This window comes from Sceloporus undulatus, chromosome 5, assembly GCF_019175285.1.
Source record: "Sceloporus undulatus isolate JIND9_A2432 ecotype Alabama chromosome 5, SceUnd_v1.1, whole genome shotgun sequence".
Classification (NCBI taxonomy): Eukaryota; Metazoa; Chordata; class Lepidosauria; order Squamata; family Phrynosomatidae; genus Sceloporus; species Sceloporus undulatus.
The window spans coordinates 44366431-44427935 of NC_056526.1; the positions used below are offsets into that span (position 1 = coordinate 44366431).

At 39.7% G+C, this 61505-nt stretch overlaps 2 protein-coding genes across 7 annotated transcripts in view; one reads left to right on the forward strand and one right to left on the reverse strand.

The window, feature by feature from the left end:
• CDK17 (cyclin dependent kinase 17) overlaps positions 1-3874 on the forward strand; it is a 101178-nt gene extending 97304 nt beyond the window's left edge. The window contains exons 15-17 of the mRNA XM_042467014.1: positions 970-1060; positions 1689-1766; positions 2137-3874. Of these exons, the coding sequence (XP_042322948.1) occupies positions 970-1060; positions 1689-1766; positions 2137-2174 (207 nt within the window). The 3' untranslated portion in view covers positions 2175-3874. The remainder of the gene's footprint in view (positions 1-969; positions 1061-1688; positions 1767-2136) is intronic.
• Positions 3875-7865: 3991 nt separating this feature from the next.
• ELK3 (ETS transcription factor ELK3) lies at positions 7866-60509 on the reverse strand. 6 transcript variants are annotated; one of them, XM_042467019.1, is made up of 7 exons: positions 60042-60060; positions 58116-58384; positions 56712-56796; positions 30586-30794; positions 26882-27679; positions 17482-17604; positions 7866-9925 (listed from the first exon to the last, which is right to left on the reverse strand). In XM_042467019.1, the coding sequence occupies exons 3-7, from the start codon at positions 56758-56760 to the stop codon at positions 9827-9829; spliced, it is 1278 nt and encodes a 425-aa protein (XP_042322953.1). In that variant the 5' UTR covers positions 56761-56796; positions 58116-58384; positions 60042-60060; the 3' UTR covers positions 7866-9826. The 6 variants fall into 6 exon arrangements, with proteins under 6 accessions (XP_042322953.1, XP_042322951.1, XP_042322950.1 ...); XM_042467017.1 differs by lacking the exons at positions 58116-58384; positions 60042-60060 and adding an exon at positions 60466-60509; XM_042467016.1 differs by lacking the exon at positions 58116-58384 and having other exon boundaries at positions 60042-60088.
• Between the last annotated feature and the right edge of the window lie 996 nt (positions 60510-61505).

Below are 61505 nucleotides of genomic sequence, written 5' to 3' on the forward strand. Positions count from 1 at the left end.
TTGACCTTCCTGAGGAGAGTTGGTTTTTGTGAAAGTAGAGTGTGTGTTCGGCACAATGCAACAGTGTTTTGCACAAATCATTCAGATTAGCACGTTTTTGTTTTTTTCTGGAAAGAACATCTTTGATGCTTTCAGATGTTTTTGTTCCTTGCTGACATAAGGTGATAGATGTAGCTAGTAGGCAGACAGAGAGCTTGTGGATGTTTTTTGTTTGTTTGTTTGTTTGTTGTTATTTTTCCAGTTTGTCTTTATCTTTGGCAGGACAGGCAGCTTCCATGGCCTGAAATGCTTTATACAAGTTGTGATGCTTTCCTAAACAGAAATGGTCTAGCCAGGATTTTAATCTCTCATTTAGATCACAGTAGTGGGCCTGCTGTGATGACTATTTGGGAACTTCATTTAGTACAAAAAACATCAAGATGACTGGGAATAGTCAAAGGAAACACCCTTCACCATTCTAGAAACAACTGCATTAGTCCTCTGGCATTTATTTATTTATTTATTTGTGGTATTTATACCCCACCCTTCAGTCCTAATGGCTATCAAAGTCACATTCGAGAGAGTCAGGATAGGCCAGGAATAGGGAAGATGCAGCTTTTGGCTTGCATGATGGCCCCCAAGACCTTTTTTGAGGCCTCTAGTACACCTCCAAAATTTCAAAGAGTAGGAGAAGAGTGGTGTGTGGCCCCCAGCCTGCAACAGTTGCCTACTGATGATATAGACAATGCACATAGAATATGTTTTATGTTTTTCTCTGTGTGTTTTGATGTTTCATTGAAAGGTTCTATTTGGTGAGTTTTCTGGCTTATTGTCTGCTTTGAGAAGCTCAGGCAGGGACTCAGTCAGGACACTTTTGGAACTTTTCTGACTGAATGCATTTATTACTAGAGTTGATTAGGAGTGAGCAGAGTATGTCCTCTACCACTGAACTATGACTTAAAATATTTTGTATCTTTTTCGGTTTCACAGTATGAATCAAAGAAGAGAATTTCAGCCGAAGAAGCTATGAAACATGCATATTTTAGAAGTCTTGGAACAAGGGTGCATAGTCTGCCAGAAAGTAAGCAAAAAATCTTGTCTTTTATTGTGGTTGAACATCTTGTATGTGCCAAAAGATGTTGGACTGTACTTAAGGGTAGACAGCCTACAGTTCCCAAAAGCCCACGCCAGCATGGGCGTTGTTGTCTAAAATGTCTGGCAGGCACCAGATTGCACCAGACTGGTTGGAATGCTCCAGCCGAAACCAATAACAAACTTTCTGCAAACTGCACTGAATTTAGAAATATATATATATGTCTACTTGAGCTGTTTGGGATATGAATTACCTGATAAGGCTTAGTAACCACCATGAACCCTCAGGGGAGTCTTGAAGGGAACTCTCCCATATATGAGTTTCTCTGTTAGTCAGTCTTGGACTGTTAGGAATTCCTGCTCTTCTCCAGCTGGGCTTGGAAGTCACCATGAAGAACAAAGTCAACATTTCATTCGCTTCTTTCTTGTTTAATTGCCAATGTGGTGTTCTGCCCTGTAGTTCCAGTACCTCCCTGTGCTGCTTGTCAAAAGAGCTTGTTTGTCCCATTGTTTGCCTCCATTTTAAACTTTCTGCCAATTTGGTTTGTTGCAGATTTTAAACACAAGGTACACCTAGTACAAGGAAGGTGAAAAAAATCACTTTGTATATTTTTCAGGTGTATCGATATTCACTTTGAAAGAGATTCAATTGCAGAAAGACCCTGGCTTTCGAAATTCTGCTTATCCAGAGACAGGTGTGTAAGCTTCTTCTACATTTCTCCCTAAGTTTACAATAGCTAGTGAACTGCAAAGTTGACACCTTGTAAGTGAATAGCTGGAATTGCTTAGATTCTTCAAATATGTATAAAAACATTTTGCAACTATGGAGTTTTTGCTCAGAACTTAACAAGGAAGTACACTGAGGAAGACAGGTATCACTGCATCACTTGAAGCTATGCATCTTGCCTTGTATTACCTAGTTTGTTTCCTTAAAAAATGCAAAAAGGTCATTATGGGGACAAATCATTTAGGAACCTGCTTTCTTTATTCATCTTCATCTGTTGAAGTGTATGAGTAAGCGGGATTGTGTGCTTCCTTAACACAATTCATGTTTTATGTTTTTAGGACATGGGAAGAACAGAAGGCAAAGCATGCTTTTCTGAAACCTGGCCATACAGGTTGAAGTCCAAGGCTGGTTTTCATCCATCAAGAACTGTAGTCGGAAGGCAATTCCTCCCTTGGTGGACTTGAAATCTGTTTGTCTACACTGTCCTCCTCACAGTGCAGTCTTTTTATTTCAGACCTGCTGGTTACGTTTTTATATTTGTTGTCACAGTGTGACAAATTTTTGTACAGTCAATTTTAAGGTCTCCTCTGCCATTAGAGCCAGTAGGTTACAACGGTTAATGTAACAGTAGCTGCAATTTTTGTGCAGGACTGAGAAACACAGTGCATTATTTATTGCGGAATCATTGCTGCTAAATAACTACTGTCTGTATAGTTAACAAAACAAGTGAATGCCTGCAGAAGTTGCAGTGGCTTTATATAATATGTGAATGCCTCTGTTTCTCTTCATGAATTATTGCTGCAGTTTTATATCTTCTTAATTTTTTTTTAACTGCAATGTTTCTTGGAATGTAAAAAAAAATAGCTTTCTTTGACTGTTAAATAGGTAAATTCGTCTTTAACACTCTTTAAGTTCTTGGCCCGTAAACTTCTTATTTAACAATAGATGCAAAGTAATTAAAATATTACTGAATACATTTTTAAAGCACTTAGTCCAGAGGTGTTGATTTAAAGGGGTGAAAAATGGTTCCTCCATCACATGCAATCAGGATCCCATGTTATTGAGGATTGGCTTATACATTTTGTCAAGCTTTGCTCCCATGGAGGAAATGTATGCATGTGACTCCGAATGCAGCTACCTTCCCTGTGTACCCTTTTCCTAACCTATATACTTCCAAGAACATTTTGTATACATTCTCTCCTGAGTTGTTTTGGAGATGAGGTATATTTTCCTAATGTTACAGTGACTAAAGATAAACAGTATGGGAGTGGTGCATCCCAGCTTCCCAACCCAATGCTTTCATCGCTTATTTTGTGATTACATATTCACTGGAAATCCACTGGAAGACTGCAAGTCCATAGTAAAGAAGACATCATTCCATAATGCAGACTTTGTGAAGCATGAGAACTTAGAGGGCTTTAAAGATCTTAGATGTTATCTGTTTATTGGAGCTAGTCAACATGTTACTAAGCTTATGCATCTCAGTGAGTATCATAAGTACCTCCTGGTGATAGTAACAGTATTTTTAAGCAATTGTGTTTACCTTTCTTGAAACTATTTGTTTAGTGCATCTTCAAGAGGCTGTAAATCTTTATTGGTATATTTTGAAATGGTTATGTAAATCTTTGGCTGATATATCATGAAAAATAGTCATAGATAACTTAATTTTTTTCCTGATGTTCACTGTTAAAACATTCAGGGGTCCTACCATTTCTGTTCAGGAAATCTTGTAGTTTATTATTGTTATTTAACAGTATTAAGTGGGAAAATGTATGTTTCCTTTAACTTTATTTGTGAATAGTGATTGTGGCATGTTTGGGGATGTTTTATTAATATTTCATACTACTAGTAAATTGAATTTGGGAACATTTTTTTTTAATTTTCTGAAAGAGATGACAAATTAGTGTGTAATGGTGACATTTGGACCACTGCTGCTTTTCAGCATTTGTGAGCTGGTTTTACCATAAAAGAAGCCCCACAGAACTTAAAAAAAAAACAAAAACTGCTGTTATTTCTAACTGATGGACCTGTATTAATATTGTACTTTTCAAAGTATAAATATTATGGAAATCTTCACTTGTGTTTGGACATTTTATAGCTGCCATAATTCTAATAGCTATGTGTAATCTAGCAAAGTCTTAGTGCAGCAACTAGTTTGCTTATGGTGATCAGCTCTAGTAAGGATTATGCAATCTTGGTCGTTCTTTGAAGGACTCATAGGCCTGGTTCAGACTGTGATTAGATGGGGCATGAACCATAGGTTTGTAGGAATCATTCCAATCTAAGCTTCCTGATTCAGATGTCTCATTCGAGTAAAGTATAGCTTGACAAATTTGTAATAAGCCTCATCCACAAGAAAAACTCTGGCCAAGATTCTATTTCCCCTACTTTGTTGTGTTTGTGTAACTAGATAGCATCTCCTGACCCGACCCCAACTTACCTTGAGATCCATCAGCCGCACTGAGCAATGGAGATCTGCTCTGCAGCTGATCAGGCACAGCAGGGTGATGTTTCCAGCCCACTGCCACCAGTGGGAGAGGCTGCAACACTCAGAAGCAGCAGCCCTGTCACAGTTCCTAGTCACAGTCACACTTGCTGGTGGGAGTGGGCTGGAAACATTATCCTATTGCACATCAATAGGCAACAGAACAAACCTCATTTGCATAGTGCAGCTGCCAGCTATTAAGGTAGGTTTGGGGGGCTGCTGGCTATTAAGGAAGATTGTGACAATAGTGCCTCAATTGTAAATACATAATGTTAGTGAATATGGAGCAGTTATGAATCCATAACTCTAGGTCTGCATTTTTTCCTGGAAGAATTCCTTAAAGAACAACATAGGCATCCTGCAGCATTGTCACCTGAACTGATACAAAACTTTTCTTTAAATTTCAGCTACTTGCCAGGTATAGATAGGTTTTTATAAACAAAAAGCAGCCAGGATTTAAAAATGCTCCAACAAATCTATTGCTGTTTGTCACAAGGGTACTTTATTGTCCCTGCCAGTTTAATGAATTGGGAGAGCCCCCCCCCCCCCCCAAAAAAAAAGATACTCTCTTTTTCACCAAACCATGATGTGACATGCTTTAGTTGTAAGTAGATTCACTCTGTTCAGGGGAACCCTGAGATTCCCACTGGAATCAGGAAGCATAAGAAATATAAATTATATCCTCGCTTCAACCCTGAACATATTCACAACCCAAACCATGTCAAGAGTCTCACTAGTCACAAAATAGCATACAACTCATTCACAGCAACTTTTTGTTCTTTTTAAATGTTAAGTGCTAAATGAAATAGAGAAGGAAAAGAAAAAGAGACCGAGACCAGGGATAACATAATACCTCACTGATTGAACAAACCAGTATTTACTGACAGGTAGCTGAGCCAACAAACCATTGTTTATTGGAACAAGAATGTTGTATGATCTAGGCTATATTCTGCTGAATTTGTCACTAAAGAAAGCAGAGAATGGGACAGTTCTCATGTAATTCCACTTTTAGCCCAAATACACTGTTCAGAGGAGTCTTTAGCCTTCCAGGGCAGCTTTTTTCAAGGACAGATAAAAGGTATAAGTAAAAAAAATCACCTTCCTGTTGATAAGTTCCTGGGAGATAGTTTCGCTCACCAGGAATTTAGCTGAAGCTGTCTTTATGTGTAGTCCTCTTTAGTATAAAGTTCCAGAATGCAGTTCTGAGTGGAACTGACAAAAATCCTCACAGCCAGCAGAGGGGGATATGAGATCATTGTTACTCTCATTTTTACCAAGAAGTACAACTATTCCAATGCCTTGTTAAAAACTTCTGGTGTATAAGTAACAATTAGCTGAATTCTGTCTTTAATAATACCACTTGCCACATGTGTAATCTTTTTAATTTTTTCTAAAGCATTGTACAAATATCACTGATCCTCACAACAGCCCTGTGAGGTAGGTTAAGTAAATAACTTGAAGATAATTCCAATGTTTACAAATGCAAAGAATGAATTAAAATAACCAGAGAACTTCTCAGATTTAGAAGACACACATGCTGGAGAAGCAGTATTGCTGAATGGATATTTTTGGCTTCTTAATACTTTGCTTAGTCCATCATACCAACTACAAGCATATGGCTTTAAAGATCTAAGAATTGCAACTTGAAACTGTAAGCAAACTTTCCTATTTTTCTCATGTGTTTGACCTTTTCTGGTCCACAGTATATGTTAAATTGTGCCCTGATGGATATTTGAATTCTTTTAACATTTAAAGATTTTGTGATAAAATTCTTGTGAACAAAAACAAATGCTTGTTTTGCAACATCTCCCAGCGGGAAAAGAACTGCACTGTGGGACAGTGTAGAGCATGATCCATTTGCATAGAATCCACTTTCAATACTTTATTGTTTTCATTCTTCAGCATGAAGTTAAGGACTTCCAGAGAGAGAGGGGGAACTCCAGCTTTTTATTTTAAAACAATATTGAACAATGAATGTTATCTTACATCCATATTATTCTACAGGAGTGTTTCCTTGCACCTCTTCCTTGTGTTTCCTTTCACACCTTTCTCTGTGGTTGGAAAACTTACATTTTTAGACAACTGCTTCCAGCAAACCCAGGATGGGGAATCTGAGAGCTGTAGTCTAGAAAATAATTTCCAAGCTCTGTTTCTTTCCATGGCAAGGAAATGAGAGTTTTACACTATTAGGCAACAAATACCGCTGCTTTGGTGTCCTTTGGCATTTCATACAGCAAATGCACATTAGGAACAGTGCATCTTTAAACATTTAAAGAGGCAGGTGTTCTCAGTCACATGCTACATGAGGAAATACAATACCAGTGTAGATGCAAAAAACATGTTTGCTGTGTAAATCTGAGTTCCTACTCATCTTTCCACTCTGGCATCTTTTTGCAAAACATGCAGATCCTTCGGTCTTCTTAATCATCAGCTGGCAGGCTTCCCATAGGTATCCTTTTGGGCACTGCATGAACAGAATTCTCAACTAGGTAGAGCTTTTGTCTGAACCTCCATGCCTGTTCTTATGTCATCTTTGAACATTTTATAATAAGACCATGTAAAGAAAAAAGTGATGCTAGCAACTGAGTTGATAAATGTCCCATTATCCAATGACACTTAAGATGAAAGGAAGATTGTAGTTCTCCAAGCTCTTGAGTTCAGTATAATAATGGACTTTAGAAGATAAGATTTTGAGGTATGGCATTTATGAACAACCAAACATTTATGCAGGTTAGTAAGCTGAGCAGTATGACGTCACCTGTTTTAGTATTAAGGGAAATAAAATGAGGGTTATGGTGGTTTTGAATATATACCTTACTGTTTTTTCCTGCCATTTACAAAGTTTACATGCTAATGCTGATGATAGTATTAATGTACAGATCTATATTTAGAAATAAATATATCTTAGTGCACCTTGGTTGTTTGTGAAAAAAGAATGAGGTTCTAGTTAATACATAAACCAATAGACCAGAGGATATTGGTTCATTTGAATGGGAGGGAACTTCACTGAAGTCCACACACCGTATTTGTTATACAAATTTTTAAACCAAAGAATCTGTGACATTTCTTCCCAAACCATCCTTCAGGCTACTGAACTTTGCACAAGAGTTGTTTAATACAGTGTTTTATTATGTTTAGCTTTCTTTTACTTGATTTTTAATGTCCAGAAATAGGTAGCTCATGTGATGCATTAGTTTATTTACAAACTATTCAGTATAAAATTACCAGTGCTATGGAATAATTGGTCTACAGTTTTTCTGTTTTTTAAAAATTAAGTACAATTCATAGTATGTTAAAAGGCACTGAAGCAAGGGACTATTTTACTGTTCCCATTGCACTGAAGTTGCTAAGAGTTATGGTAGTTCTTGATTATATAACCAGAGGCAGAAACGGGTAGGTTTTATGTTTGGTCCTTATTCTTATAATGATCCTTTTGTTTGGTTCTTACTCTTATACTTTTATGACACTCAATTTGTCTCATGAGTTTAAGTATATTCTAGTAACTAGATGGCTGTTTTAATAACTAAGTTTTCCAAGTATATAATATCAATTTGGGTTCCATTATAGGTATTTCAATGGACTGGATGATGATAATGATAATAATAATAATTTTATTATTTTTATTATTTATTTTATTATTTAAAAAAGGGTGGCCCTTGTGGATTCTTCTGATTATATGATTTTGTAGGTTGAAGAATATGACTGCACTGTATGAAAATAAATGTAGGACTACAATTTCCACACATCAGGAAGGGAAATGGCAGTCTAAGAGACTATCTGGATCAGCCTAGAAAAATATATACTGTCCAAATATTCCGCAGAACTATAAGTAGAATTCTGTGTGTGAGGGAGGAAGAATATATTCAAGTAGTAAGTGTATTTTTAGGTACAGAAATTAATAAATTTGAAATAATGCATTCTACAAAAGGGGAAGAGAATAGTGAACATATGCTGACAGGAAGTTTTATAAGCATATACAATCCTGTGAAAACTAGGTTCCTTCTTCATATGACAAAAACTGTTTGAGAAAAAAGAGTAAAGCTCACAGTTCGGCATGTAAAGTACAATGATCAGCCCATGTCCCATAATTTCATTCAAAACACGGGGGGGGGTCAATTTCACAGCCCAGAAGACCAAATATTTATCACTTCCAGTCAATCTACAGTAACAAGAGTGTCTAGATGCTTGCAGATCAATGGAATCAGCCCTTTTTGAGCAAAATTTCATAGTTACGTTAAGTTGTGCATACAGTAGCACTGCCATTCACATGAATTCTCCAGTTAACTTTTTAATTAATTTTTAATTAATTAATTTAATCTTACTGATGGACATGATGCCACCCACACTTATTTAATCCTAGTTTTGTGTTACGTTTCATCTTTCAGAAATCAAGTCATTCTAGGAAATAGCAAGATACTCCCTCTGCCTTCAAGGTTCTGGTTTTTTGGAGAGACCACAAGCTATGGCAGTGACAAATCATAGTATTCAAGGATATGTTAGTAGAGAAAATAATAATGTTTGAAAACATCTTGTGAGCATGTTGGTATTTGCTTCCTAGGCATTGATATGTTGTTATGTTAGAAGATTCCCCCCCCCCCAATCATAAAAGCTGGAAATACTTTTTAAAATTCTGAATGCAGCCCATATTTAAAAAAAACACCACACACAATGTTTTGACCCTGCAAAACTAGATACACTCACAACCCTGATTAACAAAGCTCATAAAAACTGTAATGTGCAATACCTGTACAGTAAAGAAAACGATCAGTGTGAAGCCTCCCAACAACTTGAACAAGAAATGAAAATGAATGGTACTGAGCAAGGTTATATCCTCTAGTGACCTTAAAATATGTTATAATATTTTAAGAGCATTTTCCTCTAACCTCAAAGAAGAATTCAAGCACCTAGTTCTAAATAGTGTCCTAGTCTCAAAACACATTTACTGGCCAAAACATTTATGGCCTCTCAATTCAGCAAAGAAATAGGAATCTTTATATAATTGGAAAGCACTTAATTCAAAATTACATTAATACACTGCACAATATGGCCTATGGCAAGGGGAATACTGAAATACTAGTATAAGGGGTTGTTCATTAATTGGTTCCTTTTCAACTTTTTTCTTAATACTGGAAAAATATAAATCATTTTATAACATTATGCAAAAGAAGGCACAGCCGGTTATAGTTTACACAAGCATAACTCATAATATGCAGACATACATGATTTAAAAGTTTCACATCCTTTAGATATTGTTTTGATATCTATTAAGAAAGGTACTTCAGGAACAGTGTTCAACACTTGGAGAATAAGAATATAAAAAAAATTACAACATTTTAATGCAAAACAATTCTTATACAAAAAAACACTGTTTAAAAATGCTAAATAAACATCATACAAGTAGATCATCCATGTAATGAAAAGTGCAAACCATAGTAAAAAAGGGGGGTTTCTTCATGTCCTCCTGGCATCACCAGAAAAATGAAACCCATCAGAATGGCTGTGGAATATCCAGTTTGTTAGTGAGTCCTTCATTTGCTGAGATATCAGGATTTATGGGTATTTGGAGAAAGGAGAACTGGAGAAGAGGACCCATCCAAGCCGGGAATTTGCATTGGGATGTGACCATTGAGCAAAGTTGGGAACTGCAAGTGGGAAAAGGACAGAAATAAAGAGGAAAAATCAGTCTTAAAATCTGCTACTAGATTTCTTTCTTCTCTCCTTCCCCCTTCTTTTTTTTTTATGCTGCAACAGACAAGCGTGGCTGTTTCTTTGAAAAGAGGATCATGGCCCAGTGCAAACATTCAATGAAACCATGATTTGAGATTCCAAATGCACAACAGAGAAGCCACAATTGAGCAAATTTCATTTCTGTTTTCTTTCCTTCACATTCAAGCTCATAATTCATTACTGTTTTATTAGTACAGGAGTGTTTAGAGCTGCGGCTGGAACTTTGGCTGTGTTACTGGTTGCCAGTTCGTACATTATGTCAAACCATACTTACTGCAATGGTTTGTTATTGTGTGCCTTCAAGTAATTTCTGACTTATGCCGCCCCTAAGGTGAACCTATCATTGGGTTTCCTTGGCAAGTTTGTTCAGAGGGGTTTGCCATCCTCTGAGGCTGAGAGAGTGACTTGCCCAGGGTCACCCAGTGGGTTTACATAGCCAAACTGGGATTTAAACCCTGATCTCCAGAGTCATAATCAAACCACCATACTGGCTCACTTACTGTAATGGTACCTTAAACCAATTTCTGATTTTGGATGGTCAATCAGATTATGGTTTACCAATTCGAACATTCTATCAGATCACAGTCACATGTTGTTTGCTAGGGTTGTTGGTTTGATGTCTAAATTGAAACTATGGTCATTTTGATGTTTGCATCGAGGTTTGCCAAATGTTTGTGTATTTCCTTATCTATAAAAGGATGAGAGTTATGGCTTCTATTTTTACATTTGACTCAAGTACACTTTTAAAAATATGCTAAGGAGAGCTCAGTTAAATACAGCTTGATACTGTATCTTTCTTGGCTTCTTAGCTACCTTTGCAATTTGCACAAAAATCTCTCTGTGTAAACTCTGTGCCTATTGCCTTTCTGAAGCAAAGCTCAGCCACACAGCAAGCACAAAAGTACTGTCTGGTTGATCAAAAAGACACCAAGAACACCCACAAAGCTTCTGGTTTTAAAATGCTCTTGTAACAAGGCAGCAGCTATCATAATTTTGCAACACACTTTGCAGAAAAATCATTTCCACTAATGCACAAACTCCAAACCAACCGAAAATGTCTTGCAGACAAGGACATTTCTTTGCACTGTTTCTTGTTCTCACATCCCCAGTTCTTGGAGGGGAAGGGAAACTGAATGAGCTGTGGTTTGCTCATCATCTCAAGTATTATCTGAATCAGGCCCATGAATTGGGTAAGCATAGGCTGGCATTCTGTTAGTCTGTTGTGTGCTTTCAAGTTTGTTAGTATAAGTTCAAATTATACTAACACAACCCACTATTTTGGTCACTGCAAAAGCCAGAGTTCTTTCCCGGCTGTGCAGTGACCAAAGTCCCACTTCCACCAGACAGCCCTACCTTTTAAGAAACAGCCCAATTTCTGTGTCATTGAAGAGCATAAGAATCAGCAGAGATACATCCAGCTGTTTTGCTGTAGCTGGAGGTGCTGCAAGGACATCATCTGCAGGGACCTCTTGAGGAGCCCCTGGAGCTTCCTGCAGATGCAGCATGTCACAATTGCTGGTTGCATCCTGGCTCTTCCACAACATGGCAATGAATGCGTTGAGGGGGCTATGTGACTTAAAAGTGGGTTGGGTGTAAGCAGCACCAGAAGCTACATCCAAGACGTAAATCTTCCAATGTAGGATGTCAACTTGATTTAGAATTTCTATAAGCAACAATGTCATACCTCCATAAATATTTCATTTAACTAGAAATTATAAAATTCAAAATATTCATAGTATCATAGAACAGGAACCACTGAGTCCAACCCCCTGCCATTGAGGAAGACACAATCAAAGCACCCATGACAGATGGACATCCAGGCTTTGTTTAAAGACCTCCAAAGAAGTACACTCCACCTCACTCTGAGGTAACATATTCCACTGTCAAACAGCTCTGACCGTCAGGAGGTTCCTCTTGAGATTTAGATGGAATCTCTTTTCTTGTAGTTTGACTCCTAGTACAGTATTAGTATCTGGGGCTATAGAAAATAAGACTGTTCCCTCTTTGACTACCATGCCCCCTCTTAACCTTCTTTTCATCAGGCTAAACATTCTAGCTTCCTAAGCCATGCCTCACAGGGCATGGCTTCCAGACCTTTCACCATTTTGGTCGCCATCCTCTGGACACATTCCACCTTGTCATCATCATTCAAGATGACTAATGTACATTTATCCCTGTAACATTCAAAAGCAGAAATATCAATTTATTTCTAATCTTCAGTGCACTGATTAATATGCACTGCTGCATTTTTGCAGAGATCCTTTGTGAAGTTAGTCAGATCGAACATAAGACAAGTACTAGAACTCAGTAATTGTATATGAATGCTGGCTCTAAACAGACATCACTCATCAAACTGTTTAAGATGTCTGAACTCCAGTTGTGTTTTCTTGCTATTGTTTAGACTTTGTTGCAGGATAACTACAGCTCTGAACAATTCTCTCATTGCCCTAATTATACTTCAAGCTTTCAAATCCAGAGCAACTTAATTGCATTTCCCAAGAGGCTCTGCCAATTAGCCTAAGCCACTGTGAAATAAGCGGGCTGTTGCAGGATTGTCTCCTGTCCTTATGCTGGGAAACAGTAGTTGTTTTACCTGTATACCAACTTTAGAGGGACTGTTTCACCAGTTCCACTCCCTCCCCTTGTGTGCTAAAATAATGTCTCACATTTTTCTGTAATAGCCCCTCCACCCTTTCAGAAAACAAAGACTTTCTGGGAGAAGTCAAGCAAGCAGGAGACTGCAGAATACCGAGCCTAATTTGTCACTTTCCAGCCTTGCTAACCATTGCTGATATAAGTCCAATGACTTTCACTTTTGGAAGACTGGGTCATACAGTTCTCTTAAATCCTTTTTCCTCCTTCATACCATGCAAGTGAATTAGCATTTCACTGCATTTTCCTTATTGCTATTTGAAATGAGCCTACCTTAGAGGATTACACTAGACCTCAAGCAAAGAACTATGTCCAGTCTTTAAGTTGCTTAGGTGTGATTTCTTTTTAAATCAACAGTGCTATATTCATACTGCATAGTTCATAGTGGATTCTGAACTAGACAGATATGCCCATCTCTCCCCATTCTGTCACTTTCCCTGGTCAGAGATAATAGACCTCTAAGCACCATTTTCTGCCTTATTATGCAGTTTCACAGTTCTCCTGAAGCCATGTGCTTGGACCCAGGGGACACTTGGGCTTCTCTTAGAATATGTACCTCTAAGAGTATCTGTTAGCCATTAATTTCAGAATAAATCCCCACAACTAGACCATAGATCCTATCCAAGCAGCCATCTTCAAGCAGAAGGGCACAAAGACATCATCTACATGTGTATGCAGCCCCAGGATCAGGTCTAATGGTTTTAAGTTACAGGAAAGTAGGTTCTGATTGAAAAGTAGACACAATGTATTGATAGCAAGAGCAGTTCAGCAATGGAATCAATTGCCTAGAGAAGTGGTAGGGTCCCCTTCTTTGTACATCTTCAAAAAGAGGCCAGACAGCTACCTGCTGGGATGCTTTAGCTGGAGAACCGGAACTGAACAGGGCATTGGAGTCAATGGCCCATGCGGCCCCTTCCAACTCTATGATTCTATGTAGTCTTCAGCCATGTTTCTAGAATATGTAATATTCTGCTTTGCCCTCAAAACACCCTTGTTTGTTGGAAGGCTTTACCTGTGAGCATGGAGTAGAAATGACAGTCCTTAGTATTTCTTTGCAGTGAAATACTTTATGAGTTGGGTCAGTTTAAGTTCTTGCTGCTTCACCACTTCTTGTCTGCTTCTCACAACAGGCCCTTTTTCCTATGCTAATAGATTTGTCATCTTGGCCTTTCTCTGAACCACATATTAGTCCAATAAGGCCTCCTGATGTGATGGATCTGGATCCCCCTTTCACTTCCAGTTACCACTAATGGGTGCTGGATGCACTTGACTCTCACTACAGGGCAAGTCATGGATGTTTATTTCTGATCCTAGCTGGATGTCTCTGATCAAGTAGAAATTGTGAAATGCTAAAAATAAAGAGTTTATGTGAGGCAAATCAGAGCCGTAGGATTGCTAGACAGAAGGTCATGTTGTAAGTAAGAACAGCTTCTTTAGCTCAGTGATGATATGCAACAACCTGGATGTCTTAAAGTCTTCAAGAACTCAGGTTCTGAAGTTAGCATACCCAAACTGGAATCCAAGTTGGTTTGGATGGACAATGTTTGACTCCTTCCATGTTTTCAGACTATTCAATATACACTGCATACTTATTCTCTTCCTGGCTTTCTCTCTTGTGGGTTTGGGTGTGAATGTGTGTACATTCACACTTCTGCTAGTGTATTAGGATTATTGTAGCATCACATCTATGTATGTACTACTTGAACTGCTATCAAAGAACATCATAATGCTTTGTGTCGTGTGCATTAATCCTATTTAACCTTGATACAATGAATATTGTCAAGTCGGGAAATGGTGTCCCCTTTCAAGGTTTTTCCTTAACCCTTCCTTTTTGCTTAAACAGTATTCAAACTCATTTAATTTTTCTGGCCTGTTTCCCAGCTGTAGTAAGTAATTCTGCACATACTCAGTGTGAACAGTCAAGCCAATAGGGGTTTGGGACTGTGATGTTCCAGTGCCTTGCAATAAATAAATTATGAGTGCAAGCATATACCTTTTGGAGGAAAAGAGGAAATGTATGCATATATACATGCAGCAGGGGAAAATAAGAAGTAAGCATGGTAGCTACCAGTTCTCTCAGAAGTTAGCAAACTGCCAGATAACCCTTGTTAATGCAAGTAATTTTCTCAGGGGTATTGCTATCATGGGGAGGGGGGCAAGAATTCTCCCTCTCATGAATTTCTTACGTCCCCAATTTCCAGCTCTGTAGTAATTTAAAACTTCAGTTGACAAGTCAGAAATACAGTACAGGTATCTGAGAAAACAGTAAGGCAATATTATCAAGAGGGGAGAGTTCTAGATTTTTAAAATGATTTTTTAAACAATTTTCAATGTTTCACTCTCTGCAATGCCATTGAATTGGGCACTGAAGAAAAGTAATGTTGAGAGGGGGCAGAATTTTTGTATGGAGGGCAGTGCCTTCATCCCACACCACCATTTTTGTTGCCATTTTTGTCAAATGAGAAAGCAGGTGAGATTAACAAGCTAACACACGTGAATATTTGCAGACAGAATACCACAAGAGTAATGTTACAAATCCTTAAATATAAGAGCAGCATATGTTACAATCTAAATATATGTGGTTGCATTGACATAACCACAGCCAAGAATTCTGGTGCTTTCCTTCCTCTACCACTTCCGACTCTACTGTCTCATAGCATTGCAACTCTGCAGTCCCATCTTCTCCACTTATTCCAGGTGTTTCCCTAACACAAATCTGCCTATGTTTCCTGTTATTGGTGAGCGCACATTTTTCCTGTGTCATCCGATCTCAGAGGCCAGATTCTGAGTGATGGTGCTAACATTTTTATATCCAATTTTTTTTATTATTTTTTTTACTTTTTTACAGAGGGGAAAAGGCAAATCAGGAACTTGGAACCACATGGCTGAGAGATCCCTTTGATTACTAATATACTGAAAGTGTGGGCCACAATTCCAGATCAGCTACTTAGTTACGTAACTATCTTAGTTGTGAAGCAGCATCTCCCAACCAAACCCCCCTCAAGCCAGACTTATCAGGGAACTGCCAATGCAAGTAACAGAGTTCTCCTGTCAACTGGGATGCAGCTGTGTCCCAACTGACAGTAGAACTGAACCCTGTCACTTGCAGTGGCAGCTGCCTTGTAAGTCTTCCTTGAGGGGGGGTTGGTTTGGAGATGCTGCTTTGCAATGTAACTAACATAGGTGGTTTACAGACCGCCCGTTTGGGGCGGCCTGTTCCCGCCCCTTTCCCTGCCAGATTGGGGCCTCAGCTGCCAGAACGGCAGCCTCCGAGGCCACAATCCGCCACTTTCCAGGCTGCGGGGAAGCGGCAAAAGGCTGCTTCCCAGCAACCTGGAAAGGGGTGTCCTTGGGGCTTCATGCCCCAAGCACACCCGACGGTGGTGGGGAGGAGGAGAAAGGGGCCACTCGGCCCCTTTCTCATTTGCGTCGCTGGCGCAGCCATCTAAAGGCTGCGCCAGCGACGCAAACCGCGGAAGGAGCTCCGTTTCAGAGCTCCTTCTGGCATCGCGGAAAGGGCGCCCTATGCGCCCTGGCGCGGCACCAGTACGTCACAACCGCGCCGCCTCATTTGGAGGCGGCGCAGTGGTGACGTAGCAATGGCAGCCCCCGTGTGGAATGGGCGCTGCCATTTTGTACGGACTGGGTCCGTATTAGGGTAAGGGGCGTCCGGAAGGGATGCCCCTTTCTAACCCTAATACGGACCCAGTCCGTACTTTATGCCTGTTTGTAACGGGCCATAGTTTCCATCCCCTCCAAGGAGCAATCTCTGGTATGACAGTCAGAAGCAGGATTATTGTCATAATTCCTCCTCGCACCAGAGATTGTTCATTGGAAGAGGTGGAAATGTCAAGCTGCTGTAACCCAACTGGCAAGAAAGCAGATCTCATTGCCTGCTGCAACTGCTGCCCAGTAAGTTAGAACTGGAGACTGGAGCACTTTTATGATTTCTATGGCGGGTTACAGACCACTGAAAAGCAGCGGCCTGCACCCGCCCCTTTCCCCACCGGATCGGGCCTCAGCGGCCAGAGCGGCAGCCTCCAAGGCCCCGATCTGCCGCTTTCCAGGCCGCAGGGAAGTGGCAAAAGGCCCCTTCCCCGAGGCCTGGAAACGGGTGTCCTTGGGGCTTCAAAAGTCTGTATTTCTCCAGCCCTCTTTCTCCATCCTCCTAATGATTATGCCTTTAAAAACTTTCCTGATAGATGAGAGGAGGAGGGACTGGACACATCTAAAATGTTTTTGTAAAAAGAAGCCTCACCGTTAAAAGATTTTGTTAACTATGCTACGTCTGGACCTTTAAATGGTTGAGCAATGATACTACTGTTGGTAAACGGGTGATAGGGATTCTTTCATTCCAAAGAAGCAGGAAGTGTCCATTAGCACATTGTACCAACATCCACCATACAATCCAACCTTGTCTGATTTCAGAAGCTAAGCAGGGTCAGCCCTGGTCAGTACTTGGATGGGAGATCACTAGGTAATATCAGGTTTCTCCAGATGCAGCTAGGAAATAATCCTGGCTAAAATCTAATAGAGTCCTCACCAGTCGGATCTGACAATCTTGGGTTAGCTGAGAATCAATGGCCTAAGTATATGGCAAATTCCTATGTTCCTATGCACAAGTCCTGTCTTTTGGAAACCTGCTTGCCTTATGTGCTTGTTCACCAAAAAAAAGGGAAGGTATTTATTTCATTAATTTTGTGCATCTGTTTTCTTGTTCATAATGGATAACCCCACCCTGAAACATGTCAATAGCTCATGTGGTTACCTGTCCATAGACATCTGTCTGGAAGCTAAAGCAACCATGAGACCAACCTACCTGAAATAAGGTGTTTGGTCCTTGCAGCCTGGCAGGACTCAAAGGAGCAACAGGACTGAGGCTGCTCCAGAAGTGAATACTAGAAAGCAGTGGGCTTGGGGTCAACAGCAATCCATTTGGGGTCTGCAAGACAAAAGACACCAAATATATGTTCCATCATTCATCTCTTCATCAGCTTAGTCATGTCCTGGTGCATACTGTGGTGTGGAATAGTAGAAAGCTTACACTTTTGCTTCTCAATTTACTTAGCTTTCTCATTGGTTCAAGTGACTACACTGATTTCTTTCCATGACTATTAGCAAATGTTGATGTGAGGTCATCAGACCCTTGAAGCAGAATGTGCTCCACCTACAAATTGCAGTTACCGCTACTTCCTAGTTGCCATGGCTGCTACGCATAATACAACTGAGAGAGACCCAACTTCTCCTGCTCTTTGTTTGCAGTGGTGACAGTGAGCAGTATGTACAGGGACTCAGCCCCTGAAGTAATCCCAAATCTCATGCCAGCTACAAGAAGAGGATCAAATTCAGTAGAACTTCAGCATTGGCGCCATGGCTCTCTTGCTTTCCATGTCCTTTCTTCACGCAGAGGTCTTGCATTGGGCCTCATGAGTTTGGAAAAGTTAAGGCTAGCTTGGGAAGCCATATTTCACTCATGAGCCCAACTGAACTCCTGTTGAATTCAATTAAGCAGGCAACCCGATAAATGAGGACTACAATCTATCTTAATAGTCTTGTGTGGATTTTTCTGTGCTCGTATTAGCTATTTTCAATAGCATGACTCATGAATAAAGCCAAGATTTCTCTCGCAAGGAGCACACAGCTCAGAAATCAACTTTTAAAAGAACCCTGCAAATTCTCAGACTTTTGTACTCAAAATAGCTATGTTCCCCTTTTTAGTACCATAGAGAAAGTTGATCACTGCTCGTTGTTAACTATTCTACCTCATCTCTTTGGGCAAAAGCAGAACTTACCTCTAGCCACTCTAATCAGCAAGATGTCTAAATTTCCTTGTTTTATAAGGAATTTGAGGACAGATAATTTTTTAAGCCAAGAATGTATAGGACTATTACCCCAGATCGATTATCATGCATTTTAACCCATACAGGGTAGTATGTCATAGGATTGGGGGTGTTTGTGTTCATACTCTCCTAGGAGAGTGAATTTGTTTAAATTTACAGAGTGTTTAATACAGTGTTAATTCTCCCCAATGGAAGAACATAACTCTTTCCCCAATGAAGGACTTTATTTAACTAATCATTTATTTAGGTATAATTGTGGTTTTTATAGGATGAGTTGCTTTAGAATCTGGCATGCCTGAAAAAAAATAGGCTTTTCAATCTTCCTCATCTTTATTGGTGTGCTGCAATTCTGTACCCTTCCTCCTTATGTCTAAGATGTGCCATACATATGCATTGTTTTCCTTTCAGGATCTGTATTCACTTCCCAGATTATTTTTGGTATGGATCATGGATAGTTGATCTCTCTAACTACATTAAGGATATGTTTAACTAATGTATTTACCACATGAAATTGACACAGAGAACTCAGTATATTGTTATGTAAGATGTGTATTTCGCATGTATGTTAATTTGTGCAACCGACAATGTTAAAACCATAATATTGCCATTTCACTCAGAGTCAGCATCAGCTGTCAGCTGCATCTCAGAACCTACACTTTCATGAATGGTCATTCATTCATCATTTGATGCTACCTATAGGGGACTATTCTGGGTGCGAAGTTGATCAAAAAATATCTAAAAAGCAGCAGGTCAACTATTCAGTTGAAAGTATGGTGTGAACCACCAGTACTGGGAAAGGACAAGGGATCAAACAAAATGAGAGCCATGCAGTGCTTAATCCTGGTCCATCATGTCCACCTACTTCTCTGAACATAAATTTCATTCTTCTGTATCTTTGTGATGTTAACCCCTCGAGTCCCCCCACAACTATACCTGGCATTCTGTCAGTCAATTACAATGTATAAGTTGGTATGAAGGATCCCTTCTCCAGGCTGGCCCACAGTTCCAACTCCTTGATTCCTATCACTCACTTTGTCCTCCCCCCCACAAGATCCCTTCCCAGATCAGTCTGTACTTGAGCTTCAAGGTGATCCCTACATGGACCAGTATATGTGTTGTTCAGTGGGTTCACTGTACTAAGCATGACCATACTCTCTATCAAAGGTTAACAGGAACAGGCAGACAATAGTTTAACACAGAATAAACAAGTAGAGGTTTATTAATACACAAGTAGATCACACACAAACTGTTTAATCATTCACAGCTCCTCAAACTCTGTTCAGTTCTTCCTGACTAACTAATCTATCTCTGTGCCATCATTCCCCTATTTCTGTCTTTCTATCTCTATTCCATATTTCCCTTCTTTCAGAGACAAGCCTCAGTTTTGATCCTTTCTCCCCTGAACCACACACACATTTCACAGTGTTCCCTGACCTGTGATTTCCTGGCACCAACCAGCCTTGCCTAGCTCTTCCCTTCACAGTTGAACTTAGGACATAGTTAACTGCTTTTTATTCTCATTTGTGATCCTGGCACCATTGGCAGAACCACAAATGACGCTGAAATCCACCTTAAAAACCAGTCAGCCATCCCAAGTGACAGAGATATGTACAAGATGATGTGACCAGCCCCCTCCCATCATCAGCAAGCAATGTTGTGACAGGACCCTGCAAGGGGTCCTGCTTCTGTTTCTCCCAGAGTCTTTCCCTGATAGGAGAGGTTGGTCACATCATCTTTCAATGCTCCACTCACAAGCAGCACTTTCACTTGAGATGGTTGACCAGCTTTTAAGTTGGATTTCAAGGATCAGATGGGGAGATAAAGTGTAGCCACAATGTCATGCCTACATGTTTAATGCAGACCCACATTTCTATCTTTACCAAATCATCACTATCCATGGTCTTGACTGCATGATTAAAATACTCATTCTGATTGAATTCACTGACATCTGGCCCCATGTGATTTTGAGGAATTCGGGCTTTTTGCAGCCCCTCTCCCCAAAAATTCCATAAACTGTGCTGGAAAAGGATTCATGATTTTAGCAGAGAATCCTCAAGTATGTGCATCCATCCGCTTCACATGGATGTGCATTTCTGGCAGAGGGAGAGTGAACAGATGTGCATTTGCACATGAAAGTGAAGATAAACAAGCATCGTTGTGAATGTGTAAAGGACCGCAGCAATTTGCACAAAACACTTACATGTAGACTAGCCCATAGATACACTGACATGTACTCTTATTGGTAAATGCATATTTTAAAAGTGCTGAAGGAGCTGAAAGGAATTTCTCACCTATTTAATGGGGTGTTAGGACCACTAAATAATGCTGGGAAAAGACAAAGCTTTATCTGATACTTCTCAAAACCTGTCAAATAATGTGTTTCTGTGGAATGCACTGCAGTGAAAACAACAGATTCTTGCATTCTTATTTATTTATTTATTTATTTGGTGATTTAGATGAGAGGATTTCACCACCACCGCTACTTTTCTTTGTATGTCTCCTCCAATTTATGCTACTAGGTAACAAGAGCAACATTTGATGTCTCATAAGATTTTGTTTTTCTAACTACCTGGATAGTTTTAAGGCCTCTTTCAATAAGTACCAGTCATTTTAGCACATAGTTACTTAACACTTTGATTCTATTAGTTTATATTAATGGAATTATTCATACTTATTCATTTATTTCCTACTAGTCAAGATGATTGTTTTAAAACAGCAGGAGATTAAATAGCCTCTGTGTGGCTATTGGAAGGTGTAGATTGACCAATATTGACACTTGGTGTACTCTGGAAACTTCCTGGTCTTTGTTTTTGTTTTTTTTCCCTGGTTTTATTAAGTTACATACTTCAAATTTTCAGAATGGGTTGGGTAAAAAATGTGAATAAAGAAAGTAAGTAAGATATCACTGGAGACTGTCTTTTTTTTAATCTTCAATGAGAACTGTGGCTAGAAATTTTTTAAAAAAAGTAATCCTTTTAAAAAAGATTATCACTTCCCTATACCTTGAATCAAACACCGATCAGAACAGACATTGCAGTCAAGAAATAAAAAGAAGACTAGGAATGGGAATGGCAGCCATGAAGGATATAGACAAGATCCTAAAGTGTAAAGATATACAGTTGAGTCCAAAAGTTAGAATTGTCCAAGCCATTATATTCCTTATCACTATGTACAGATGTGAGAGCTAGACAGAAAAGAAAGCCAATAAGCTAGACAGAAAGAAAATAAGCTCATTTGAGATGTGGTGCTGGAGAAGAGTTCTGAGGATACTGTGGATGGCCAAAAAGACAAAGAAATGGGTCACTGAACAGATTAAACCTGAACTCTCCCTGGAAGCCAAGATGACAAGACTCAAGGGCTGTTAACAGGATCGACAATTGACAATATATCTACACTACACCACTATGGTGATTTGATATCACTTTTAAATGGGATGTTTCTATCCTAAAGAATCCTGGTAGTTGCAGTTTGGTGAAGAGCTTAGTATTTTTTGCTAGAAGACGCAAGTGCTGTAAGTCAGGGAAGTGCACTAGAGTTCCTTCGGAAAGAACTCTAAGTAGCTCACCAAGCTACAATCTAAAGATTCCTAAAGAAAGAGCCAAGACAGTTAAAGTTGAACCAGTACGGTATAAGTGATAGTGCAGACACACTTTGCATAGAAAATTATGCAGTCCCATGCACCAGCTGTAAATTAAATCATATGAAATTCAGCTAAGAGCTACACTGAATAAATATTCATAGGAACAGCCTGTAAATATTTTAACATTCATGCCTAAACAAACAGGGATGCATAAATATAGGATGAGAGACATCTGACCTGAAACTAGTACAAGGATCTGGGATCTTAGGACCACAAGCTAAACATGTGTTAACAATGTGATGCAGCGACCAAAGGGCAAATGCAATTCTAGGGTTCATCAACAGGAGCAGTATTCAGATAAAGGGAGATAATAGTGCCATTCTATTCTGTTTTGGTCAGAGGATATGGAATACAGTGTCCAGTTCTGGGCACTACAATTCAAGAAGGCTATCAACAAGTTAGAACATGTCCAGAGTACAGTAACCAAGTTATCAAAAGTCTGGAAACCGTGCCTTACGAGGAATGTGTTAGGAGCTGGGTATGTTTAGCTTGGCAAAGAGAAGATGAAATAATAGGTGACACAATAATCGTCTTTAAATAGCTGAAAGAATGTCATGAGGAAGATGGAATGAGCTTGTTTTCTGCTACTCCAGAGACTAGAACAAGAACCAATAGATTCAAATGATAAGGAAAGAGTTTTCACCTTTTCTTGTAACAGTACAAGCTTCCTGACAGTAAGGGTTGTTTAACCAGGTGACACTCCAGAAGGGGGGTGACACCCAGTGGCACCTTCCTCCCGCTACTTCCCTTTCAGCTCCACAATGGCAGCAAAGTAGCAGGCTGAGTGTGCCCTCCCAGCTTTGCCGCAGTGAAGGCCTCCAGATGAGGTGTCCTCTATCCCGGTGGTGAAGGAGTGGGCTGAGCATACCTCTCCCAGCTTTGCCATAGCAGCAAAGGCCTCCTCACAAGGAGACCTCCATCTAGTATGCCCTTTTGCCCACCCCCCACCCCAGCAGACACCCCTGCACTGGGTGACAGCAGGAGTAGGGACACCACTTCTGCTACCAAATTCTTCTCAGAAACAAAGAGAAAATTCAATGTGCTTTAATACTGTGGGCTTTTTCTAGTGTAAGCAGTGTATGGAATGGGACTGGTGCTGAAGGTTTCCAAATTAAAGCCATCTAATGCTTAATGCAATAGGAAAAGACAATTGCATACACACTCAGTCTGCCCTTAAGACGTCAACCTTTTTTATTTGAACACTACAAAACCACTTCATAATTAAAAAAGCAAAACAGCTTGACCTAAACATGTCATTTCATATTTTGTTTGAGAAAGGTCACAGTGCCAGCAACACAAAAATGTAATTAATCTGCTAGCAAACTATCCTGTTCTGACAGTTGCCAACTAGTTAACTTTAAAAAAAAATCTTGACCTGTTTTTCCTCCTTTTGTAGAATATTTTAGATGGTAATTAGCACGTACGTCTATTTACTGCATGAAGATGCACACTATGAGCTGACAAACTGCTGCAGTTCAAGCTGTTGCTTAGAACCTCTGCTACAGGGGTCAGTTTAAAAATTGGCAGCTCTAACAGAGTTTATGTTTGAACTTATCACTTCAAAGGAATGAAACTATACCTTAGTCTCTTTCTATGTTAATTTCCATACAGGAGGCATTTGGGCATCACAACAAACCAGAAACTTGTTGTCACTCCCACATAATTAGTTAACTCATTCCCAAACCACTATCTAGCATCTCATTTCTAAATACACTGACTGCATTAGGGCTTCCCTGCCAAAAATTCTTTGGCATTTTCATAATAAATGACACTGTCCTAATTGCACTGACTTTATTTATTCAATTTATATCCCACATTTCTCCCAACATAGGACTTTACAATTACTATTATCCTAATTAACAAAAAGGTTTGCTAGGTGTGTTAGTAAGTCATCTGCTGGCGTGTTATCTATTCTTCGAGGACACTGTAAGAACTTGTTACACAATCGTTCACCATTAACAACTTGTAAATAACTTACTAATATGAGTACGTTAAATATAATGTTCAAGATCTGTCACCACAGAGACATAGCACAGATGTTTAACTGGAAAAACTATGCCAAATCTCCCACCTCCTCCCCCTACAACTCCAGCTTCTTCATGCTTTCTTCACCCAGCATGGCCACATAGTGGCCTGTGGAGAACAGGGGACATCTGAGAAATGCCTGAGTTTGGTGCTACTCTACTATAGAAAGTGTCCAGAGAATCATGACCAATATGATGAAAGAACTTGAACCAATTAATTCAAATTATGAGAGTCCACCTATATATTAGGAAGAACTTCTTCCCTGTAAGAGTGTGTGACAGTGGAATAGACTGCCCCAGAGGGTAGTAGACTCTCCTTCTTTAGCTGGATTGGATAAATGTCATTCAGGAGTGCTTTAGTTGTGTATTCCTGCATGGCAGCGGGTTGGAATTCGTGGCCCTTGTGGCTTCTTCCAACTCTAAGATTCTACGATTCCATGATAGTGAAGACATCCTCCAGGATCTCCCAGTGGTCCTTCAGAGGATGATGCTTCTCAGACATCTCCCAGCCTCCACCAGTCACTACATGGCCATGCCAGTGTGGGCAGCATGAAAAGCATGAGTTTACGGGGTTGGTTGTTTTGTGAAGGACACAGAGGATTCCAACCTCTGCAGTGACCAAAAGAGTTACACAGGAATAAGTTGGATCTACATTTGTGCACTTCACTAACATGATGCTAACCAATAGTTTTCCTATAGTTTTACTATATGAAGTTTTACAACTTCATATTATCTAAATGTTTTCTACTGCATATTATCTGAGATGCTACTATAATTTATAATGGAATATGTGTTTTTAAGTTGCTAGCAGATAGCCAAACATGGTCGTTAATTTGCTCTGGCAAGGTGTTAATTAAACAATGTTTTATCTATGCTTGTGGTATAGCTCCAGGACATCCCAGCAGATCTTGATCCACAGTGCTAGAACTGCCTTCTTTGATCCAAAGGGAAACACTTAGAATGATGGTTGATAAATAGTTTTAGTGAAGCATATGTAGGAGACTAAGGCTGCAATCCTATGTAAACCTACCAAGGAGTAAGCATCGCTGAACTCATTGGGACATTTCACTGTTTTCTGAATACATTGTTTTGCTTTGCAACTGCAACTTTTTTTGGCTTGTGTGTCATGAACTTTCATTCCATTATTTTCATTATTTAATTTGGACTACAAGAAGGCTAATTAGCAAGGGTGACAAGCACGGAACCAAATGTTGCTAGTAACTGTGAGTAAACTACAGATCTAAACTATAGTCAATTTACACCTATATACCACTAATATGTTTTTAGTTTGTTTAGTTATTTTTCCTGTTTTAGACTATTTAGATTTATTTTATTGTACACTGCCTTAGCTCTCAGATCCTTAGGTTGCAAGTTCAATACCAGCGAAAGGGCTCATGCTTGACTTGGGCTTGCATCCTTCCGAGGTCGCCAAAATGAGTACCCAGATTGTTGGGAGCAATTAGCTTACAGTTGTAAAATGCTTAGACACTGTTAGTTCAGTATGAAGCGGTATATAAATGAAGCTGTTTGTTTTTGTTTTTTTCTTAGATCCGCTGAGATCTGAGATCTTAGTTAGATAATGAGGCTGATTATTTCTTTAGTAATGAATATAATATATTACAGTATATCACATAATATTATATGGTTTCTTGTTAAAACCCAAGTAACTGAAGTACATTTTATATGCTGTATCTACTACAAAGTGAATTGTGCAGCAAAAATTTTATGAACATGCAAAGCTTTTGAAACTGAAATATGCTTACAAGGTCTTCCTTTAAAAAAAACAGTTTATGAGTTCTGTTATACATGCTAATGAAATGTGACTTTTTATGAAGGTCTACAACAGGTAGTACCGGAAAAACTAGTCAAGCATTCCACAGTGTATAGAACCAGGATTTCTTCCAAGAAGTCCTTTTATTTATTTGTTCAGACTTCCTGGATCATATTCTTAAAATGGTCAAACTACTTTCAATGGATTTGTGCTAAGGGCTGCCCTTAGTTTATTTTGTTTGCAACCCTTTTGGAAACTGTAGTTAGTTTATTCCAACTTTCCACATCCTCTAGAAGTGCTGGAATACAACTCTTGTAACTGGCTTTTCACTCTTCCGAGTATATTGGAAGCATAGTTCAACACATTAGAGGGCAAATACCCAGCTGGGGAAAACTGCTTTATTCTATCAGACATGCAACTTAGAGACAGTTTTGCAAGTGAGCAAGACACATCACTGCTGATCGTGCTCCTCTTTCGAATATCCTCCCCAAGCAGATTTAAAACTCATTTAGGTTAAACCCTTATTATTCTCTGAGGTTCTGGTATGACTGTGTTCTGCTCTACTGCTGACTTTACAGATTTTATTGATGCCTTCTGTAATGATTTATGTTGTTGCTGCTTGTTTTATTTGTGTTAACAATGTAGTTAATTTTTATTGTTAAGCAGTCTGATAGTTTATATGATTTTATAGCACTCTCGAGGATTTTTAATGGAAAAACTGCTCCTAAGTACATTTGTACATTGTATAATGACAGCGGACCTTTGAGTTTCCAGGCACATTTTGCAAAGGGTTTTTTTTTTTTTTTGCATGTGCCTGAAGTAGTGAGTGGGGTACAATTTCTGGAACCATTTCACAGCCCCAACAGAACCAACAAAGAATAACAGCCTATTTGAGAAAGAATCTGGAGGGCTGAAGAAAGTCGTCTGAAGGGCCCAGGTCTTACCTGAGCAGTGAAGAAAGCTGGAGTCAGAGATCCGGAAGGGAGGGCAGGACTGTTGAGGGCAATAGAGCCGAGGTCAGTGCTTGAGAGAACCATTGGAGGGGCTGAGATCTCTAAACCTTTGGGTTTCTTAGCCTTTGGGGGAAGAGAAGGAGATTTTGCCTTGGATCCTGATGAGAGATTCAGTGGCTCAAGGGAATCAGAATCCTGGCAGCTGGACTCCAAAAAGATGCTTCTGTGTTCTGAAGGGAGGGGTGAAGTAGGAGACAGAGATGGTGACCTGGAGGAAGAAGGTGAAGCTGAGGAGATGCTGGCTGCATTGGGCAACATTAATGATGATATTTTCGCAGAGACAGAGGAAGCTAAAAAAGCAGAAGCAGCTGCTGCCTCAGAGGTTGAAGGCAATGACACTATGGGTCTCATTACTTGCTTGTCTGTTTTGTTCGTCACAAATCTTATAACAGTCCGGACTTCTTCCAAAGGAGTGGTGGCCTCTTCCAATTTCTCCTCCATCTTTTCTGTTTTGATCTGCTTGAGGTTTTCTGGCTGGTTTTGTAGGGAGTTGATGGTGAATGAGGAATACAATCCTGAATGGATATATTCATTACGGTTTGTGCTTTTCAGGACTGACAGACTATGCTTGTGTTGTTCTCTGTTCTCAAGAGGTATCTTGCAGTCGCTGTCCTGCAGCAAAAGGCTCTCCCTGCTGATCTCCACAGCATGAGGATCCATCTTTAAAATCTCAGGGAACGACACAAACTTGTACACAAACTTCTGCCCAATCACCTTCTTGATAATGTTCTGCATAAAACACAAAACCAGGTTTGAGGGGAGAAACAGTGTCTTAACAAAGTAGCTCAGTGCAAAACATGCCTAGAAGCTCCTTTTCTGACAATCTAGTTTAAAAGACCAGGTGGGAAAAATCTGAACCCAAAACTATGGTGGGGGGTGCTGCCAACCAAAGATCTTAGCCCAGAGAAAGAGACTGGGAGAGCAGGGGGGCTGCACTAGCCCCCTGGGAGAACTTGGAGGGCTGTAAACCCCCACTGAACACCCTGGAAAAAAAACGTTTTTGCTTCTAAATGTCCTCTTGGAACATAGGCAACATTTTCACCTTTTTTTCAGCACACATAACCCTGGCAATTTTGGGCCCAGGAGACGGGTGATTTATTTGTTTGTTTGATAGCAACAGTAAATAAAAGTCACTTCCTGTTCTCTTTCTGCCTAAATCCCCATAGGGGATATCTGGGGATCACAAAAACAGCCCTTAGTGGCCACTTGCAACCTACAGGATGTGCTTTGCCCACCCCCACCTCATCCTAAGACCCTGGAGAGCTACTGCCCATCAGAGAATCCATGTTGGGCTATGTGCTACAAGGCAACTTCTTGTAAGTTCGTAAGACATACAGTATGACTAACAGTGCCAAATCACAGCACAGTCTAGGGACATTTATTTTCAGCCTCTTCATTCCACTTTTTAAGCTTTCTTCCTGTACTTTCCCCTTGCCATTATAAACCCACAGTGCTTCCAGATGCATGGCTCCTAGCACTCTAATCACTGACTTTTCCATTGTAAGCTACAAGCTACACACTCTCAGGAATATTGCACTTTCCCTATCTTCCAGCTACATCAGTGAACATAAGACAGCTGTTGTGGATGGATTGCCTTTTATGATCCCAGTTTCTCCTCTTTTATACCTAACCTTTTAATTGCACCCACCAACCCACACACACACACACACACACACACATGTGGAAGACCATAATACCATAGTGTCATAATGGAAATGTCTATATTATAGTGTTGTATTGCTATAATAACCTGTACAATGTAATAAAGGGGTGGGAATCAGCACTTTGGAGGCTCCTTTGCAACCCTTCTTCAGGTGGGACTCCCTAGCATTCCCAAATTAAAAATGGATGAAAAACTATTTTTCCAACAAAAAAAAAATGATTTCAGGGTCCCATGCTGCCTCCTAAACAATGTTTTTGAACAATCTCACCCTAAAATGGGGGGAAGGTGAAAAAGCAAGCAACATGAAATGTCACTACAAGGCATCATCTGACACTGCTGTTGCTGACAAGGGAATTAAGTAGTCACAATAGTTTATAAAGGCTTATAAATAGGCTTATAAAGTAGCATCCACTATGTTTACAATAAACATGTGCTGAGCTATTAGAAGGTTACTTTTCTAGTACTGACTGTAACCTAAAAGCCCATCATTTTAAAAACATGGAAGAGCAGCTCCAAAGGTATCCATGCTTGCAGAAATTGTACCACACTTTTATTCTCATGAAGAGAAAAAAAAAGACTGATCTGAAAAAAGACATAAGAACCACAGGGGGAAATACAATAACAAATGACAGTGCCATGTGGATGCTCTGCACACAATGAATCCATTGTGGCCTGTGGTACGTACCCTAATGGCACCAGACCCTATCTGATTTTTCTAGCAAAGCAGAGTCAACCCTGCTTAGCATTTGGGTGGGAGACAACAAATTAATATCAGATGCCGAGGGCTACATTTCACAGAGGAAGGAAATGGCAAAAACACCTCTGAGTGTTCCTTGCCTAAGAAAACCCTATGAAATTTATGGGGTCACCGTAAGTCCACAGATGACTTGAAGGCACACAACAACTCTACATTAAGCAACTAGGGTGTAAACACCTTCAAATGTCTCCCTGCAGATCAAGAAAAGCAAGAATATCTGGTCAGAATATTTTGAAAGAGAACATCATGCAGAACCAGAGTTTCCTAGGAAAGCAACTGTGTGGTTTCTAACTGCAATAAATGAACAGAAGTCCTCACTTCTAAGCACAGATGTAAAGTGACAGAAATAAAATAAGGAAAGGGTCGCTTTTGTTTTGTTTGATATCTGGGTCTTCTGCCAACAAGTCCTAGTCAGCAGAACAGCTCTGCCATCTGACTGTTCTGTCAGCAGATAAGCCATCAGAAGGACATTTATGCCAGAAGAAAAGGCTTGTCCCTATTTCTAACCTCCTACGTGTCTTTGAATCAGGGTTTCACTGGTCTAGTAGTACATTTCAAAAATAATGCAGTTTGATACCACTTTAACTGGCATGGTTCAACACTATGGAATTCTAGGATTTCTAGTTTGTTATAGCACCAGAATTCTTTGGCAGAGAAGGGCAAATATTTCACAAAACTATAAATCCCAGAAATTCATAGTCTTGAGCCATTAAAGTGGTGCCAAATGGCATTATTTCTCCAATGTAGATTAGAGCACCAACAGCCTCTGGTATCTCTTGTTTCTTACTTGCCTCAGTTTCCAAGTAGAAGAAGCTAACAAAGCCTAGGATCCAATGGGGTGGTTCTACTGACAGAATTGCTTCTGAGAGCAAATCCTTTCCCTCTTACAGCCTGCTACAGAAAATCAATGAGGGACTGGGAACTCCTCCAGAGCTGCTTTTTGAATGGTGCTGAGGGCAGTGGGGGAAAAGAGGTTTGGATCACACCAGCAAGCATCTGATAATATAATATTGGATGTAGGCCAAATATTTGAAAGTATGCACTCCGAATCGAGGAACTAGCTAATATAAGAGGTGAGAAATGGGTTGTCCAAATGTTCAGTTTACTGATTAGCAGGAGTTTTCAGAGACCAGCATTGGAAAAGGACTTTAATATGTGACACACAATGTTGTTACATTTATTTCTTGAAATACTACCAGGATTTTAACCATATACCTTGTCATAATAGTATCTCAGAGCTCTGCTCAACTTGTCGTAGTTCATATTAGTTTTGTTTTTTCTGAGTCCCCACAGCTTTGCCACTTCTTCTGCTTTAAGAAGCTTAAATTCACCATCATTAGATGTCCAACAAATCAGATGCTCATGTTTCTGGTCAAGAAGCAACTGCAACAGGAACTGCCACAATGTGATTGCACTCTCCATGCCTACAGTGGACCAAAGAAAAAGTAGGGAGAAAAGCAACACAGTGTACATTCAGATTAGTTTCAGCTTAAAGTCTGAAAGCACATTTCTACATTAAAAAAGCAACACCCAAATAAAGGACTGTAAAAAAAAAAACCAGCAAAAGTTATAATTTCTTCTTAACCTCTTCTCAATTATTAAAACATTCTATATTTTAAGGAAAAACATCCTTTGCTCAAAAGTATAATAGTCTTTCCACTTAACTGATATTATAAAGTTCAATATTTTACAAAATGCAATTTGTTTCTAAGTAAGTGCATTCTTGATTACAGAGACATGATGAAAATTTGACTTCTTACTCCATTTGCATGCATTCATTTGTTTATTTACAGTAACTAACAAGCCATCTTTTTCACTTGCAGCAGCACTTTTTAGGAAATCTGTTTTACATGTTAAGTTCCGACCGAATTCAATATATGTTGCTGATGCTACAACATAGAGCATCAGAAAAGAGTCTCATACAAGATGAGTACTGGCTGGAGGATCCTGGCCACACTATCCAGGGAATCCTGGGATTTGTAGTCCAAAAAGTAACTTTTTCAAGCTGTGGCTAAATGTTTCCTGTAGTTGCTAGTAGAAATCAGCACAGACTGGGAATAACGTCAACATGAAGAAGAGCTTTCCTAGGGAAGTATGCTTAGTGAAAGATATTTTTATTCTAATAAGTGTTTTCCTACTTGGGCTTAAATGCTGGTTTTTACCCTTGTTTTATTATTTTTGTGGCTTATTTTTCATAGTCCTTCTGTGAGCCATTTTGAGAAAGTAGGCAGATGGTATAAATATAATTTTGGTAAGTACTGTACATCTTTGTGTTAACATTAAAGCTCTGGAATTAATTAACAACTATTATTAAAACTGAGTGCTTGTGTACAACGAAGTCATAATTTCAATTTGTCATAAAATGCCCTTCTTCAAGTAAAGCACGTACAGCAAAAATTCAAAATAATGTTTTAAGTGAAACATATTGTAGAATAGTTTACTTTCAACATGATCAAAATGCAAGGCTTAAATCCTTTCCTGTGTATCTGTCTATTATGTTCATATTATGTTTCTGCCACTAGATGGCACAGAGCTTCCTTGAAATCATTTGGCCCTGAAAGGTTTCACATTCTTTGTGAAAAATCCTAGCTACAACTGTGCACAAAGAATGAAGTTTAGAAAAATTACTTTTAAGGACTAATCTCCTTGACACACTGGGTTGGGCATTCAAGATGTTGTCATCCCGAAAAGAAAATGCCCAAGCTCTGGCAAGGAGTCCCTCCATCTGATTTTACAGTCCCATTAAACTTTAGTGCAATATTTCAAACAGAATTGCAAAACTATTTGGAAATGTTTCAATCCAGGTAAATATTACACATTGAAACACTTGTGAAAAATCTGAAACTAGAATATTTGAACCACATACATTCAGATTCAGGTTTATTAATCTGAATAGTTTTCAAATATCACATGCATACATTCACCTTGTGAATACGAAGTATGTTTGGAAATACCAATATTCCAAATTTTGAGATATAACAAAAAATGCTGTGCATATACTAGTTGATTAAAATCATTAGACTTTCCAAAAGGCTTTAATTTTAAAAAGAAGTTTTAACTTGACACCCAAATGAAGCCAATACTGGTACAGATCAGGACTTTAAAAGGAGTGCATCCATAGGTGGGCCACTATGAGTGAGAATAGCAAGCATAACAACAGAAATACTCAGTCTTGTACCAGCACCTGACCACTAAAGGGACAGACATTTCTTCCCTTCTTCTTTCTCCTGAGGCTTTCCTTGCTACCTGAAAGCCAACTCCATGGGTTTTCCCAGCCCTCTAGAGCAGATCTGGAGGGTATATGATAGGGACAGCCTGCAGAAGTGAAGGGATTGCCCCTCTGTTCCACCCGCAGAAGTTTTTTCTACAGTGGAGCCAGCCCACTGTCTCCCACCTGCAATATGTTTACTGCAGATCATCATTATTTGCTTTAAAATAAAATGATCAGTTGACATTCCAACCATAGAAGCAAAAATGTCTATCCTTTGATCCCCATCTGTGCAACACATCAATAATAATGTGTGGGGCAAGGCAAAGATACATGGGGAGCTATTCCAGACTTATGAGGAAGCCCACATTAAATTTATGTAAAATGTATATTTAGGCTCAACTATATGTATATTTTGGCACTTATTAAGGCAGACCATTCACTTCTTTATATAATGTTTTCATGCACATCTTAAGTGTTTCCAGATCAATCCTGCACCAGTTTAAAATTTTGCCAACAGACCCTTTAAAAAAAAACTACAGTACTTTTCAAAAACCAGTACTTGAGAATTCATATTGCTTCCTATGGGTGCATCTACACTGTAGAAATAATGCAGTCTGACATCACTTTAACTGCCACGGCTTCATCCTACAGGATCCTTGGATTTGTAGTTCTGTGGGGCACCAACACTCTTTGTAAAGACCCTGTAAAACTACAAATCCCAGGATTCCATAGGATGGGGCTACAGCATGTAAAGTGGTGTCAAACTGCATTATTTCTACAGTGTAGATGCACCTTATATCTTTTATTATGTTAACATGTTAATTTAAATAAACATTAAGCAATCATAGATTCAGTGGAGATACAAATTGTAAGTTTTCTGTTTTCCACACCATATGAAGACTGCACCACCCCATACAGTTGGGACCAATATCAATGTGTTTAACTTACTTTTTTCTAAACTGTCTACACCACAGTGTTGCACTGACTTCCAAAACACATCATATATATGAACACTTTCATTTATAAGACTATTTGCATTTGTTTCCTTTTCCTTTTTTTAAAAAAGAAAAAGAAGTCATATTGATCATTTGACATGGCATGTTTTCTTTTCTCCAATTTCATCTGGCACCAGCAATTATTTGGTAGCCAGAAATTTACAATTTTCTTAATGTCCTGCTTATCCAGAATTCTGTATCTTGCTTGCTCTCAGTCACATTCACATAGCTCTACATGCTACTACTAACATTATGTTTCTTCTTTACAGGGAAAAAAATCCAATGAATTAATATAAATGGACAAATCTGACTAAGGAATCCACATGGATTTTTCCCTGGAGAAACTGGGTTTGTCCAGGCATTCTAGACACTGAATCTTTCTAGAATCAAGACAAGACTTGCCTAGGAATCTTTCTTGCAAAATCCAACTGGAATTCCTTTCAAGCTAGCATTAACTTTCCATGAGTGTTCTTCACTTAAAGGAACACACTGTCTGCATTCAGATGTAACAAAAAGTTACAGTTTATCACCACATGAACAATTAGGATGGGGGCTTCAGGCTGACATTTTCCTCCTTCCCCTCTGCTGTACACATGAAGATACTGGAAATGTTCACTTCCATTTTAAACTACTGTATATAGAGTCTAGCATTCTATATTACTTTTATGCAAGTGTTCTATTAATATCCATACAACTTTGTGATACTTTTGGTCAAAGACCGTAAATAAAGATGGGTTGGTTGGAGTCTAGCATTCTATCTGAATCCAAACAAACTATAGTTGGACTTTAAGTATGATCTCTTGAAACAAGATAGTTTCAAGCTTTGGTTTATGAAACAGTAAACTATAGTTATGACTAACCACCATTCAAAGTTTGGCACCAACTGATAATGCAAACCAAACCGTTCTGACTCCTCCACTAAGTCATGCCAGAGGAGGAAAGAACAAGAAGGAGTGTGTTTAAACCACAGTTTACTGTCACATCTCAATACGGCCAATAAGAAATTCAAACTTAAATGGGTTTACTCTTCAGTAAATCTCATTAAAATGGGCATTTTGGACTGCCCCTTATGCGTCTAACGAGGCAAAGAAAAGGTAGCTCTTTGGACTACGTTTCCCAGAATCTCCCAACCACTACAACCACTGGCCATGCTGGCTGGGGAATTCTGAGGGGTGCAATCCGAAATGTAATTTTTCCATGCTTGCTGATGAAATTGGCCATCCACAAAATGTCAGGGCATGTAAATGTTAGTTAGAACTTAATGGTCCTACAAGACTCTCTGACATTTGTGCCACAGTTTAAGACAATGTTTAAACATCTTTACTTCAATTGTTTCAACCACAACAAGAGCTAAGCCATCATTATAGAATGATACAATTCAGGAGGCGGGTGTCACACTTTCTAATTCAACCCTTCAAACTCAACCCCATACAGTTCCTAAATTAAAAGTAGTCCTGAATGGGAATTGCAAACAAAATGAGCAATATTATTTCAAATGCAATGCAAAATGGGGGAAGGAGAGAAAAGAGTGAAAGTAGCATTGTGGTGATACTGGCCCTGCATTTATCTGAGTATATAGTTCTCCAAGGAAAATCCTGCTCTATACACACCTCTCTCTTTTTCAGATGGCCTTAAAAAGCTTTCTGATATCACTCTGTGAATGTTCATTTATCACCACTGATCTCAACTCTGTCTAGCAGCACTTTTTTCCTGGCCTGAATGACGTAGGGCATTGTTTCATTCTCATTACCACTCAGCTTCCTCTATTTCTGCAGGCTACAGGCAGGAAATGGGAAAAGGGACCAGAGGAAACCTGGCCTTCTACATCTGTCCTTGTTTGTAATATCAGCTCTGGATTTATTTTGCTAAACACCACAGGTTTCTCTTAACTCCTGAAATGCCAGTTCAGTTTCTAGCAAATTCATATTTTTAAAGGGCAGCTTGATAATATTTTTTTTATAGATTTGAGCACTGAAAAACTCAACATAATCCAATGTACAAAGAAAAATTTCATCAGACCTTACGAGTGGAAATAAGCTAACTGAACAAAACACATACAGTTTCCCTGTTTCCATTTCTCCACTCTTTCTCTGTCATACATTACATTTTGAAAATGTGAAAAGACCTTTCTAAAGTGTCATACACTTTAATTTCCAGAAGGATGACCATATTAATCTGTAGCACCCAAAAGAGTATGGTACTGTACCTTAAGAACTGATATATTTATTGTGACAATGTTTTCATCACTTAAATCCATGTCATCATTATTACGATCATGATTACTGATACTGATTATGATGATTCTGAAATGAGCTCCCAAAATGCAGTATGAAGTGTTGGACAAGGACTGAAGGTTCAAATCCCACTCAGCCATGAAGCACATTGGGTGATCTTGAGTGCCTAACATATCTTACTATCTGGACTACTTATTCAGCCTTATTTGCCTCACATGATTGTTACAAGGATAAAATGTGAGAAAGAACTGTAATATGTTGCCCTTAGGTCTCTGAAAAATAGAAATGCAACAAATAAATAAATAGTGATCACAATTTTCACACTTTTTCTTATAGTCTCTAGATGCCAACAGAGTAATGTGGTAAATGTTCTCTTTACAGATTCATGTGATACCTACTCACATCTTGGACTGGATGGCCCTTGTGGTCTCTTCCAATTCTATGATTCTATGATCTAGTAAATTATTCAATGTGATAATAAATGGGCCACTTAAAAATTTCCTTTAGGATTATAATTGCTTTTCATTGGTCAAAATCCTATGCAAGTTTACCATAAATGAGCCCCTATTTACAGACTCCTGAGTAAGTAAATAGAATGAATGTGCTATTTGGTGGCTAACCACTATCACAGGACTCAACAATGCAAAGAGCGAACAGTTTGTTGGGATTATCTGTCCATGTGGGAATTATCTTTCAACATTGGGTAAACTCATTCAGAGCATATCATCTTTATAGTCTTCGTACACAAGAAGCTTCCAATCACACTGATCACTGCCAATAAGGGCAAATCCACACTGGACATAGTTCTTGGCTTCATGCTCTAGGGATGTTTTAAAAAGCAAGCGCCCCCAGCATTCTTTTGACTGACAGGAATGATTCTGTGACGACCATATGCTGAGAAGGTTGTATTGATGGCTTCCCCTTGTTGCAACAGGAAGCAAACCCTATCTTTTTTGGAAGGGAGAAACTTTTCATGATCAGTTTCACTTATCTGGATATTTTCCAATTAAACTCTTTCATTTTCCTTTCTTGTCACTTCCCCCATTCCCCCCTTCGTCTCTAATTTATGAAAACTACAGGCCATCTCTCCACAAACTGGTTTTTGCTACAATAATGACATAAACAATTGTTAAAGGTACCGGCAAGTGTTATTTAAACAACTGCACAGAACTTTTGTGTGTGTTTGTGTGTGTGTTTTAAAGGAACAATTAATTCCTCTCTGCCATCCTTCCAACTACATTTCTCAACAGAAATGTTTCAGAGATGATAAATAGGATGTGGTTTGTGAAAACTCACTGTTTCTGCCAAAAAAAAAAAAAGGAAGATGTATGTATCAGCTTGTTTGGTTAGATGTGTGGTCAAATATCCAGTAAAAGAGATCAGAGGGCTAATTTAAGTGACTTTTAAAAATTTGGGCTTCCAAGGAATTATACAAACATGCTTGGAACATATTGATTCAACAATCCCTCTGAATTGATGATTCACACAAGAGCAATATTTCTCAAACGGTGGGGCAGGGAATCACCACTGGGCATCCACTTTCAAGTGTTCTTTAATGCCAGAACCCACCCACTGCCTTTTCGGTTGCCTGTCTCACTTTGTGGCTGAGCCACAGCCTTTCGATTCCAATACCATCATGAGCATCTCCCTGCATGCACAGAGGAACTTGGAAATCTGGTCTATACCTACACCCTCCCAGGTGGTGAGGAAGAGGAGGTGGAACTGAGTAAAACTGGCCAGGAAACAAGATACTTTGGAGAGGTTCTCCCTTCCCTGAGGGGAAAGGCAGAAGACCAGAGAAGCCACAGCAGAAATTTAAAAGGACATTTATTATTTTGACAGTGACAAAGATTGTTTGGATGGAGATGATGCATAAGAAGATGATGATGATATGAAACTGGAAACAGAGAGGAAGAGGTAAGAGAAGCTGTTACAGAGGGAAGAAGTGAGTGGAAAAAAGGACAAATGCAAGGAATGAAAGCAGCTTTCAGTGCTGAAGGGAGTGGAAATGGCCTCAAGTGGACCTTGGAAATGGAAATTTGGAAGCCTCTGTAGTTTTTTGAGATAGAAGAACTTTAAGGAACTCTTCCCGCTTGTCCCCGCCCCTGTTTTGTAATAGACACAAAATTTGAGAAGATTTCCCATGCCCAGCTACCTCATCATTTCCAGCCAGAATATCATCATGCTTCCCTCCCCAATATGTTGACACTATAAAATCTAAATCAGGACTTCCTCCTATTATATTTCAGAGGCGTCTTTCTGGAAAACGCAGATATCTGTTAAAAGCTAGGAATTCCTATAGCACCACCCAGTGGAAACGTTTAAGGATTTTTGAAACTGCCTTGCACTTCAAAAATTAGCAAACAAACAAAAGAGGTTCCTTCCAAGAGCAATCATATTAGAATAATGATATGTCTTATTAGACCTGATGACTGGATGAGGTTTTAAAACTAGCAAGACTGCTCTGAAGCACTATACAACCCATCAGTAAGTTACATGCATCACCATATACCAGAGTTTACTATATATACTCAAAACAGTGGTACTAGCGATCACTTAAGGCCTGGGGATGGAGATTTGTCAACCAGTCCTGGACATCGTCACACCCCTAAAGGACGAAGTCCCCAGCTTGGGAGTACTCCTGGATCCATCTCTACAGTTGTCATCTCAAGTAGATGAAATGGCCAGGAGTGCTTGGTACCAACTTCGGTTGATATGCCAACTGTGTCCCTACCTGGACCAAAAGGACCTTGAAGTAGTGGTACTTGCACTGGTAATCTCTCATTTAGATTTTTGTAATGCTCTCTACTTGGGGCTACCCTTGTACCAACTTCAGAAGCTTCAATTGGTTCAAAATGCTGCAGCCAGACTGGTCACTAAGACACCTAGGTCTGACCATATAACACCGGTGTTGAAATCTCTTCACTGGCTGCCAACTAGCTTCCAGGTGCAGTACAAGGTGTTGGTTATCACCTTTAAACCCCTACATGGCTCGAGCCTGAGTTACTTGCGGGAACGCCTCTCCCTACATAATCCGCCCCGCACACTCAGAACATCAGGGAAGAATTTAATGGAACACTATAACACCAGGTTAATAACAACTTCCCATAGAGCATTTACAGCTGCAGCTCCTAAATTGTGGAACAGTCTACTGGAGGAGATCTGTCTTACTACCACCTTAAATGCCTTTAAGAAGGCACTAAAGACAGATCTCTTCCAGCGGGCGTAACCACCTGATTCAGTATAAGACCATGATAAATGCTTCACCCTGATGACGACTATAAGATTCTTGATGATTAGATATTTTAAGGAACTAATAGGAATGTTGTAATTCAGTATGAGTATTTTATAGTTTGCATCTGCATTAGTATTGTATTTTTAATGATGTAATCCCACTTCGTTCCTTGGGAGAAGCGGGAAATATAAATAAAAATTATTATTATTATTATTATTATTATTACTATTATTATAAGTCTAGAAATTTTAGTCAAAAAATTAACCCCCAAAACCTAAGTTGACATATTCACAGGTGAATGTAAGTACAGTGTGCCTGTGCCATGCACAGATGCATTTTACACAGCATCCAGCTTACGCGGAAGACGCCTGGAGAGGGAAACAGTAGTGTGCATGCCTGTGGCGCACACACGCTGCTCCGCCACATGTACGAGCCCCATTATTTCCTATGGGGCTCAAGCTTAGGCGGAATTTCCCTTGTGTGGGGGGTCTGGAACGGATCCCCGCATAAGGAGAGGGCCCACTGTACTGTACTTTGACTCTTTTTTTTTTTTAAAGGAACCATTCTCTGCTGAAAGGCAAGAGTGTAATCTGACATGGAACTCCCTTCTGCTCTACTATCCATCCAACCTTTAGTGTGAGCGTAAACAGTTATGTCTGCTAAAAATTTGTAATTTCTTTGACATTTCTTTTGTTTCATCCTTTAGATCCTTTGTTACATGCACCTAAGTTTTAACCTCGACGTATCCACGGGTCATATCAAAATCCATAATTTTGGCCTCAAAACCTTCTCTTGACTTTTACATAAGGTCAACTTATAGTTGAGTATCTATGGTATACAGCCTCCATATACTATGGGACAGCTAGTCCCAGTAGCCCTAGCCAGTATAACCAAAACTCAGGAATGTTGAGAGCTGTCGTCCAGCAAGGTTGCATCTTGTTGTCAGGTGCCTTCAAGTTCTTTCGAACTTATGGTAGCCCTAAGGCAGTGGTTCCCAACCTGTGGGTTGGGACCCCTTTGGGGGTCGAACAACCCTTTCGCCTAAGACCATTTGAAAATACATATTTGCATGTAGCAATGAAAATAATTGTATGGTTGGAGGTCGCCACAACATGAGGAACTGTATTAAAGGGTCATGGCATTAGAAAGGTTGGGAACCACTGCCCTAAGGTGACTCTATCACTTTTCTTGACAAGTTTTTTTTTCAGAGGGGTTTTGCCATGGCCCTCCTTTGAGGTTAAGACTGTGATTTGCCTAAAGTCAGCCAACAGGTTTCTGAGCCTGAGTGAGGATTTGAAGCAAGCATGATATAATGGTTTGAGCACTGGAATATGACTTTGCAGACCAGGGTCTGATTCCTTGCTTGAGCACAACAACTCCTGAGTTCTAGTCCAACAAGCAAACCACTACACCATGATGGCTCTTAAGGCTGCATGATCCCTTATTCTTCGAGACAGGGAAATTATGACAATTTGGGGATTGCAAATGCAGTGTAAACCTTAATGTAAGTACTACTACCACTACAACAAAAAAAAACCTAGAGTCCATGTTGTGTTAAAGCACTTTTAAAAATATGACTGGGCAGAAAGAAACTCATGTCTGAAGGACAAAAAATACAATCATACTTTCCCTGTACTAGGAGTAACTTGCTCATTTTCCATTTTGATTTAAAATATAAAGCAAATGGACTTAAAAGTTCCCATCCACTGCTATAGCTGTAAGGTGTAACTATAAAATATGACAAGCAGCTCTTAAAGATGCAACATAAAGCACCTGCCAATTTTCTTAATTCTTTTATATTGTTTTGTATTTTTATATTCTATTTATATTTTTTACTGTTTTGCCTTGCCCTGTTCTACTTTCAAGAGTGCTACCCTTAGCTCTCAAATAACTTCCTCCACCTCCCTTGGCCTAGTATGTATGCCTGAAATTTCCTCACTAACAACACTTACGTTATTCCCAATTCCAGTGTCTCTTTATGTTTCTAACTTATTGCCCCTTTCATTTAATTATTTTTCAATTTTCATTCTTCAGTTTAACTCCCTCCTGAAATCAATTTTCAGACATTTTTAGTCTTTAGTCAAGATTATTCAGTACAGGTACATAGCTTCAGCAATATTAATTTCCTAGAATTTTCCCCCTTTTGAATACCTTTTTAAACCTCTGAGTGTCCTACCAATCATAAAAACAACTGTATTACTCCATGAGCAATTTCTAATCTTTTTGCAAAAAACAACAACAAAAAACTTTGGATTCCTTTCATCTGCATTCTTCCTCGAACACTACAGAAAAACATGTGCATGGGCGTGCCTTCTACTTGCCGACGTATGGCAACCCCGTGAATTTCATAGGTTTGATTAGGCAAGGAGTCCTCAGTGGTGGTTTTGCCCCATAGTCTACATCATCTGGTACTCATTGGTGGTTTCCCATCAAAGAACTAGTCAAGATGACCCTGCTTAGCTTCCAAGATCAGACAGGATCTGGTGACTTTAAGGCATTTAGGCACTTCAAAACAGTATACTTTCTTAAACAATACACAACACTACCTAGTACTATTAATTATTAACTGTGACTTTATCAGAAAAATTAGTAAAGGAAATACTCTGTCCTATTTCAATACGTAAAACAAATTATTAAATCATTAAAACATACTAATTACAGAGGCAATTCAGTAGTAATTCAAAATAATTAATATGACTGGTAATTTAATGAACTAATTAAAAACCAAATTGCCTATAGCTCCTTTATAAAATATTAACAAATGCAGTCAATAGTTCTAAAAGAATAATGTGAACAACTCCCTAAGAGCTCCTAATGACAGTTATAATTATAATAACACAGGCCTTTGGTGAAATAACTTTTTTCAGAATTGTAGCTGTTTTTAATGTGTTTTGGGGTGCTGAATTTGAAAAGCGCAACAAAAAATGTCATATAGCACAGTTCTTTTACAACGACAATGGCAATGAGTTTTATTGATTAGTCAACTGACCACATCAATAATAACATATATCAAGATACTGTACATACAAAGATGAAACTGAGTCACTCCTTGAACTCATAAAATTAACTAGCACACAGTTCTTTTACAAATTCAACATTTTTATCCATACAGCTGTTAAGTGCAGACATTGGTGTTCCAGTGCAATTTCTTTTAGTGCTTTGCAAGTCTGTTACAAAGCTTTAACCCCTTTCTTACTCTTTCCAGGATCATTTCATTCAGTCACATATTGCAACACAGAAATGTCAAAGCTAGTTGCTTCTATGCATCCATCTTATCCCAGACCAAGTCCTCATCCAACAGGGCAGACACTCATGAAAACTTGTTTCCACACAGGGATTAATCTTCCTGGACTAGGGCAACTGTGTCCAATAGGATGGAAATGCAACTGGTTCCTGCTCATTAAGGCTTTTTAAATGCAACCTGTTCAGATGTCTCAAGGAGTAACCATTCAGAAAAACAAAGTGAAAAATCTATATGATTGCAAAAATCAATTGAAATAAAAATGGATACAAGGCTCTTCACCGCCTCCCTCTCTCATGTGGTGAGCATCTGTGGTATACTGGCACGGCACTTGCTTGCACACTAAAAAAAAACCTGCAGGTTCAAAGGCAGCCTGTGTTGTTATTATTTCCATATGAATCTCTGTTGCATTATTTTGTGTCAATGTAGCAGAGAATAATAATTTTGCTGACTTACATAAAACTTGAGATGGCTCCCCTTCTTTAAATGTCACACATAGATATGACCGGGATCAAACAGATGCATTGATATAACTGCTACTTGTATATGACTACTTACTTGTTCACCAAGGAATAGTTATTACAACTCTTCTCTCACTGACAAATCTGTATTTTAACTAAGCCATAAAGCTTTCATTTTCCCCCTTCAATTCCACATTTATCTCATGGCAGAATTAAGTTGCTTTAACAAGCAGAAAATAGCCTATATAAGGGAACACATATTTCAACCCCAACATTGGTAGATATATTACATGGTATAGTTTACATTCTTCAAACATAGATAAACCCTTACTGTCACTGGAAATCCCCCCTTGACTAATCCAGGAATTGTTAAAGCATAATAAGGATGAAATCTCATAAAGTCACTTTCAGATTTATGCTCCTGGCTGCCACTGCAAATAGCTCTCTTCTAATATAACCCTTTTCAAGGTTGATACATAGGTTCTTGCCTATTCAAGCTCGTGCCACAATATATGAGTCAATCCTGAAGCCATCCTATGCAGGTAAATTTTAGATAACAGCTGACAGCAATCTAAAGCCTGGAAATTAACAAGGAATTAAGTTATGCTGTCTTTAAGCACCCAGTTTATTTTCCCTATTTGAATGCCAGTACTGACCATTCACACAGTACAATCAACCAATCATTTTCTTTTTTCTCAGTTCAGGCAAATGCTCTACATGACAGAGCATGTAGGAATTGGAAGAAATGCTGTTCTCCTCTATGCAGTTTCAGCAGAGGGGAAAATTAGGTCACTCTGCTCCACCAGAACTCCAGCCTAGACAGTGGTGGTTTCCTCAATTCAATCTGACCATAAACAGAGGTTTAGTCTATTTTAACCTATTTCATGGGACTGCATTACACCCACAAGATTTTATTTTTGCTCAACCCTTCCTGCACTTCAGATCTGGAATTTTTGCATACCATGTCCTTAGCATCCCAATCAAATAGATGGCCTGTGATACAAGCAAGGAGTTGGAAAATGCACTGGCTGATAGGAGGAAATTATAGCTCAATTGCTGAACAAGTTTTGCATATGAAATGTTTTGGGTAGAGTCCCTGGCATATCATAAGTACAGCCAAAGGACACTGGTGTCTTAAATCCAGGAGAGCCATAGCCAGTCAGTAGATACATATTCAGCTATCTTGGTTTAATGACACTGCCTGTGTTGACTGCATCACAGGACCATCATTGTAGATTCTTTCACACAAGACAAGTATTGCACTATGATCCCACTTTAACTGCCAGAGCAAATCCTAGGGAATCCTGGGAATTGCAGTTTAGGGAGGTATATTTAGAACTCTCAACCAGAGAGCTCTAGTGCTTCACCAAACCCCCAGATTCCATTGGATGGAACCATGTCAGTTGAAGTGGAATCACAGCACTATGACAGTACAGTGTGAAAGGGCCTGGATCAGATGGAGATCTTACACAGCCTGGAAAGCCACTCAAGACCTTGAGGCTTCCAGAGTGGGAGAAGTTTGAAACATCTTCACTTTTCTGCATTTGAAGTCTTGATTTATTCCTGCAATGGTTTGACTCTACCAAAAAGCAGGAGGACCTGAACCTGATCCAGAAATGTTCATTTTGTCACTGGCAAGTTCTTACCCAGGCCTCAAATCACCACAACCTCAACATTTCCATTATCTTCCCACAAATGATAATATTTAGAATATATTTATACATTTATTTATTAAGTGAAACTCTGGCCTCAAATTACCATGCATTTTGCTATTTCGCTAGCTGCTGCTGTTATTATACCATTGTATTATTGTGCGTTCTTCTTTTTTGGACTATTAGCCCCTTTGCAATTTTGTAAAACGATGGATTATAAACATAAATTAAATTTTGAAATCGTATTTTGCTAGTTATCATATCACTATGCACTCACATATGTGCATGTGTACAGAGATTATTTCCAGAAATACATTTGGGAGGGGGGGAAATCTGTTAGTGAGTGACAGATCATTTCCATACATGTTATTAGAAATGCTGAGAGTTACCCACCCACCCACCTTTGGTGCATGTGTGCCTATGTGTATTGTGAAGTACCGTATAATATGAATAGAAAACAATAGCAAGATATCTGCAGATTTAGCACACATGTGCAAATTCACTCCACGTGCTGAACAGATTGATGATAAATAAACATGCATAGATACCATAATGTGATACTGTCACCACATTTGGGAGAAACCAATGTTGTAACAAAAGTCTGCTTTACAGATGTAGTAATATACTGTACAGCATAAAACCAACGGTTTGAAGGGAAAGAAGCAAATCCTTTGTTATAAACATATATAATGCTATGCTTCAAAAACATACATTAATCGTTCTTAGTCCATTAAAAAAAGCTCTTGCAGGCATTATTAGATTTTACAAGAAGCTTTATTATTCTTGTCTTAGCACAGCAGTTCACAAATAATCAGATATTAACGTATGAAGTGTGAACAAAAACAATTCAACACAGATTAACAAAATCAAATACACACTGTAAGGGAAACAAACACACACATACGCATGCTATTAATGTTTATTTTAAAACTAGTTGAAGTGTGCATAGCACTGCCTGAGTCTATCCCAAATACACCAAAAGTGGTCCAAAGAGTCTCCTGTTTCTCCACTAACCTCTACCAACACCAACACCCCATTAATCTCAGGAACCTTACTAACAATAACCCAAAAGGCCCTTTTGTTCTTTCCCACCTTTTAAAAAAAAGATTCGTAGCAGCAGTGCTTTAGCCCACTCCTTTTTTTCTGGGTTTTCCTGTCTCAGAAACTGTAGCAACAGTTCCTCAGTGAGCCCTCTCCTGTTTCCTAGCCGTTAAAAATATTTGATGATTTATAGCAGGCCCCTTTTCAGTGGTGCACAAAAGATGGGGCGATCATCCCAGATATGGACAATAAGGGGATACATTGCCTCCCAGACAAGCAGAAACAAGGAGGAAGTGAACTTGACTCAGCTGGTGATGTGGGTGCAGGTATTCTGTGCTGCCCTCAGAGCTCTTCTCCACAGCAGGAATTGCAATTACAGCCATCCCAAACCAGCAGCAACAAGGAGGAGCCAAAGGTGCATGATTCCCTCGGCACAAGCAATATTCAGCTCTGGTTGCACCTGAGACCTGCTGTGCTTCACCCTTGCCCAGCACCTAGCTGCCACCCACTCTAATGGCTCCATGATAATGTGGCTCCTTGCCATGACAAGAACTTGCTGGGGATTGTTGCTGGCACCAGATAAGAGTGCAGCAAGGAAGCCAGCATTCCTCAAGCCGTCTTCCACCTTTCTGCCTGGCTCTCAGCTCAGCCCACCACTGATATGTTTACTGAAAGCCACACTTATTTATTATTGCTGAAATGTAAATCAGGGATGGGAAACCTGAATCCCTCCAGATGTGGTTGAACTGCAACTCCTAACACTCCTCAAAATGTGTTTAACTATTGTTTTGTGTTCATGTTTATTACTGAAAATACCTTTGCTGTATAGAAGAGGGAGTGTTAAAAAAATAATTTGCTCTGGGCGTCAAATATGTTAGGTACACCACTGCCCCTTTTCACAACAATCAAAAACACTCTGCCAAATTCTGAGACATCTGCCATGATATTGCCGTGAATTATGGCAGACCCACTTTTTTGCTTCCAAAGCATTTCCTATTTGGAATTGCAACTTGAAACTGGTCACTACAATTTGGACAACAACCAAAAACACCCTGACAGATTTTGAGGAATCCAGGATATCTCCATTAGCCTTAGTTGCTACAAACACGCACCCTTTTTTATTATGAAGTAAAAGTAGTAAGTGATTATCTAATTTTAGTTTCGTTTTTACACTACATCTACATGTGTATGTTGCCCCCCATGCAACGTAATATGTGAAAAAAATATTTTGTTTATTTAGTGTATTTTAATTGGCACATTCATGTACATTTATATTTTAACATTTTATAAGGAAATAAAATTGTTCAAAATAGAACTAATTCTTGCAGTCAATTCAATATATAACTCAATGCATGTGCAAATTTTACACATAAAAAAGTTTGGGAAAATGAGGAGGAGGAGACAGAGGGAGGATTAGGGCCTCCAAGTGTCACACTCCCATTAAGCAACTCTCATGCCTCCCCCCCCCCAACATGGGTCCTTTCCCGCCATTTGAGAACCACTGGGCTAATAGCAACTCACTTTTCAAAACCTAGTAATCTGTGTGCAAACCATCTGCAGAAAGAACATGACCAATTTTTCCTTGAAACCTTCCTAAAACAAAAATCCATGAAAACTGATCTTTATTTCAGTTTCTGTATCTTACCCAATGAGCATTAATTATTTTGTTCATCAACTATATTCTCGCATGCATGTGTGCACACCTGGATTATGATACTTGATTTAAAGATCTTGCAGAAAAATACAACCTAATTGAGGACTAAGGGAATGTGCAGGCCACCCCTTTTATAGCCAGATTGGGGCCATGGCAACCGCATGCCACGGCCCCGATCTGGCCTTTGCAGAGTGCAAAAAGGAGCTGCAAAAAAATGGGTTCTTTTTGTGCCCTGCAAAGGGCACAATAGGTGCGGCTCCGCAGCTTTATGGTGCTCCTTCAGCGCTGCATCGTTTGGATGTAGCATGCAGCATCACGCTGCCCTGGGGGTGGAGCTGTGGAGTGCATCATATGGATGCTACGACCCAACTCTGCTCCCAACCTGGCCTTTATGGCCAGTATGCACAGCCCCTAAATTGGTTCCATGCTTGTATTTCTGTTCCTTAGAGTGTCTTCCATTTCCTTGTTTCTCCTTTTCTGCAGGATGCTGCGATATCCTGCAACAGTTCTCTTCAGAGTGTTGGACTATTGCAATTATGCTGCAGTGATGAGCCTGTCTCCAGTACTGGGGACATACACAGTTGAGCCATATCTGAATATTTGTCAAAGAAGGGCTATAGTATAATTTTTCCTAAGTTAAATGCCCTGCTCCCATTGCTTTATACCATTTATTAGAACAAAGAGAAGACTTTTGTGGTTTTAGTAAATCTCCGACTAATCTTGGTTTCTCATCTGCTAGACATATCCATGCTTGGTCTCTTCCCATACGTATCCATTTTCAACAGACAGAAATGTTTAAATGTAAACCTTTGAACAAGCACTTTTCCAAATTGGTCTATAGAAGCATGAGATTATATAAACCCTTGGGTTTTGCTGGTTGTAGTCACCTCTGCATGTATTTGGTCTATTCCTTTTTAAAGTCTGTTTGTAGTGGTTTCTTAGATCTGCACTAGCGTTCTTTTGTTGTTGTGGTTTGCCTTCAAGTTGTTTCCAACTTATGCTGATCTTACAGTGAACCTATCACAGGGTTTTCTGGGGCTGAGAATGTGGGGCTAGACAGATGGGATGGAGGCCACAGCAACCAAACATCATGGCGTCTGGGAGGCCTAAAAAGAACCCGCTCCCAAAATAGTAGTCTGTGAATGAGTGCTGGTCCCTGAGTCACTACTGACTATTGGTTCCTGATAAGTTTCCTGGAAAGAATTGTAGCCAATGGACCCCAATATGGTGCTGGGAGAGGGGGAATTGCCAATCCCCTCCCCATATCAGATAGCTTGCAATGCACTGCTTTAGTATTTTATTTTGACATTTAGGAGGCTTGACATCCTGTTCCTACATCTTAACATTCCACTCTAAATCATGACTAATTCTTAAGTCATACATAATTCAGTAAGAACAGATATATCCTTCATGAACTCTCAGAAGTCTTTGGAATACTAGCTGATTCATTAAACAAAAAGCCTCAAATAAAATAAACATCCATAATGAATCAAGTCTATGTGATAACACTATTGTAGAAAACACCAAAGGAGCAAACCACAGGTAGCTATAGAAAACAAACAAATCCAAGAAATAGCAGAGTAAAGCTCCCCCCATCCCGCCTCCATGCAAACATGTCATCATGGCCTGTTGTAATTAGTACTGGCCATAGTTACAAAGGACACACTGTCCAAAGCCAACAGATACCTTTCTGGAGGACACACCATGGCAAGTAAGAATAAGTAAATAAATAAATGCCCACCATGAGTCACATTTTATGAAACTGATGGTTGTTTTAGCACAAATAAAGCAGAGGAAACTCTGAGGCACCTTAAAGTCAATGGCCTAAATCCAGTTGTTAAACCTCAGCTAGCGCAGACCCATTAAATTACAGTACTGTATTAGGAACATAGGTAAATCAACACTTTGCATTTTGGTGATTGATCAGAATTGAACTTAATAAACAAGTCAGTGGAACTTATGTGGATGCTGACTTGCCTATGTTACGGTTGATTCAGTAGGTCTCTTCTAACAAGTCCAGCCTAAACAGGATTAATAATTTTATAGTTAGGCCTAAATCTAATTTGAGTGTTAACAGGATTTCAGTCTAGCAGATTAATTATAACATGAGCATTCATGAGTTGGGTATAGCCAGATTCATCAGATGTATGACGAATTACAGGTGAGATTGTAGGTTGATGTTGAGGTCAAAGGGAAATTAAGTGCAGAAAGTACTGACAGTAATGATTACAAATTAACACTCATTCATAAACTTGTTCCTGATGACACAAACATCCTGCCCTTGCTCAATCCATTTTAATATCCACTGGAATTTAGGTCCAAAACATACTGCAAAAACAATCCAGATTGAGACCATTTAACTGACCTAGCTCAATGCTAGGGAATTCTGGGAACTGTCATTTTATGGAGACATTTAGCCTTCTCTGTCAGAGAGCTCTGGTGCCACAATAAACTATAACTCCCAGGATTCCCTAGTACTGAGTCAGGGCAGTTAAAGCAATCTCAAACGGGATTATTTCTACATTGTGTTGTGGTCCTTAATCACCTCACAAAATTAATCCTAGGTACACCACAATCCAAGCACAATAAAAGTGAACATGAAAATTCTGGAGAGGCTAATCAATACATGTTTCATGACAATTCTGAAATGATATGAATGCAGACAGAAACCTTCTCCAAATGTACCACTACAGTACAAAACAAGCAAATTTAACTTTTAAATCTATACAAAATATAATAGTTTCCTCTAACAAATGGTTGTTTTGCTAGGATATTAAAAATCCTAGCTCCCTCACCAAAAGCATAATGGTCCCTTGTTTGGAACTATTAACTACGTAAGTGTGAGTGTTGTGTGTCTTCAAGTCATTTCTGACTTATGGCAACCCTAAGGCAAACCTGTCATGGGGTTTTCTTGGCAAGATTTGTTCGGAGGAGGTTTGCCATTTACTACCCACTAAATCAGACCAGGAGAGCCAGCATGGTGTACTGGTTTGAGTGTTGGCCTGTAACTCTGGAGACCAAGGTTTAGTTCCCTGCTCAAGCATAAAAACCCACTGGGTAGCCTTGGGCAAGTCACACTCTCTCAGGCTCAGAAGATGACAAAGGCAAATTCCCTTTGAAGAAACTTGTCAAGAAAAACCTATGATAGGTTATCCTTAGAGTCACCATGATTCCAAAACACACCATTGAAATAATCCAGTTTGAGACCACTTTCATTGCCCTGGCTCAGTGCTAGGGAATACTGGAAACTGTAGTTGATTGTGGCACCAGATCTCTCTAACAAAGAAGGATAACTGTCTTACAAAACTACAGTTCCCAGAATTCCTTAGCATTGAGCTATGGCAGTGAAAGCGGTCTCAAACTGGATTATTTCTGCATTGTACTTTGGACCCAAAAATAGAAAATGACTTGGAGACACACAACAACAAAATCAGACCAGAGCTTTACTGTAAAACACTTACAAGTAGGACATGACTGAGACAGATATTAATGTTTGTTCCTAGCCACTGATACTCAGGGTGCATCCAGACTGATTGAAAAGTACCAGATTTTCTTACTATTGCTTCTAATTTTATACTGGATTAAAACAAACCAATCTGTGGAGCTGGTGTAAAAAGCCTCCAATTGTACCAGGAGCTGACAGAAAATATTCTGCATAAACAAAATGTGCATAAAATTGGAAAGAAAAGGAATGAAATCTGGACTTTTAATTAATCTGAATGTAGCCTCAAAGATATCAGCTTATGCTCACATGCATTGCTCAAAGCATGCCAGATTGAACTTCAAAGATTCCTTCTAAGTACAGTGGGCATTGATATCCACCGTGGTTTGGTTTCAGGACACATAATACACCCTGTGGATACCCAAATCCATGGGTGCTCAAGTTCCATTATATACAATGGCATAGTAAAATAGTGTCTCTTATATAAAAAGGCAACATCAAGGTTTACTTTTAAGATTTTTTTTTAAAAAAAATTCAAGCTGAAGATGGTTGAATCCATGGATGCAGAATCCATGAATACAGACGGCCAACTGTACAGCCTTCTCCAAAAATTCAGACTCTATTCCACAAAACATGGAAGACTTTCAGGAATATCTCTGCTCTACAAGGAGCTAGAATGAAGAATAAGTGGAGGAAAAAACAGGAACCCCAAGCATACATAATCTACTTTTATTGTTGATCAGTGCCTTCAAATAATTTCTAATTTACAGTGAACCTAAGAGTTAACTTGGCAAGGTAAAATTCGAGGAGGGGGATTGTCTTTTCCTATCTTTGAAGCTGAGGGAGAGTGACTTGCCCAGTAGTTTCCAAGGCTGAGCAGGGATTCCAACCCTGGTCTCCAGAGCTGTAGTCCAATGCCCAAACCATGACACCAACTGGATCTCTAATCCACACTTAGCTGATTTATATTTCCAAGAGAAGTTACTATTTCCATTTTCAGATTTCTGTGATACTTTTAGCATATTGTAGCAAACATCGCTTGATGAACTTCCTTACTTTAAATCAACAAGCAAATTTAACTTTCTTTAGCCTGGTACAGACAGGCCTTGTGGCACGTCTTGATGATGTGCTAGGGTTGCCTCGGGGCGTCGTTTACAGATGCCCCACAACCCTAGCACGTATCCCATACGTCAAAATGGCGGTGCCCTGTACAGATGGGTGCTGCCATTTTGATGTGACGGACGTTTAGCGTCTGTACATTGCGGCACAATACTGATGTCGCGAGTGTGCCATTGGCGCACTACACCGTCAGTATTGTGCCACAAAAAGAACCCGCTTTTTGCGGGTTCTTTTTGCTCTGCGAGGAAGCCGTGTGGTTTGTCCACTGCACCTTCCTCACGGAAAACAAGGCGCCAGCAGACCGCCCTTTCTGGGCGGTCTGTACCGGGCCTTTCAGAAGTTATTTTTCCATAAATTCCATACCTCACATTTTGACAATCTACCAAAATTCACTGTGCACTTCTTGATTCTGAGATCAACGTTTCAAATGAATGATGAGTTTTCCATACACATGTCATTATGAACATAATGTATGATCACAGTTCACACTAGTAACAAGGGCCTCTACTTGGATTAGTTTGGTTATGAAAGAAGAAGGCTATGAATGTGAGATTCCTTTAAAAGATGTTCTCATAATACCAAATCATACAAAATCAAACTGTGGATTGGTGCTATGATGACCATCCTTTAAAAACCCTCAGGTCTTCTCCTCATGTGTGCTGAATGCCACCCTCCTTTCATAGTTTTAGGTAAACCATAGTTTGACTAAATGCAAAAAATTATAGCTTCTGTTTGCTCTGAAAATCAGAATCAGACTCTGGTTTCTTATCTTATCCTGCAAGAGGTCTGAATGCATCCAAGGATGTAGACTTAAGTCTACAAAAGCTCATGCTGCCAACTTGTTTCTTTAGTTAGTCTCAAAGGTGCTACAAGATCTCTATGCAACAGGACCATTTATCATTGTTAGTGCATCAAACAAGGAAAAAGTGAACGAACTGCCATATATGCCAGAAAAGCTAAGGAGAAGGGACCACACATGCCCAGGACTCTTTGAATGTTACAGTAGTAACAAATCAAGGTTTGATAATGTATTTGAATTAACGTTGTGTCCTATTAGGAGAATAGTGTAACTATTTCCTAGATTTCTATCATTACACTTTCCCTCTTTTTTATGTGTGTTATCAAGGGCCAGTACAGACTGGCACTAAAAGCTGCCTTCCTGGTGGCTTGGGGTCGTGGTGGTTACATGCCGCAAGCCCCCAACATGCTGGGAAGCCACCTTGGGGCCACAGAAGAGCCACTAAAGGCAGTTTTTCCACGGCCAAAAAAAGAGCAGTTTCCTTTTTGTCTGGTATCATGGACCCTTCAGCGCCTTCTATTTCAGCCCTAAGTTACATTTGCAGGTCAATTCCACATACAGTTACTTCAAATAAAAATAGACTTTATTACAAAGCAAATCATGGGATCATAGAATCATAGAGTTGGAAGAGACCTCAAGGACCATCATGTTCAACCCCCTGCAATGCAAATATGCATGCAAATGCATCCCTCGGCATATAATTCAGCCTTCTCCAACATTGTGTCATCCAGAAATTTTAGAACTCACATCTTCCTTGAGCATTGCCATTCTAACTAGGGCTGATGGAAGTTTAACACATCACATATGTAACATCTGAAAAGCATCAGGTTTGCAAAGGTTGGTTTATGAGAAATTTGAGGGCTCAGAATCCAGTGGAAACTACACACGCCAATTAGGGCATATCTTCCCAAATTTACCTATTGTGGCTGTGATTACGCAGCTGGTATTGCCAGATGCAATGCCTGTTCAACCCAGCCAGTAAGTACAGACCTGTTTTCTGGTACAGAAAAATGCACTAGATCCAGAGCAGCCTCCTTAGTGACATGTATATTTATCTAAGTGTGCCTTATACATAGGGTATGCCTCTTTCTGGAGAGGTCACAGGGTGCTATTCCTTAGTGCTTTTATGCCCCATCTCTACACACCTCAAGGAATTGTCAAATCCTGGGAGGGACTGCTGCTGCTGTTGCTGCTGCTTACAGGTGTGAAGCAAAAGGAGGGGAAAAACAATTCAGACAATGAAGACATTGTTTGGACTCCAAGGGGAAGGAAAAAGAGGGCACATTTCATTTGTACACACATCCTCATTTCTTCTCCCCTCCAAACCAAGACCAGCTACTTCTTCTTGATCTAAACTGCTTCTCCCCATCCCACCCTATCAGTAAGCATCAGCAACAACCCCTTCCAAGCCTTGATAGATGCTGGGGCATGGGGAGAGTGTTACACTCTGCATACTTGATGTGGATTTTGGCCCCAACGTGGCTTAAAAAGACCTATTATTTATCTGATTATCAACTGTATCTCATGCCAAACATAATATTGCGTTTCCATACTAAGGGGCAATAACTGACCTCCAGGCTTTGGAGGATTAGGTTTTTCTTTCTCACCACCACATAGCACAAATGGTAAATTACATAATTCAGGTTATTACACCAAGACCGTGTCTATTTTTGCAATAATGCACAGAGATTTTTTTTTTAAAGAGTCCAGAAGTCAACATGAACCATCATTTAAAAACAACCAGCAACTTTTGGTCCACTTGTGTCAAAAAATAACCTGTGTGTGTGCGTGTGCACAATGTTTGATGAAACATCCAAAAGCAGGAGAAGCAGTGGATTTTCCACTGACCAGGACATCACCACTGACCTGTGTAGCTTACTCCCTCTCCCTCTAATTATCAAGAGTAGAATAATAAAATTATTATTATTATTATTATTATTATTATTATTACTGTTGTTGTATTTATAGACCACTGTTTAGCAATGTTCTCAGAGTGACTTACAAAATTGTTAATTAGACATTTCTGTGCCCTCAGGCTTAAAGTCTAAAAAAAATGACATGGCACAAAAGGAGAGGGAATGGAAGAATGGCATTATATGCATTATGTGGCCTAATTTATATAGGCAACAGAATTTAGATCAGAGCATATTTATTTATTTGCTGATTATACACAACTTTGTCACAGACAAACACTCAACTCCTAGTGACAAGCCACCAACAAGCCCTACTACCTCAAATTGCAATGTATCAACGAGCCTACCCTGTCCTCTACCCACCCACCTTAAGTGACTTCCCTCCTGCATATAAATTCACTTACTAACTGTTGGTCATTTTGTCTTTATAAAAGTCTGGGATGTTCACAGCAAGAGCATTTTCAGTCACTGCTACAAAATTACAGAATTTTATTCCTGAAGTGGTTTTCTTATCTCATTTGATTAAGATGAAAAGGTTATTACTTACAACAGAAAATACTCAGGCTTTTGGCTGAACTGAGTATTTTCTGTTGTTTTTTTAAACTTATAATTATTTTATTTGGCAATATCTATATTGAGATTTTTTAAAAATATACTGTGAGTTACTTTAAACTACTTGAAAAAATGATATTTAATGGTTTCAATAATTATAGTGTCCCTATCACACAACTGTGACTTGTGAATATTTTAAAGTATGTTCAGACATACTTAATAGCAGAACATGAGCACTGTGAAAGTGTATTTATAGTATTTTTTTCATATATTCTACCGTCTATCCAAGCTTAAGCTCTGTCTAGGAAAGCAAACTCTATTACTTTATCAAGAAGCTGACTGCACAGAGAGCTAATTGGTTGGCACCTGCAAAGTCACAAAAACAAAACAAAACAAAACCCCCAAAAGTTTTCTTTCTATTCCCATGAATAGTTTTTCCTCCTCTTCAGTTAAAGACAATAACAGATAGCTTTCCTACAAAAAATAATTTAAAATGCAATACATAAATGGTAACCCGGAGAGAGTTGCCAGAAGCTTATGGTTCTGTATAAACATCTTCAATACTGCTTGCATATTCGATATAATATTGGCAAAAATTAAGTGTCTGTTTGCCAAACTACATGTAGTCAAACAGCACCAATGACACAAGAAAAAGATATATTAGCAGCCTGGGGGAACCCTGAGGTTTACACAAGTATAATTTTTTTCAAAGAAAAACAAAATATAAGGAGAGAGAGGAAAGTCCAAAAGCAGCTTAGTCGGACTGAGCATGCTCAGTGGGCACAAACTGTTGTGACTGGCAGATGGGGGAAGAGGACAGAAAGCCAGGGAGAAGAAGAAATTGAGTGGAGGAGCCTGAAGAAACCCAAAATTGGCTGACTGCAACCTTAACCAGAAACATGCAGCACTGCAACATTTTATTTTTTATTTTTTGCAGATCCTATTTTGGCCAGGATAATCCACAATTAATGGACCACTTCTTAAAAGACCCTGTTCTATTTCATCATCACCATCTTCATCCAAGCTTCCATGATTCAATGGACAAGCAGGCAACAAGTTCTTATTAAGAATCAAAGTTACAAAGGGCCCTCAGTATCTGCTGGGGTTTGGTTCCAGGACCCACCAACTCCCTGTGGATACCAAGATTCATGGATGATCAAGTGCCATTATATACAGTGGTATAATAAAATGCCAGTGTCTTACACAAAGCAGCAAAACCAAGGTGTATGGGTGTGTGTGTGTGTGTGTGTGTAAATATTTTTGAACCATGGTTAGTTGAAACTGTGGGTGCAGAATCCATGGATATGTAAGACCAATTGTATATTTTTAAAGGTCAAAACCAGCACTTTATATGACACCTGACAGCAAATTGAGGCCCAGCATATAAACTGAAGGATCCATTAAATTTAATCACACCTCCTTGTTCCTGAAAGGAGCTGCCAGATCATCAAGAAGTTACTACACCTTCCAGACATTTTCCAAACATTCCCAAGCAAAGCACATTCAACAGCCAGGCTTTCAAGGTCCAAATGTGGTCAGCAGCTACTTTTGAGCTAACAGTAACATCAGATTTAATTGATAAAAAGGACTCCTAGCTGCTGCATTCACCTGGAATTCTGTGAACAAGGCTGAGTCCAGAAACACTCCATGAATACGCATCACATACTTATGTTATTTAATTTGTAGACAATCCCTGAATTTCGACATCACACAGGAAAATTAAAATAGAAGCTCAAAAATCACCAGTGCCCATTAAAATGCACATTTATAATAGATTTATAGTCATATTTACCATGTATACTTAATGGGATCCCTATTCTGGAATAAGAGTATTTGTGCATGAATGCAGTTTCCCAGATCTCTGGTCACCTTTTCATCTAGAAATATAAAATAGAAAGCAACATGTGTGTTCAAGCCTTGCACAGGCCTACCGTCAGCCATTTGCATTCAGGTTAGGAAAGATATTTTAATGTAACATTTTTAAAAAATGTTATGTAGAGGGATCTTGTTCCAGCACCTCTGAGACTAACTGAAAAAAAGGAGTTGGCAGCTAGGCTTTCATAGATTTAAGTCTGCTTCCTGAAATGCACCTGAAAGAAGTAGATTTAACCTATGGACTTTATCACATGGGAGCAAGCATCCTCCTCCTCGTCCTTAAATCGCCATTAATCCTGTCAATTGGGCATAAGGGAGATTTTTACACACACATCACCATATCCCATGATTATCCCATGATAAATGGCAAAAATCGTGCCACTTTTTTACACAGGAAAATCCCGTCAATAAAAAGTGGTGAAATTTTGCCACTTTATTCATGGGACAATTGTGATTTGCCGCTTATTCACAGTGATAAGCACCTGTTATTGTGAGATTTTGACAAGAGCATGGCACTATTATCCTGTCTGCTTTGCCTGTGTGATAAAGTCCTATGAATGCTCATGCTGCCAACTTCTTCAGTTAGGTGCTACAAGATCCCTCACATACTGATACTACAAACTTAACACGGCTAATCTTTGGGGGGGAAATTGTGTTAAACATTGGTAGATGTAAATTTATATATAATATAAATATTAATTTAAATTAAATTTAACATTCCTACCAATGTTTAACAACAATTTCCCCCCCAAAGATTAGCCGTGTTAAGTTTGTAGTATCAGTATGTGGGAGAGATCTTGTAGCACTAACTGAAATTTTCCATTATTTTTTTATTCCACATATGCTCACATATAATAAAAACCCAAAATACAACATACAGCATAACAAAAAATCACACCTTAAAAGTAACTTACAACGCTATTAATTTATAAGCATGTTATTTGGACAAATGTAGTTACATGGCCATTTGCTGGCTAACGTTTTGTGATCTTATCGTTACTAAAACAGAGAGGAGGTGAGAGACAGGAGGGAATGGGATACAGTAGATCTTGCTAAGGCCTTTGCTCACTTTACACGGCTCCTCATGAGAACGTGTGAAATTACAAAAGGCGTTAACATCAAAGCACCAAACCCAAAAAGGTTACCAAGGCAAACCTCTTATATTTTTTTTGAAGGGGGGGAACTAAAATGAAATCTTTGTGTTGTTCAGTTGTCACTAAAAAGTCACTCGCTGTCGCATGACCGAAAAGATGGAGCATTAAATTGGCTTGGTCCCACCCGCCATTCACCCGCCCCAAAATAAAGATATAACTTGTCTCACTTTCAACAGTAGTGGCAGAAAGGCGGAGAGGGCTTCACAAAACCCTCCTGTGTTAGGGAACGGAAACGCTTAATGAGATTAGTTGGTGTGTGCAGACATTACTTAGCCATGACTAAATGGGCGCTCTTCCTGCAGTCAGTGGAAAATTCAGGGAACTTTTTCCTCCTTGCAGCATCAAGAGTCCCTCTAACCTTCACCAAAAGGCAGCTCCAAAAACAACTCTCCAGTTTTCTTCCCCTCCTCTCTCTCTCTTTCTCTGTTTTTTGGAGCTGGGGGTGAAAAGTAGAAAATAAAATGGATGGAAGAGGGGGAGTGGGGAAGGTTGTTTGGGGAAGGAAAAATGGAGAGAGAGTGAAGGAAATGTGCTCCTTCTCCTCTGAAGACTACAAAGGAAACTGTAAAAAAAAAGAGCAAATACATAAACCTGAGAAGGAGAAAAACCACAGTTTCTTTGTGAGCAGCAGTGACTCATTTTCAAGATGTTGTCTGCTGCCAGTTTCAAACCGGAAGCGCATGGCAATTAGTCTTGCTGTTTCCAGACAAGCCAGAAACTCTCCCTACACTTTCCTCCCCCCAAAGGCCTCTAACCTCCCCCCCCACACACACAAAAACTTGGTCTTTTCTTCCTCTCCTTCCTTCAAACCCCCTTCTCCCCCCAAAAAACCAATACACCCAGGACTTGAGCAAACTGGTGCAAATCTTTGGAGGCTTGCAGCCCATTGCAGAGAGGGTCCAGCCCCCCCCCCCTCACACCTTTTGTCTTGGCAAAAGGGCCCATGGATGCGGGGGGGGGTCTGAGGAGAGGGGTGTTACCCCTAACAGCCTCAGCCCCACACTGTTATGGGGCACACACACTGGGGAAAAAGGGGGGTCCCAGGGTGCCCAAAACTCCTGAAGCTTGAGCTTCTCTTCTCCAACCTGTCAAGGGGTTGCCCCCCACTTCTACCCTCCCTTTCAAGAGCACCCACCAAAAAAAAACCCAAACATAAAGAGGAGGAGAAGACCCCTCACCAACTCCATAGCCAGAGTTTCTAGACAGGAGCCAGGTCCTCCTTTTCCAGGACACGTCCTGCATGCCAAGCCTTCCTTTCAGGAGGGATGTCCCAAAAGCCCTCCATTTTGAGCAGGACTTAGAAGCATGGGAGTGTGAGTGTGTGTGTGCGTGCGCGCATGTATATAATGCACACACACACACACACACACATATATGAGGGTTTGGAGCCTTTGTTTGGCAGTGTCCTACTTCTGTCTGGAATGCCCTACATTTGGGGGTGCCTTGTCCTCCTTGGAGGATATCTGGTCACTCTGGCACACATTTTCCCCTCTTTTGGGGGTGAGTCTGAGGGGAGACAACAAAAGCCCCCTCTTCTCCTCAGACAAGGGGCGCCCTTGTTTCTCCTCATGGACCCCCTTCCCCCCCAAAAAAAGAAGGGGGTCCCTTTCTTTTCCCTTCCCACCCCTTCACCCCACTTTTGGTACAAGGGCAGCTGGAGAGGTGCCACTTCATGCCCCCACAAATTGGGCATCACACAGACCCTCAGTTTTCTCCCTTCACAAAGGGGGCAGCTTAGAGGGGGGGGGCTTCATTTTGGGATCCTCTCCAAGGAAACCCCATTGACACACTCTCCATTTTCTCCCCATTCCCCTACCAAGCCCCTCTGCCATATGCACTTTTGCTCCAGGTCCAGACTGCAGATGTAATCTGGTTTGACAACTGTGATTGCCATGGCTCCTGCTATGGAATTCTGGGAACGGGAGAGTTGCCACAACCAACTCCCATTCCAGAATCCATAGCATGGAGCCATGGCAATCAAAGTGATGTCAAACCGGATTACCTCTGCAGCCTGGTGCAGCACCAATCAAGGGGGAAAACTCCCCCACCTGTCTCTCTTTCCCCGTCTTCTTTCCATCCTCCATTCAACTTACCCAAAAACTCTGGTGGGCTTTCCCCGACTTCTCTCCTCCTTCCCTCCCCTCATCCTCCTCCCGCCTTCCTTTTTCTCAAAGTGAGCTGGGTTCAACGTCCATCCTGTGACAGTCCTCCAGATCCTGGCTCTTTCCACCCCCTCTTTTTGCTTCCCAGCTTTCCAGTTTTGTGCAAAAGAGAGAGAGAGAGAAAGAAAAGAAAAAAGAGAAAGAGAGAGAGAGAGCAGGAAGTTGGAGCAGGCAGACAGAGAGCCGGCTCACTTCCTTTCCTGCATTATTCCCCAGGCGGTTTGCAGTCTGTGTAAACAGGCTTTTCCTCCCTTCTCCCCTCTCTCTCTGGCCAGGGATGTGCAGGCAGCATGGCTGTAATATAAGACACACACATAGTTTAAAAATAAATAAATAATAAAGTGATCAGGGGAACCTCTCAAAATCAGGACCTCTCCAGCAGCTCCCTCTGACCTCCCCTTCTTCCTGCTCTGCACCCCCCCCCCCCGGGGAGGAGCTTTTCAGAGACCAACAAACTTGGCTCATCATCATCAGCCACAACTGTTTCTTTTTCTTTTCCCCCTTTTCTTGTCATTGGCTTCTTTGCCACAAGGAGTAGTAGGGATTTCCCTGCCCACTCCTGCCATGCCAGCTCTCTGGAATCCTATCCACTCTTTCCTTGCAAGCCCTGGGCACAAAGGAGCTGTGGAAAGCTCAAGAGGGTGCAAAAGCCATGGGCAATCTTTAAACAAACTGACACCGCCAACTTTTAGAATTCAAAAAAGATATACAGTGGACCCTTGTTATACACTGGGGTTTGGTTCCAAGATCCACCGTGTATAACAAAATCCGTGTATGCTCAAGTCCCATTAAATATAATGGCAGAACAAAATGGTGTCCCTTATAAAAAGTGGAAAATCAAGGTTTGATATTTGAAATTTATACTTTTTTGGAACATTTTCAAACCGTGTATGCTTGCATCCGTGTATAATAAATCCGTGTATAAGGAGGGCTGACTGTAGTCCTGTTAGTCTGTAGAATCAGCACATAGAGAGATCTTGTAGCCCCTTTGAGACTCAGTGAAAGAAAGGGGTGACAGCATGAGCTTTCATAGACTTCAGTCTACTTCCATCTGCAGTAGGTCTAGTATTAAAATGAAGGTCCACAGTTAACTATTTTCCATTGCGGATGTAAATATCCAAAGAGGACATTTGCACTATTGCTTATTATATCAACCCCTCTCTTAGGTGTAGCATTCAAAGATATAGCCATGTTTGTCTGTAGAATCAGTACATAGAGAGATCTTGTAGCACCTTTGAGACTAATTGAAAGAAAAAAGTTGGCTGGCAGCATGAACTTTTGTAGGTCTAGTATTAAATGAAGGTCCATAGTTAACTATTTTCCAGTGTGGAAGTAAATATCCAAAGAGGACATTTGCACTATTGCTTATTATATCAACCCCTCTCTTAGGTGTAG

What these genes read in the sequence shown, in the direction of transcription:
- ELK3 (XM_042467017.1), bottom strand. Translation starts at nt 56,760, where the DNA reads ATGCACAAATACTCTTATTCCAGAATAGGGATCCCATTAAGTATACAT. An exon ending in GATCCCATTAAGTATACATG is followed by an intron (nt 30,795 to 56,711) that starts GTAAATATGACT and finishes GGTCCACTGTAG; the next exon opens with GCATGGAGAGTGCAATCACA. An exon ending in GACCAAACACCTTATTTCAG is followed by an intron (nt 9,926 to 17,481) that starts GTAGGTTGGTCT and finishes TCCCACTTGCAG; the next exon opens with TTCCCAACTTTGCTCAATGG.